General features: G+C 40.1%; 4 protein-coding genes across 11 annotated transcripts in view; 3 read left to right on the plus strand and 1 right to left on the minus strand.

Moving 5' to 3' along the window:
- LOC105059487 (dihydrolipoyllysine-residue acetyltransferase component 2 of pyruvate dehydrogenase complex, mitochondrial) overlaps positions 1-1,281 on the plus strand; it is a 13,062-nt gene extending 11,781 nt beyond the window's left edge. For both annotated transcript variants that reach the window (XM_010942789.4, XM_010942788.4), the window contains exons 17-20: positions 34-129; positions 210-312; positions 698-793; positions 943-1,281. In XM_010942789.4, coding sequence (XP_010941091.1) covers positions 34-129; positions 210-312; positions 698-793; positions 943-1,013 — 366 coding nt within the window. In that variant the 3' untranslated portion in view covers positions 1,014-1,281. The remainder of the gene's footprint in view (positions 1-33; positions 130-209; positions 313-697; positions 794-942) is intronic.
- A 1,894-nt stretch (positions 1,282-3,175) lies between these two features.
- On the plus strand, positions 3,176-26,570 carry LOC105059488 (sphingoid long-chain bases kinase 1). 7 transcript variants are annotated; one of them, XM_019855527.3, is made up of 9 exons: positions 3,176-3,309; positions 4,202-4,753; positions 5,364-5,735; positions 18,328-18,421; positions 18,501-18,538; positions 19,886-20,032; positions 20,801-20,900; positions 23,258-24,222; positions 26,079-26,570. In XM_019855527.3, the coding sequence occupies exons 2-9, from the start codon at positions 4,334-4,336 to the stop codon at positions 26,226-26,228; spliced, it is 2,286 nt and encodes a 761-aa protein (XP_019711086.1). In that variant the 5' UTR covers positions 3,176-3,309; positions 4,202-4,333; the 3' UTR covers positions 26,229-26,570. The 7 variants fall into 7 exon arrangements, with proteins under 7 accessions (XP_019711086.1, XP_010941093.1, XP_010941092.1 ...); XM_010942790.4 differs by lacking the exon at positions 3,176-3,309 and adding an exon at positions 3,357-3,617; XM_019855526.3 differs by lacking the exon at positions 3,176-3,309 and adding an exon at positions 3,630-3,733.
- Positions 26,571-33,688: 7,118 nt separating this feature from the next.
- On the plus strand, positions 33,689-44,906 carry LOC105059489 (proteasome subunit beta type-4). The gene is made up of 7 exons (XM_010942792.4): positions 33,689-33,812; positions 33,939-33,997; positions 40,744-40,820; positions 41,326-41,455; positions 41,661-41,820; positions 41,909-42,094; positions 44,592-44,906. The coding sequence occupies exons 1-7, from the start codon at positions 33,804-33,806 to the stop codon at positions 44,703-44,705; spliced, it is 735 nt and encodes a 244-aa protein (XP_010941094.1). The 5' UTR covers positions 33,689-33,803; the 3' UTR covers positions 44,706-44,906.
- A 2,058-nt stretch (positions 44,907-46,964) lies between these two features.
- On the minus strand, positions 46,965-59,782 carry LOC105059490 (uncharacterized). The gene is made up of 10 exons (XM_010942795.4): positions 59,352-59,782; positions 59,123-59,201; positions 58,910-59,004; positions 56,125-56,229; positions 55,948-56,027; positions 55,052-55,142; positions 54,874-54,981; positions 48,069-48,155; positions 47,469-47,537; positions 46,965-47,343 (listed from the first exon to the last, which is right to left on the minus strand). The coding sequence occupies exons 1-10, from the start codon at positions 59,574-59,576 to the stop codon at positions 47,176-47,178; spliced, it is 1,107 nt and encodes a 368-aa protein (XP_010941097.1). The 5' UTR covers positions 59,577-59,782; the 3' UTR covers positions 46,965-47,175.
- Positions 59,783-68,699: the final 8,917 nt, after the last annotated feature.

Raw genomic sequence — 68,699 nt, forward strand, 5'->3', positions numbered from 1 at the left:
GTGCAATTGTAACACAAGCTGGTGATTTTGCAGGATGCAGACAAAAAGGGATTATCTACAATTGCAGAAGAGGTGAAGCATTTAGCTCAAAAGGCCAAAGATAACAGTCTGAAACCAGAAGATTATGAGGTAAGCACCAAACAGATGTCATTCATGTGCATGAAATAATAATTAGTTCTACCATGTGAATTGATGAGCTTGTTTTATAGGGAGGCACGTTCACTGTATCAAACTTGGGAGGTCCTTTTGGAATCAAGCAATTCTGCGCCATTATAAATCCCCCCCAGTCAGGAATTTTGGCTGTTGGCTCTGGTAATTATTTTTGATAAAAATATCACATTCCTTTTGATAACTAGCCTCTGTATACCAAGTCTCGAGACCCTTGATACCATGCTGTTTGGGAATCACATTCCTCTCCAGAAACACACTACCCTGTAAGATTAATTTTCTTTTAAACATTTAAACTTCAAGCTAGGCACGAGCTCATTGATTGCCCCAATAAATAAAGAATTAGCTCATTGCCTTAGAAAGATGGAGAAACTTTTGTTATGCTAAATAATATGTCATCTACGTGTAACCAAACATACTGGGGCTCTGGTGGTATTTGGCATTCCTAAATTTTGCATTTTTAGTTCAGTATTTACCAAATGTAGTAATATATACTAATGCTGGAATATTGTTTTGGGTGTTTGAGCAGCTGAGAGGAGGGTAATTCCTGGTGCTGGTCCTGATCAATTTGAGTTTGGTTCCTTCATGTCGGTGACATTGAGCTGTGACCACCGTGTGATTGATGGTATATGCAACCTTTTTTCCTCTACCTTTATTTGTTTATTTATTCATTTTGAGGATTTTTTTTAATGGAATTATACTTTGTGTAGCTTCTATTGTCATAACTTGTAAATCCAGCATTGCCAAATCTGACTCTTATTTCGCATATGTTAGGTGCAATTGGCGCGGAGTGGTTGAAAGCATTCAAGGGCTACATTGAGAACCCATACTCCATGTTACTGTGAAGCAAAAGCAGCACGAATCATTTTTTGTAGAATTTATCAAATAAAGCTCTTCATTTTCGCCGAATCTTTTGTTTTTACAGTCTTTTTGGTTGGTGTATAATTCGCTGCTTCCTTGAGGAATATCCAGGCAGGAGGCCAATTTGGCCAGCAAATGAATGACCTTTGTGAGTTGGTTTTATTATTTTTTGCTGAGATCGAAAAGGATGGTTTTGTTTTCAAGTCCTGGTACCAATTGCTGTACCTATTGAATCTGATTGAATTATTCCAATGAATAGTAGTATCTCCTTATCAAATAAAATGCATCTGAAACGAGTCCTGGCAATGGTAAATACACCTCATAAAGGGGGATTTGAAAAAATATTGCCTGTTGTGGGCGCCAACTGCTTGAGGTGGTTCAGTCAATTGGTGTTGACAAACTGAATTGGATTTTAAGCTGACTGTGATTTCGGCTGAGCTTTCTCTCTTAGTTAAAAAAGTGAAATTAAAATACATTCTTATAAATCAGATAGCAAGGGAATTAGAGCAGGATGCAGTAGTGGTGGTAGGACCTTGATGCTGAGGAGGTAGGACATGGAGATCTTAAAAGGGGTTGATGGTGTGAAGCAAACGGGTTGAGCTAGCCTGCTCAGTCACCGGTTTCACTAGGCGATGTGTGGATCCAACTACCAAGGTAAATCCAGTTGTTGGGTGCTTTGTTTTTCTTCCATTCTCCTTTGCGACTTTCCCCTAAGATTGATACGTTATGTTTTGGTAGGAAAATGCTCAATTGCCTATATGCACAGAAAACTGAGCTGGCAATTTCATAACCAACCAAAATGTGTGTATGCTCATAGCATCAATCTCTTCATGATGGAATTATTTATGTGTGCATAATGGAAGCCCTCATATTGTTACTTGTTTTGGGGTAGTGTAAGAATTTAGAAACTCCAATTCTTATTTACTTGTTATAAGAAAATGATTTAGGTCGCAAACTATTGTGCTTACAATAGGTTGCCGTCTGGTAGAGGGCGCTATTAAGATCCAACACTTCGTAATTGTAATATTTGTGTTTTGTATGCTTTTGTTTTCTAAGGGAGGTTGCATTGGATCAATATCGAACTCCCACATTTACTAACCTGGCTTCCTATAGCTATCACAGTACAGTGCAATCCAAGCACCACAAGATCTTGACTAAAATGTCCTGAGTTGCCCAGCCCGCACGGTGGGAAAGCTATGGTGGAATTTTCAATCCATTAGACTCCGGAGGACCTTGGCCTTGAGACCTAGTTAGGATGTAGCCAAATCTAGGCTAATCAAGAAAAGCAAGTTCCAATTATATTTGAGATTAGGGAGAAAACTGAAAGAGAGATCCTATTGGCTGTCTGTCATTCAACAGTGCCCACCTTACCCATTCTTTCTCTCTCCCCCCTTGCCGGGGCGTCACCGGTCTCTCGTAACATTATCCTTTTCAACAAATGAATTCAAATCTTGCACCATACACAACTGCTCTCAAAACCTAATCTCCATACAGGCTGCACAGTTCCGCAACCAAAACCTAATCTCCAATTAAAGTAACTTACGAAAGCCGTCACACCATACATACGACCCTCAAAGCCCTATCGGACATCATGCTCTAAAATTTAATCTCCTCGCCTATCATGCATCACATTCAAGTATTAAACCTCCAAATATTTTGAAGTATCCGAAGTTTACAAACATTATTTTGAGCTGACTCATTGACGGTGGTTCGATGGCCATCAAATCCTTCAAGTACCGAGACTAATTCCCATCCATTGATTTTGGATTGCCGGAGAATGACTATTTTCTTCCTTTTTATGAGATGAAATGACTATTTTCTTCCTTTTTATGGATAGTGATATATGCGTTTAATCATAAAGAAATAATTTTTCTTTACCAAAAAAAATAAAGAAATAATTTTTTTTTTTTTTTGGACGAGGACTGCACTGGACATTTCTTTTGATTTTTGAGTATATTTTACTCTCCGTCCCATACCTAACCCCAGCTCAAAGCAAGGACTAAAACAATAATAGAAATCAGTCTCACGTCCAGTGTGACTAATCGCGTAACCAACGAATCATATGCTGGTTGGCATCTTTGCCTGCGTCTGGTTCGTACCAACAACCAGCTCCCCACCGCCTCTCCGCCCCGCGCCCCCCCCCCCCACCCACCTTCCCCTTTACTTCCCAGAAAGATAGAAAACGACTCAATAATGGCGACTCCACCAAACGTCTTCATCTCCGAGCGTGGAAAAGAGAAAAGAAAAGCTAAACAAAAGAGAGAAGCAAAAGAGATAAAGGTAGGGAAAGAAAGCGACGGAGAAGAAAAAAAATATATACATAAAACCGAAATCGTCAATTCCCACCTCTTTAAACGCTTGCTTCGTGTCTGACACGTTTCACACACCAACGTTTAATATCTCGTCTCCTTTCTTCCATTCTCTCCGGATTGGTTTCTTTTAAGCTTCCACGAAAGTCTAAGCGGTCTCCGTCTTTGAATGTACGCCGTCCGAGTTGGTGAATTCCCCTGGATTCTGCCCCCCTTTTTCTTCGTCGACTTGACTCGCAGAATTTTCTTCTTCTTATTTTTCTTCGTCTCCTTCTTTTGGTAAGAGATGTGTTTGTTTTGGTGTTGATTTTTTGCTTTTGATGGCTTATGATTCTGCTTGCTTGTAACATGTTCTTCTGAATGTGTTAGTGAAGTGTTATGTTGTGGTTTTATTGGTATGGGGATCGGTAACTCTTATCTCGGATTCTCTTGGTTTTTGTGATTTATAATTAATAGGTACTAAATGAACAAGTTAGTTATCACTAGTTCTTGTTGTGGTTGTTATAATATTACTTGTCATATAATATGGTGTTTGGTGAAGGTAGGTTACAATTATCATTTTAGATACCTTGCTGTTAGACTTGTCCTCTGATAAGTCCTTTTCGTTTAATAATTAATATCTTGGTCAGAAGGCATGGGGACCTTTTAATTGAGATTAAAGATTGCAACTTAATGAAGCATGAGTCAGGATATAGCAGAAGTGAATTTCTCTAATCAGCCATTGTAATCCATGGATGCTACTCTTTACTAGTACACTTGTTGAAGTTTAATTTATGGAATGTGTATGACATGAATTTTTCTTCGTGCATTTTTTCTGTCATAATGGCCATTAATCTTTTCATTTTATGATTCTTATGATGCAGGTTTCATGATTGTGCTAGAATTCTGTCATGGGTTCTGTTAAGTGATGTGTTCTGCAGTTCATAACATATTGGTGCTACTGTATATTACTTTCTGTTTCAACTCATGTACTGAAGATCTGGTTGGAAGCAGATATGCAGAAATCTCTCTGCCATTTTAAGAGTAACAGCTCTTTCAGAGTATTGCCCCAACAATGTCTGCGCCGTTTGAGCAAAAGGCATTGTCAAATAGCATCTGGACAACCCTCCTCCCCAACTGTATTTCCAGAAAAACAACGCAAGAGAACATCTTTGAGGGAACATAAGGTCAATGGAATCCATGAATCTCCAGGCAAAGAAAAAGCACAAGAGCACATAATTGATATAGGGGATGAGCACTGTGATTTGATAGGGGATGAAGTTTTTTCTGGGAAGCTAGCTCTTGACAATAAATCTAAAAATGCAGGTGCTGAAACTGGGTCTGGAACCTCGAGTCCTAACATTATCGATGCAAAACTTACAAGCAAAGCAATGGTTTGGGGATCTCATAAACTGAGCCTTGAGGATGTCATATCTGTAAGCTTTCTACAGAGATCAGTGCATTGTTATGAATCATGTGATCTATGAGACTATGACATGAAGTCAAGTGTTCGATTAAATTCATAGAGTAATCACAATGTGTTTTAAATCTTATTAGACATATATTACTAAAGTTAAATTCACATACATGTAAGCCTTCTGTTTTTATTTCAACTGGTTGATTATAAGGATGACAAGATGGAGGTGTAAGTTTACTGCTATTGTTTGTCATTGATATCCATATATATATATATATATATATATATATATATATATATATATATATATGCTGTTACCAAACAAGGAAAAAGAAGTTTATTAGTGAAAAGACATGCAGATTAATGTTACAAACCCACTAGAGTTTGATATATGTGGAAAGCAATTTATTGGTATGGTTGAACCTTGTTCTTTACAGTTTCAATTAATCTGATGCTTTATGATATGATTTGATGATTTCAGCTGATTCAATCTCCCAAACTTAAATTATTAATAATTTTCAAAATATTTGATCAGTACCAATCTTTGGTCAAAGCTATGCTAAAGAAGAACTTGGTACCCTTATTAAGGTGATTGGCCCCTGATAGCTATGCTGTCATGACTCTGGCAGGTGTCATACAATGCTGGTCTCCGACATTTTACAGTGCATTCATACCCTCTTAGAAAAAGGTCATGTGGGCTTTCCTGTTTTTCAAAGCCATGTAGAAATCAAATGGATTATCGGTTTTTGGCTTCTAACTCAGAGGAAGCCATTCAGTGGGTCAGCAGCTTTGCAAACCAGCAGTGCTTTGTGAATTGTTTACCTCATCCAATGCTGTCTTCCCAGAAGCAGTCTTCTAACATAGTTGCAAGAAATCCTCTATATGATCTACCACATTTCAAAAGTAGAACTCCTCCAAAAGTTCTTGTGATATTGAATCCTCGTTCTGGGCATGGTCGGTCAAGTAGAGTTTTCCATGGAGAAGTGGAGCCAATATTCAAGGTGTGTTAAATTTTGGTAATTTTGTTGGAATTTCTTTGGCTTTTTTTCTCAAGTAACTTCATATATTATTATTCTACTTCAGATGGAAATGGTTTGTTGCTCCTTAAGCATAGTGTTCCATTGTTATTTATGATTATAACTAATTATATAGATACTTATGGCTATAATAATCTCATTTTACATTTTAAAGATGTTGTAGCAAGAGTAAATCATACTTCGGAGATTTTAGTATATAAAATTTTTATTGTAGAGGATGATGATGTCTTGACAACACTATATGATCAGGAAATGTATGTTTGATGATATATAATGCCACTATCATTCAAAAAGACAGGAAAAAGAGTGTGGCATGGATGGTAGACTAGACTCATGCACAAACAAAGCTAGGCTTTTGTACTGCTAAGGGCAGGGGACCATGTAAATTGTTGGTGCAAAAATCCGCTTGCGCCGGAGAAGCTGGAGTCGGGGAAGTCGCGGTCGCCGCCGGGACCTGCAAAGGAAGTCTAAACCGGAGGTGGGGTTGCTCCGGCAAGACCCTCCGACGCTCAAGTCAGTTCTCTGCCTCAACAAGAATGGAGTGCTCGAACGGAGAATTTAGCAGAGTTTTTAGATGAAAGATTAGAGCTTATAGCATAACGTATCTGGAGCCCCCCCTTTTATAGGCGGAGGGGGCAGTAGCCTGATAGCGACGTCTGTAACCGTCTGGCAGTGGACTGCCCTGGGTCAGGTGGAGTTTGCTGCGAAGAGTAGTGGAGTGGACCCGTGGCTATCACCGGAGTGTGCCACGTGGAGTTTGCCGCGGGGAGTGGGGCGGCGTATGTTGTCGCGATTCGCCAGCAGATGGGAGAATCGCGCGGTATCCGTCGCAGGAAGTGGAGCAGGATCGTGGCCGTTATTGTGGCCTGCCAGGGAGTAGTGGAGCTGCGCGGGACCCGTCGTAGGGAGTGGAGTAGTGCTGTGACCGTTACTGCGGCCTGTCAGGGAGTGATGGAGCTGCGTAGAGTCCGCCGCAGGGAGTGGAGTAGTGTTGTCCGTGACTGTGGCCTGCCAGGGGGTCCAGACTTGTCGGTCAAAGTTCGGTTGGAGTCGGTAGCGAGGTCCGGTATCCGTAGGAGTTTGGGCGAGGTCTTCAGTCGGAATAGAAGACGGAGTCTGGTTTCCGTAGGAGTCCGGACGAAGTCTACTCGCAGCAAAAGTTAAAGACGAAGTCCGGCTCCCGTAGGAGTCCGGGCGGAGTCTTCCTGCAATTAAAGTTAAAGGCGAAGTCCGGCTCCCGTAGGAGTCCGGACAAGACTTACCGGCAGCTGATGTTGAGGACGGAGCCCGGCTCCCGTAGGAGTCCGGGCGGAGTCTACTCGAGCAGATTCTGCTGAGGACTTCGGCACGAAGTCTGTCTGCAGCCGTTGGAGTCGAGGACGAAGTCCGGCTCCCGTAGGAGTCCGGGCGGAGTCTTCCTGCAATTAAAGTTAAAGGCGAAGTCCGGCTCCTGTAGGAGTCCGGACAAGGCTTACCGGCAGCTGATGTTGAGGACGGAGTCCGGCTCCCGTAGGAGTCCGGGCGGAGTCTACTTGAGTAGATTCTGCTGAGGACTTCGGCACGAAGTCTGTCTGCAGCCGTTGGAGTCGAGGACGAAGTCCGGCTCCCGTAGGAGTCCGGACAAGGCTTACCGGCAGCTGATGTTGAGGACGGAGCCCGGCTCCCGTAGGAGTCCGGGCGGAGTCTACTCGAGCAGATTCTGCTGAGGACTTCGGCACGAAGTCTGTCTGCAGCCGTTGGAGTCGAGGACGAAGTCCGGCTCCCGTAGGAGTCCGGGCGGAGTCTTCCTGCAATTAAAGTTAAAGGCGAAGTCCGGCTCCCGTAGGAGTCCGGACAAGGCTTACCGGCAGCTGATGTTGAGGACGGAGCCCGGCTCCCGTAGGAGTCCGGGCGGAGTCTACTCGAGCAGATTCTGCTGAGGACTTCGGCACGAAGTCTGTCTGCAGCCGTTGGAGTCGAGGACGAAGTCCGGCTTCCGTAGGAGTCCGGGCGGAGTCTTCCTACAATTAAAGTTAAAGGCGAAGTCCGGCTCCCGTAGGAGTCCGGACAAGGCTTACCAGCAGCTGATGTTGAGGACGGAGCCCGGCTCCCGTAGGAGTCCGGGCGGAGTCTACTCGAGCAGATTCTGCTGAGGACTTCGGCACGAAGTCTGTCTGCAGCCGTTGGAGTCGAGGACGAAGTCCGGCTCCCGTAAGAGTCCGGACAAGGCTTACCGGCAGCTGATGTTGAGGATGGAGCCCGGCTCCCGTAGGAGTCCGGGCAGAGTCTACTTGAGCAGATTCTGCTGAGGACTTCGGCACGAAGTCTGTCTGCAGCCGTTGGAGTCGAGGACGAAGTCCGGCTCCCGTAGGAGTCCGGACGGAGTCTTCCTGCAATTAATTTAAAGGCGAAGTCCGGCTCCCGTAGGAGTCCGGACAAGGCTTACCGGCAGCTGATGTTGAGGACGGAGCCCGGCTCCCGTAGGAGTCCGGGCGGAGTCTACTTGAGCAGATTCTGCTGAGGACTTCGACTGTGGGTATTTTATACCCAACACCAGTCCCCCTACTTTCGAGTTTGAATTTCGAACGAAGGAAGTACAGAGAGAGATGGGCACAGCCGAAACCGTCCCCTCGAATGCTGCGCACTGCCGCCCCCAGATATTTTGGCATTAAATGTGCGCGTGCTGGAGTCTTTTCGGATTGGGGCGATACGAAGCGACCCTTCGAAATTCTCGTCGGTACACTGGCCCAGGTACGGCGCCATAATGGCCCTGCTGATTCATCAGCCGCTTTTAACCGCCTGCCGGGGGGAGTGGGACACGTGCCTGTCGTGGATTGGCTTGGGGGGATTCGTGATCATTATGGCGCCGGATCCCAGGGTCTATTTAAACCCGTCCTCCCACCTTTAGGCGTCCTATTCCACCCCAGAGTTTCTATCAGTGTCTGTCTTCTCTTCGAGAGCCCTGTTTCAGTGGGCATCTTCTCGGCCCGTAGGTGTCTTCCAAATTGTCTCTGTCTTCGTCCCCCGGGTCCCTCAGAGCGACATAGGTTAGTTCCAGCACCTTCAACCTTCTTTCTACCGCCTAGGGACTTCTTCTCTGTAGTTGTTTTTTTGCATCCCTCTGAGTTAGCTTCCTGTGGCCTCTCGTCCCCCATTCTGTCCGTCTTCTTAGGGACCTTTAGAGCCCTCCTTTGAAACTACTCGAAATATCGTCCGGCTCTTCCGCTCCCTGCAGTTCTGGGAGTTCTTCCGCCTCAAACCCCCAGGTCCCCTGCTCTGTAGATGAACCCGCGTCTGGGGTCGGGCTCCGCCCGGTTTTTGCACCGGGCGCCATTCCATGTTCCCTGACCTCGGAGGAACTCCTTCTGATAAGGGTTCAGTATGGAGTTCCTCCGGAGTACGATCTGGAGCTGCCTGGCCCTTCTGACCGGGCCAGCACCCCCCGCCTGGTCGTTTTTGTCTGTACCAGGAAGCGTTCCGTGCCGGACTCCGGCTTCCGCTTCCTTCCTTTGTTGTTGCCCTCTTCCGCTTCTTAGACATCTCCTTGGCTTCCGTGGCCCCGAATTCTTTTAGGTTTTTGATAGGATTTCTCTCCCTTTGCCACGTAGTCGAGGTCCAACCGTCCCTCTCCCTGTTTAGGCACTTCTATACTTTCAAACGCCATCCTTCGGCGAAGGACTGGTGGTATTTCTCCCCCCAGTTCGGCAAGAAGGGGTTGCTGAAAGGCGTCCCTTCTTCAATCCACAATTGGAAGGGGAAATATCTCTTTGTTCACTGCCCGACCTTGAGACTGGGCCTGCCCCCTTGGGGCTCTCTGAGGGATTCTGTCCGCCGGGCCCCTAGCCTGGGGGAGGATGACCTCCAGGCTGCCCGGAAGCTTCTAGCTTACTCCGCTCCTTTCCTTCCCAATCTTCTGAGGGAGCAATTTCTTTTCAACCTCGGCCTGAGTCCCCAGGATCCAGCGAGTATTCGTCTTTTACCTTATCTTCTCTTTTCACGCCTTTCTTCTTTCTCTTTCTTCCTCCTTCTCTCTCTCTTTCCTCCCTTCTTTTCTCTCTTCTTTCTTTTTTTTTTTTTTTTTGCTCTTGACTGATTGGTTTACTTCTTTTTCTTCCTTCCTTTTCTCTCTCTCTTTTTTTTCTATTTTTTTTTTTTTTTTTTTTAGGAATAGACGCCGAAGCAGCGCGGATGCTAGTCAGGGGCCTTCGGGCCACAAGAGAAAGGGCGCTGCGACCTCCGGATCGGCGAAGAGGGCCAGGGCGGAGGAGTCGAGCTTAGCTGCACCCGTCCAGGTGGCCCCGGCCATCGACATTCCCTCGGATGCCGAGCCAACGGCTCCCCGGGCCTCCTCGAGGAGTCCGCCGACTGGGGCCCCCATTTCAGGGGTCCGCTCCACGGAGGCGCCCGCCGTGGGGCGAAGAAGGAAATCGGTGGCCCGCAGGGCGAGTAGCCGCCGAACTGCTGCGGACGAGTCCCTCTGCTCCGAAGAGGGGTCGGAGAATCCCTTCAACGATAGGGACTTGATCAGGCGGCTGATCGACGGCTGCATTCTGCCCGACGTCGTTGAGAGGATCGACCGTGCCGATCCTGAGCAGTGGGCCTGGGACTCTTTGGGGTCCTTCCTTGAGGTAAGCGGATCTTCATTTACACGGCTATTCGGCCTTTGTTCTAATTCCCTAGCCGCCTTTGCAGATTGGGCACCAGCTCCTCGCCTATATCGAGGCGATGAGCCGCACGAGGAGGGACATCCTCCAGGTGGAGGAACGCTGTCAGGCCGAGGTCGCTCGCCTCCAAGCAAAGATGGCTGAAGTAGCCGCCCTCCAGGAGGCCCTGGAAAGAGAGAAGCGAGCCCGGGAGGAGGAGAGGCAGATCTTGGAGGAATCGGCGAGGAAGGCGGAGGCCGAGGTCGCTAACTTGGTTGAGCAAACTTCGGCCCTGGTCTCGGAGGCCAGAGCCCTTGCGATAGAGGAATTCAAGGCCTCCGCGGAGATGAGGGATCTGAAGGTCCAATTCGGCCAGGAAGCGTTCATAAAGGGGTTCGAGCTCTGCCAAGAGAAGGTGGCCAGAAAATTTCCAGAGCTTGACCTCAGCTTCCTAGGCGAGGAGTCTGAAGACGAGATCGGTCCTTCGCCAGCCGCCACTGCCGTCGCAGCCCCCTTGTCGGGAACGTCGAATTCTCCAACCCCCGCCCCCGAGGTCTGAGATCTCCGATCTTGTACCTTTATTTCGTCGCAATTTTTCTTTTCTGTTTATCTTCAAAAATCATCCAATCAATAAAGTTGAATTTCTTGTTGCGGACGGCTTCTCCTCCCCCCCTCCTTCTCTCTGTTCTCCTCCCTGCTATGAGTCGTGTTTTGACGCTTTTGCTTTCCGATGGCAGTATCCTGCAGAAGCACTCCCCCTGCCCCTGGGGGTCCCGCTGAAATCGACGATCCAGCGGCTGAAGAAGGAAGTCCTTCACCTGACGAAGAAGTTAAAGAAGATGGAAGGTGAGCTCCGCCGATTGAGAGAAGGTCATTCTGAAGCCACCGCTGAGGCCACCCACTTTCGGAATCTCCACGTGAAGGGGATCATGGAGTATAGCCGTAGGAAGGCGGACTTCGCGAAGGAACTCGAGGAATGCAAGAAGAGCGCCAGCGATCGAATTTGGGCTCAGGCCGCCAGGATCAGCGCCCTCAAGGTGGAACTGTCAGCTGCGAAGGGGAAGATCGGCCAGCTGGAAGGAAATTCGTCCCGACTCTTGGCCCGGGTCGACGGTGACCAGAAGTGGTCGAAGAAGGTCTCCGACCTTCAGCAGCAGCTTCAGGACGCCGAGGTGAGCCACGACGTGCATCGGGCTAGCTGGCGCAGGCAGGTGGAAGAGTATAAAGGGAGATTCAGGGCGGCGGCCGACGAAGTCGTCCGTCTCCAGAGGCAGCTGGCTAGCAGGGCGCAGCTTACTTCCGCCCGAGATTCTGATGAGCTCCAAGCCCTAAGAGGCACCGTTGAGGGGATTTCTGTCTCCCTCGGGGAAAAGACAGCTGAATTGCAACAATTGAAGATCCAACTGGCGTACGAGCAGCGGGCCGTCGCGGACGCGGAGGCGGAATCCGAGGTCTTGAGGAAGAGGCGTCGAGAGGCGGAGGCCGAGAGCTAGCAACTTCGTCGGGCGCTCCATGACGCGCTGCAGAAAAGGGGAGAGCTAGAAGAAGAAATTGAGAATCTAAGGCAGTCCTGGTTAAGGGATGGAGTAGATAATTCTAGGTCGGAGGGAGCCGGGCCCTCTTAGAGCTCTTTTTGTCTTTTCATGTATTTACTTCCCTTTTTGTCGTTTTGCTTTTCTTTCCTTGGCCTTCCGGGCTTTGTAGCGTGTATATCGGAAATGGAATGAAAAGGGTGTTTTGTGTTACCTCGTCCGCGCGTTGCGCTAAATTGTCGTTCGCCGAACTTTTCTTGTTGTTTGACCTGTCTGATGTAGACGTCGTTGGGGGGGGTGCTCGGTCGTCGATGCGTTAGCTCACCTTTCTCGTCGTACACGGCCGCAAGCCCAAGCTTGACCGTCCGGGCTCCGCACTACTTCGGGGATGTCGTTGCCTTCCTAAGCGGTGTCGAAAGTCTTTTCAGAGATCGGGGGTGTTCGGTGGGAACCCTCCGTTTCAGTTGAGACGAAGTCCTTCTTTTTTAATTTTCCTCCTCTTCTCAGAGTGAGGGCCCTCCCCCGCTTTTCGCGGGGTTGCATAAAAGCGAGGAGGTACCGTTGAGGGGCTTTTTCCTTTCGTCCCATCTTGTTGGGCGGCTGGGTTTCGTCACCATCAGCCCTTGCTGCAGAAGTCGCGGGTGGAGCCCGGCTCCCGTAGGAGTCCGGGTAGAGTCTGGAGTCCGGGTGGAGTCTTCCTTGGCGTTGTGGACGGAGTCCGGCTCCCGTAGGAGTCCGGGTGAAGTCTTTCTTGGCATTGTGGACGGAGCCCGGCTCCCGTAGGAGTCCGGGTGAAGTCTTCCTTGGCATTATGGACGGAGCCCGGCTCTCGTAGGAGCCCGGGTGAAGTCTTCCTTGGCGTTGTGGACGGAGCCCGGCTCCCGTAGGAGTCCGGGTGAAGTCTTCCTTGGCGTTGTGGACGGAGCCCGGCTCCCGTAGGAGTTAGGGCCTTCCACTTTGCTCGAGTCAGGGCGAGGTTCCCCTCCCGTTCCCGACTTGGCTGTGGGGGCGCGTTTGGGCGCTGTAATGCCTCTCCCCCCATCCGGTCTAAAAGAACCGGGCCTTCGACTTTGCTCATGTCAGGACGAGGTTCTCCTCCTGTTCCTGACATGGCTGTGGGGGCACATTAAGGCGTTGTAAGGCCTCTCCCCCCATCCGGTCTAAAAGAATCGGGCCTTCGACTTTGCTCATGTCAGGACGAGGTTCTCCTCCTGTTCCTGACATGGCTGTGGGGGCACATTAGGGCGTTGTAAGGCCTCTCCCCCCATCCGGTCTAAAAGAACCGGGCCTTTGACTTTGCTCATGTCAGGACGAGGTTCTCCTCCTGTTCCTGACATGGCTGTGGGGGCACATTAGGGCGTTGCAAGGCCTCTCCCCCCATCCGGTCTAAAAGAACCGGGCCTTTGACTTTGCTCATGTCAGGACGAGGTTCTCCTCCTGTTCCTGACATGGCTGTGGGGGCACATTAGGGCGTTGTAAGGCCTCTCCCCCAATCCGATTTTGAGATAGTCGGACTTTCATTTTAGGTATATTAGGATGGGGTTCTCCCCCGTTCCTAACATAACTTTGCTCCAAGCGTTTGGAGGGGTCATATCCAGTCGTAATAAATCCCCGCCAGATGGGAAGAGTACGTCAAGTAGAAAGAAATTTAGATTCAAGGTGAAATCGCAAGTGATACATTTACAGATTTTTTGAGTTCCACTGTCGTGGGTGGTCCGCTCCTCCTTGAGGTCCTCCGGTGATGGAATCGATGGTCCCGATGGGAGGCCGGTCCCCGGGCTGCTCCTCCCTTCTTGGTGGCTCAGGCTGCGGAAGGGCCTTTGGCCGATCTCCTCTACCCTCAGGCCTGCGTCGAATGAACCTGTCGAGTCGACCTCGTCGAATGAGCTCCTCGATCTCGTCCCGGAGCTGGATGCATTCCTCTGTGTCGTGGCCGTGGTCGCGGTGGTAGAGGCAGAACTTGTTGGGGTTGCGCTTCCCGGGGTGTGTGCGCATCCTCTCCGGCCTAGGGAGCTGCTCCCTGACCTCCATCAATACCTGGGCCTTCGAGGCGTTGAGGGGGGCGTAGTTACGGAATCTCCCTAGCGGGGAACCCCGCCGAACCCCGCGATCCGGGCTTCTCTGCCTGCGCGCCCGGGGTGGAGTATGGGCGCGCTTATGGCCAGGAGGGGATCGAGAACGCAGCCGGGCTTCCTTTGGTCTTTTTTCAATTGCGGGCTTACTCGAGTCTCCCGCTTGCCGCTCCCTCGCCGTCTCTTCATCCTTCATTTTGAAGGCTTCTTCTGCTCGGGCGTACCCTTCGGCCCGGGCCAGCAAATCAGCAAAATCCCTGGGATACTTCTTCTCCAGGGAGAACAAAAGGTCATTCTTCTGAAGGCCACCCTTCAGGGCGGCCATTGCGACTGATTGGTCCAAGTTCCGGACCTCTAGCGCCGCGATGTTGAAGCGGTTGATGTAGGCCCGAATGGACTCCCCTTCCCTTTGCTTGATGTTGATGAGGGATTCCGAACCCTTCCGAGGGCGCCGGCTGCTGACAAAATGGGCCACAAATTGGTGGCTCATTTGATCGAAGGAAAAGATGGTACCCAGTTTCAAAGCTGAATACCAGTTCCTCGCTGCTCCCTTCAAGGTGGACGGGAAGGCCCGGCATAAGATGGCGTCAGGAGCACCGTGAAGCAGCATCATCGTCCGGAAGGCCTCCAGATGATCAACCGGGTCCGAAGTCCCGTTGTAGCTTTCGAACTGGGGAAGCTTGAAGTTTGGCGGGATTGGTTCCTGCATGATCATTTGGGAAAAGGGAGGGTCAGTACAAATATCCTCACCATAAGCGGGGGGCGCATGGCGGAGTTCTTCGATCCGCCGGTTCATCTCCTGAAGCCTCCGATCCAGGAAATCCTCTCGACTTCGAGTCTCGAGGGTCCTCTGGCAGAACGGGGGCAGGGATCTTCCAGGGGTGGAGTCGTGGTCCAATTGAGGGCTCTCTACCCTCGGGTTCGTTTTCCCAGGAAGGACGGGGCGGCTGGCCCAGGTGGCCCGCCCCGCCGCCGGATTCTGGTGTTCCGGGGACGTCCTTTCCGGGCGTACCGATGCCTGCGGCTGCTGCTGCTGCATAGCTTGCACAGCCTCGGTGAGGCCTCTGACCTGCTGCGCCAGCAGGTCAAACTGCTCCGCGCCGACCGCCGCCGCCGAAGGAGGAGGAGGAGGTTGAGAAACATGAGGGAAGGCCGGAGCCTGGGATCTGGTCGCGGAGGCCGTGGACCGTCGCGTGGACGCCTTGCGAGGAGGCATCAAGTACGGATTTCGTGGGGGGAAACAAGGAGTGGGTGTCGGAGGAGACGATCGGAGGTGGATCCGCTGAGCGCTCCTTTAAGAACAAGGGTACTGCGAAGACACACCCCTTCCTCTAGCGCCAATCCTGTTGGTGCAAAAATCCGCTTGCGCCGGAGAAGCTGGAGTCGGGAAAGTCGCGGTCGCCGCCGGGACCTGCAAAGGAAGTCTAAACCGGAGGTGGGGTTGCTCCGGCAAGACCCTCCGACGCTCAAGTCAGTTCTCTGCCTCAACAAGAATGGAGTGCTCGAATGGAGAATTTAGCAGAGTTTTTAGATGAAAGATTAGAGCTTATAGCATAACGTATCTGGAGCCCCCTCTTTTATAGGCGGAGGGGGCAGTAGCCTGATAGCGACGTCTGTAACCGTCTGGCAGTGGGCTGCCTTGGGTCAGGCGGAGTTTGCTGCGAAGAGTAGTGGAGTGGACCCGTGGCTATCACCGGGGTGTGCCACGTGGAGTTTGCCGCGGGGAGTGGGGCGGCGTATGTTGTCGCGATTCGCCAGCAGATGGGAGAATCGCGCGGTATCCGTCGCAGGAAGTGGAGCAGGATCGTGGCCGTTATTGTGGCCTGTCAGGGAGTAGTGGAGCTGCGCGGGACCCGTCATAGGGAGTGGAGTAGTGCTGTGACCGTTACTGCGGCCTGTCAGGGAGTGATGGAGCTGCGTAGAGTCCGCCGCAGGGAGTGGAGCAGTGTTGTCCGTGACTGTGGCCTGCCAGGGGGTCCAGACTTGTCGGTCGAAGTTCGGTTGGAGTCGGTAGCGAGGTCCGGTATCCGTAGGAGTTTGGGCGAGGTCTTCAGTCGGAATAGAAGACGGAGTCTGGTTTCCGTAGGAGTCCGGACGAAGTCTACTCGCAGCAAAAGTTAAAGACGAAGTCCGGCTCCCGTAGGAGTCCGGGCGGAGTCTTCCTGCGATTAAAGTTAAAGGCGAAGTCCGGCTCCCGTAGGAGTCCGGACAAGGCTTACCGGCAGCTGATGTTGAGGACGGAGCCCGGCTCCCGTAGGAGTCCGGGCGGAGTCTACTCGAGCAGATTCTGCTGAGGACTTCGGCACGAAGTCTGTCTGCAGCCGTTGGAGTCGAGGACGAAGTCCGGCTCCCGTAGGAGTCCGGGCGGAGTCTTCCTGCAATTAAAGTTAAAGGCGAAGTCCGGCTCCCGTAGGAGTCCGGACAAGGCTTACCGGCAGCTGATGTTGAGGACGGAGCCCGGCTCCCGTAGGAGTCCGGGCGGAGTCTACTTGAGCAGATTCTGCTGAGGACTTCGGCACGAAGTCTGTCTGCAGCCGTTGGAGTCGAGGACGAAGTCCGGCTCCCGTAAGAGTCCGGACAAGGCTTACCGGCAGTTGATGTTGAGGACGGAGTCTGGCTCCCGTAGGAGTCCGGGCGGAGTCTACTCGAGCAGATTCTGCTGAGGACTTCGGCACGAAGTCTGTCTGCAGCCGTTGGAGTCGAGGACGAAGTCTGACTCCCGTAGGAGTCCGGGCGGAGTCTTCCTGCAATTAAAGTTAAAGGCGAAGTCCGGCTCCCGTAGGAGTCCGGACAAGGCTTACCGGCAGCTGATGTTGAGGACGGAGCCCGACTCCCGTAGGAGTCCGGGCGGAGTCTACTCGAGCAGATTCTACTGAGGACTTCGGCACAAAGTCTGTCTGCAGCCGTTGGAGTCGAGGACGAAGTCCGGCTCCCGTAGGAGTCCGGACGGAGTCTTCCTGCAATTAAAGTTAAAGGCGAAGTCCGGCTCCCGTAGGAGTCCGGACAAGGCTTACCGGCAGCTGATGTTGAGAACGGAGCCCGGCTCCCGTAGGAGTCCGGGCGGAGTCTACTTGAGCAGATTATGCTGAGGACTTCGGCACGAAGTCTGTCTGCAGCTGTTGGAGTCGAGGACGAAGTCCGGCTCCCGTAGGAGTCCGGACATGGCTTACCGGCAGCTGATGTTGAGGATGGAGCCCGGCTCCCGTAGGAGTCCGGGCGGAGTCTACTCGAGCAGATTCTGCTGAGGACTTCGGCACGAAGTCTGTCTGCAGCCGTTGGAGTCGAGGACGAAGTCCGGCTCCCGTAGGAGTCCGGGCGGAGTCTTCCTGCAATTAAAGTTAAAGGCGAAGTTCGGCTCCCGTAGGAGTCCGGACAAGGCTTACCGGCAGCTGATGTTGAGGACGGAGCCCGGCTCCCGTAGGAGTCCGGGCGGAGTCTACTCGAGCAGATTCTGCTGAGGACTTCGGCACGAAGTCTGTCTGCAGCCGTTGGAGTCGAGGACGAAGTCCGGCTCCCGTAGGAGTTCGGGCGGAGTCTTCCTGCAATTAAAGTTAAAGGCGAAGTCCGGCTCCCGTAGGAGTCCGGACAAGGCTTACCGGCAGCTGATGTTGAGGACGGAGCCCGGCTCCCGTAGGAGTCCGGGCGGAGTCTACTCGAGCAGATTCTGCTGAGGACTTCGGCACGAAGTCTGTCTGCAGCCGTTGGAGTCGAGGACGAAGTCCGGCTCCCGTAGGAGTCCGGACAAGGCTTACCGGCAGCTGATGTTGAGGACGGAGCCCGGCTCCCGTAGGAGTCCGGGCGGAGTCTACTTGAGCAGATTCTGCTGAGGACTTCGGCACGAAGTCTGTCTGCAGCCGTTGGAGTCGAGGACGAAGTCCGGCTCCCGTAGGAGTCCGGGCGGAGTCTTCCTGCAATTAAAGTTAAAGGCGAAGTCCGGCTCCCGTAGGAGTCCGGACAAGGCTTACCGGCAGCTGATGTTGAGGACGGAGCCCGGCTCCCGTAGGAGTCCGGGCGGAGTCTACTTGAGCAGATTCTGCTGAGGACTTCGGCTGTGGGTATTTTATACCCAACATAAATAATGGTTGATAAGGACTATGGCTGAGTTAGTAGCAATGTGCCAACCTGTGCATAACAAGCAAATTACATGCTAAACAATTTTTTGTATTTCAACATGACACCATTGATTGAGAGAAAGGAAATGTCATGTTGAGATCTCTGATGAAGCAAATTCTATGTACAGTGGGATGTAGATAACTTCTATCTAGAGTTTCTTTAAACTCAATTTTGTCCATCATTGTTAGCTACCAGTTTACATTATGGATTGGTACAGCTTGCAGGTTTCAAGATGGAAGTGGTCAAAACAACATCGGCAGGTCATGCAAGAACTCTTGCTTCCACTGTTGATTTTGAAACATGCCCTGATGGTAAATATCATCAGTTATGTTTATCACTGTTCATTTCTTATGTCAGTTCAGCAGTCATCCTATTTTAATGTATTGACAGGAATTATATGTATCGGAGGAGATGGAATTGTAAATGAGGTCAGTTATTTTCTTGACCCAGCTTTCTCTCCTATTCCATCATTTATTATTTTTTTTTCCATTACTTTTTCTGTGGTATTCATCTTTCTCCCTCTTGAAAGAGAATGTTTCTTTAGTAATTAATCATCTTTCATGTTCTTGGTGTGACCTTTAGTGATTAACAAATCCATCATTTAATTTTTTTTCCATTATGTTTTTCTGTGGTATTCATCTTTCTCCCTCTTGAAAGAGAATGTTTCTTTAGTAATAAATCATCTTTCATGTTCTTGGTGTGATCTTTAGTGATTAACAAATCCATCATTTAAATTTTTTTCCATTACATTTTTCTGTGGTATTCATCTTTCTCCCTCTTGAAAGAGAATGTTTCTTTAGTAATTAATCATCTTTCATGTTCTTGGTGTGATCTTTAGTGATTAACAAATGATGGATTTGTTTATAAGAATAATTTAGTCATTTTGTTCAGATTGTGTAGTGATTTATTTTGGTTCATTAGTTAGAACTGAAAATATTTAGTTAACTTGTTTTGGAGTTGATTTGCTTCTATCTTGATAATTTTTTTAATGTTAATCACCATGTTTTCTTAAACGTTCTCATTGTTGGACAAATGAGCAAGAAGTGCACTGGTCATCACCCCTCCCCCACCCTGGGAACCAAAAGAAAAAAATCGTGCTAGCTTTGCTTCTGGTTTCACAAACATTTTCCACTTTCCCTCTAGTGATAATTTTAAAATGCAGTGGTACTCATGCCTTCCTAAGAAGGAGAGGGAGAAGGGGGGCTTTTTTTTTTTGGGGGGTGGGGGGCGCATGCACTCACTGACACACGCACGTGCACACACACATGCAGGCACAGAGAGAGAGAGAGAGAATCAAGGAGTTTATGTTATATACAATAGATTTTAGTCTCCATCACATAATACTTAGACTCCTTTGAGACTTTGTACTATGGATCACAAAAATGTCCTTTAGACTATCTCTTTTGGCACCTAAATCTATGCAGTTGAGTTTGCTACTTTGCTATGATCATGAATGTTACTAGATATTATCCATTTTTAATTTAAATATTTCTGTTTTGTTTGGTATATAGTGTGCAAATTCAAGTATGACATAGTCCGTCTTTTAGTGTTGTTAATTTGTTATTATCCACTATTATCTGATTCCTAGTCCCATGCCTTTAATTTCTCCAATGTCCGTTCTCTGATGGCTCATCAGATCCCAAAATTATTTTTTGGTTTTCTCTTCAATCACAATTGCAGCATTTGCACTAGCAACCTCTTACCTTCAGGATAAAAAAAATCTAGCCATAATTTTTTAAAATTGTTTTGTTACAGTAAATTTTATGATGATGCAGGTTCTTAATGGTTTGCTCAGCAGAGATGATCAGCAAGTAGCAATTTCAATCCCAATTGGCATCATTCCTGCTGGTTCTGACAATTCACTTGTTTGGACTGTTCTGGGAGTTAGAGATCCAGTTTCTGCTGCAATGGCTATAGTGAAGGTACTCCTTTTCTTTTAAGCAGAATGAAGTAACAACCATACTGGTAATGGTCAACCTTAGTACTGTTCTATTACAAAGTGCTGTTTCATCTTTTGTTTTCCAAATGCCAATGCAATAGTTATTCATCAAGATTATCAATCAGTTTTTTTTAATGGTAACAAATGTTGAGGCTCAGTACCATATAAAAGATGATGCTTCAAAAGAATTTCCAAAAGAAATATTTGATTAGACAAAAATGAATCCAGAAACCACTTAGCCAGTGTGGTTTTTAACGTTGAAAGGATAGCAGCACAACCACTTTGTTAATTTGATATTCAAACAAATTACATGACCTGCCATATCTTCTAGTTACAGGAAACTATGTCCTCCTTACAATCAGGGTTGTGCATAACAAGTTACTGTGTATTGTCACTTTGCAGCATTTCCGGATGAATTACTGTTGTGTTTATCTGAAGATGCTTGATGTGTAGTTTGTTGGGGTTGCTTCTGTATTTTTCAAGTTCTAGGATATCTTACTAGCTGTTATCTTGATTCATCTTTATGTTCATGTCTTGCCCTGTCCCCCTTTTTATGCCTTTTTCGGTAAGCTGCAGCATGCTAAAGCTTTTTGATATCTCGTTATGCTTATGGTTCAATATTATTACAATGAAATTCCTTTTAGCATGCAATATGATCCTCAGAAAGTACCCTTTAGTTATTGCTGCATGATCATATCCTGCTGTTTAAAACTAATACTTGCATGATTATTTGGTTTTTCTTTGGGTACAGGGTGGTTTCACAGCTATAGATGTTCTTGCCGTTGAATGGATCCGGACTAGGGCTGTTCACTTTGGAATGACTGTTTCGTATTTTGGATTTCTTGGTGATGGTAACTTGTTATTATAGCTCTATGTTTTTATAGCCTGATTTGAAATTACCAGATATTATTAAGTTGTATCATGCATAATTACTTGATTTTGTATGGTTTATTTATCTGCTTCAAGCAAGATTTTAAATTCTTTGGGAGGGGCTATCTCGGCTTTCCTATGGAATGGGATGCACTGCTGTCCTGCCCTATCCCGACACTTGGGATAGAAGATGTGGGATGGTACCCCACGCAATGTCCTACAGGATGTTCTGTCAAGACTTGAATCGTGAGCTTCAATTGCCATTGGCTATATTTTTAACTAGTTAGTTGTCAAATAAGGGAGATGTGAACAATTTTTCTAAAGATAGGGAAAAGAATTCTTTGCTGAATCCCAAAAAAAACATTACTTCTAGGGAGATGTAAACTTGTCAAATTATTTCATTGGCATTAACATTTATGAGCCAAGTGCATTTCAGCTCTTTTGCTTATAACAAAGGAGTTTGAACACTCCATTTGTACAATGGCAACATAGTGGGGAACTGGGGATAGTTCCATCCAATGTGCTAGTTGAAGGATGTGCACCGAGGGGTGTATTGCTAATTGAGGAATTCAGGACTGGTCATTGGAAGTGATTCTTGTTTAGGATATGGCCTCTAACAAGGTTGCACTCGAAACTGCACAAGGTTTGGAAATGATGCAGCTTTTTATTATGCACGTTATTAACCCTTAACGGCATAATTAGATCACCAAAAAAAAAGAAAAAAGAAAAAAAAAGAAGGGCATCACTAGACACCTGCATGTGGATCTGACTATGATTGGATATGTGGCCAAGTGAAGATGACTTGCAAGGGAGAAAAAGGGCAAAAAAAAAAAAATCTAAAGCTAAGCTTTTGAAGCAGTTGTCACCTAACTGATCATTAAATAGGAGCCATAGGGGACAAAGCCACTCTCAGCATCAGCCTGATTTTAGTGGACCAGGAACTGCAAGCGCCATCAGGAAACGCCACAAAACCATTTTTATCTAAACTCTTCTAGGCTGGTTGGACAAGATGGATGTTCTGACCCAAATCAAGCAACTAGTGATTAGGAAGAGGTGGGGATGAAGAATGATCTGGTGGTCTTTTCTAGATTATTCACAGTCCACACAAGTGTTTTCAGAATCATCCTATTTGGCAGTTGTCTTCCTTAAGGCAACTTGGTGAACTCATGTCTTTTTCAAATGTCAAGCTATTTGATTTGTGGTTTTGGAGTTGCATTTAAGCTCTGCAACTTTGTGGCAATATGAGAGCATAAAAGTTCGCCTGTAGTCCTGTTAGAAGGTAGAAATCTATCCTATATAATTTGAAGTTCTTTAGTTCTAGGACCAACTATAAGTTATGTGTGTAATAAATAATAGTGGCACCTAAATGAAAATTTGTAAATAACTGAGCAAGGATTTCAGTTGTCCCTTTTTGGGGAGTGCTGCAAGTGTGGCCTCTATGAATACCACTTAAGTGATGACTGATGAATTAGTGATTCAGTTTATTTTTAGAGGCTTTATCCTTCTTGTGTTGAATTTCACACTTTTTTTCTTTCTTTTTCCTTTATGCTTATACCTGTTAAATTCTTCTAGCTATCATGCCAAATGCATAATCCTGGATTTATTTGGAACAGTGTATGCTATTGACAAATAGAATTTCTGATGGGATATGAATTACTTTCGGATGTTGAAGGAGTGGATAACATTATGAACCATTTTTCGTAATATTTCAAGGAGATGCGGTAGCTTTTGCTAGACTATTTGATATTAATTTCTCTAAGATGATTGATTGATAATAGTTCAAGCCTTCAAGGCTTACAGCTTATACTTTGGTTCTACATGCTAATTGCAAGTAGTGTGGTATCCAGCAGTGGGGTTCTCTAGTTTTGTAGACTCTGTCCTGTCTTCCAGTGATACTAATAGGGTTTCTCACCTGTAAGACAGAGGTTCCTCACAAGACCAGTTCATTTTCTGTCGTGATTCATATAATGTAATGCGCGCTATGTAAAGCAACTAAGTGTGGTTATAGATGCTTATAAGTTATATCTGCATAAACAAGGATGAATAGAAATTTCATAGAATATGGGACCTTTTTTTTTTTTTGCTAAATAGAGTGTCCATTGTGATTGGGTTTTTTTCCCCAATTTTGCTGTCCCGAGTACATCTGTGCAATTATATTTAAACTTTTGAAGCATAAGTTCTGACATTTATTTTGATTTAGCTAACTGGATAAAATTAAAGTTTGTGCCTGGTTTGTTTTTTATAATTTTCTTTCACATGTAATCAGTATTGCCTATTTCAACTTATGAGATATGATGTGTGAAAAAGTTTTCTTTTCCTTTCAATTTTCTTATTGTAGTCCTGGAACTTTCTGAGAAGTATCAGAAGCATTTTGGCCCGCTTCGCTACTTTGTGGCTGGGTTTCTTAAATTTCTATTCTTGCCCAAGTACAGCTTTGAGTTGGAGTATCTTCCTAGTCCAAAAGAGGAACCAGACAAGGGAAAGGCTTTAAATGAGAAAGCTAAGCTTGATATGCAAGACCTCTACAGAGACATTGTTCGGAGGTCAAATAGAGAAGGCATTCCCAGGGCTTCCAGTTTATCCAGTATTGATTCAATTATGACTCCAAGCAGAATGTCTCCCGGAGAGTTGGATACAACTGGAAGCATGCTAGCCAGCACTGAGCCATTTGAGGATGGTCGTGGCCTTGATCCTAATTCAAAACATTTATCCTCGGGGAGAAGCAATTTGACAACAAAACCAGAAGAAGTTCTTCACCCCCAATCTCAGTTATCACCCAAACTTAATTGGCCAAGGATGAGCTCAAAATCACGGACAGATAAAGGTTGGACTGGCTTGAATGAAACAAATGTTTCTAGGTGTTCTTGGGCAGACACAGCAATTAATGACAGAGATGACATCTCATCAACATTGTCTGATCCAGGCCCCAATTGGGATTCCGAGCCAAAGTGGGATACTGAGCCAAATTGGGATCCTGAGCCTAACTGGGAAGTTGAGAACCCCGTTCATCTGCCGGAGCCACCTACTGACATGGAAGTAGGGGTCACCAAGGAACTCATTCCCAGGTTAGAAGAGAAGTGGGTAGTTAAGAAGGGCCACTTTCTTGGTGTCTTGGTCTGTAATCATTCCTGTAAAACTGTCCAGAGTTTAAGTTCTCAGGTTGTTGCACCAACAGCTGAGCATGATGACAACAGTTTGGACCTGCTTTTGGTCCATGGAAGAGGGAGATTGAGATTATTAAGATTTTTCATCTGCTTGCAGTTTGGTTGTCATCTTTCACTGCCCTATGTGGAATATATTAAGGTATGGTTGGTGATGTTTTAGTTTGTTTTTCCACCTTGTCCTGATGCATGTCTTAGTAGAAGATCTCAGTAAGGACCAAATAGGATAAAGATTAATGACCCACTTTATTAGAACATCTTAGAATTGAGCATGCTGTACAATTTATTTAGAAATAGATGACATTATTTTATGAAGATTTTTGTGTTTTAAGGTTTTCTATAAGAATACAAGTTACCAATTTGTTGAAGAGCAATGCTAAGGGAAAATCACTCTAAAAAAGTCACTCAGATAACCTCCACCAATCACTTTGCTTCATTAAATGGCACATTTCACGATTCCAATTGAAAGGGAGCAATGAGACTACAACACACCAATTGAGTAATTTTTTCCGTGATATTTTTTAGTTACCAAATTGATTTTTTGTTGTAGTGCAATGCTATTGTAACTTAGAAAAATCACTCAAAAAAGTCACTCAGGTATTGTTTACCAATCACTTTGCTTCATGAAATGGCAAACTTTATGATCCCAATTCAAAGGGAGCAATGAGAATACAACACACCAGTTGAGTAACTTTTTGAGTAACATTTTTGAGTTACTAAAGTATTTTTTAATTGTGTTCCTCTCACACTTTGACAAGATTCCGTAGTTATACAATTTCCCTATGACACCATTTTGTAATTCACTGGGAAAGATTTCTGTCCCCTGCTTCTAAGACTATTGAATGCTAATTTTCGAACTGAGTTCCTTCTTCCTCAAGATTGCATCAATTGAATAACCATTATTCCCTTTAAAAACCATGTTACTGTTTATTAACAAACCTAGAACTCTGGAATATGACGTGTTTGTGCCTCATAACTCATTAATAGTTAGATAGGGTAAGGGCTGGTCAAATCCAAACAGCGGCAACGCTAATGGCACATAAACAAGGCCCATAATAACAACAAAAACCTATTAAGATAAACAAGAGGTGAAACTCTTACAGTGTAAAATCATGAAACTGTTTGGAAGCAGTTTCTTAGTGGTTCCCCGAGCCTTTCCCACTTAAGTTCTTGCACTGATTCAATCCCTTTTACATTATGGGAATTTTCAATATTCCTATTTGGCCTTTCTTTTTCATATGTAACTCCAGGCATTTCTTAATGCTAACTTTTTCTCAATATTCAGTAATGGTAACCATCTACCTTGTCTTCTATTTGAGGATGGCTTTATGAATCCTTATTTGCCATTCATATATGCTGAGGGCTACAGTCAGTATTAGCACAAGTTTTTATATAACCTTTCTCATGACTCCTGTCCTTGTCTGCTTAGGTGTTTCCCTCCTCTTTCTAGACCTAGAAATGTTAAAAACGCAGATTTGAACACTGGCGGTGCAAGTCTCGAGCTTGGGTGGCTCATGTGTGGGTTTTCTTTTCCTTTTTCTTCCTCCTTTCCCTTTTTCTTTTGGGGAACAGAGAGGGAGAGGGGATTGGGTTTGCAGAAATCTGTGAGGACATGCAAATTGGCAATCGGTGTCTTTTTTTTATATCTACATGTCTTAGAGACATATGGACCAAGGTTCAGCTAGTATGGGCACTTCTAAAGCATAGCTTGTGACAGTAATTATCTTTTTACATAAATATGCTTGTCATTGTTAGAAATTCTTGATGTCGAAAGTCAGAAAACTTGAAAACACAAATTATTTAGTGCAGCAACTTGCATTAGCCTTATACATTTGATTCTCAAATACCAAGCAATTTATTCCAGCTGTTTGACCTCTACTACCTAATATGAAAATATGAATATTAACAGTTTCATCTTTACTTGTTTTGTTCTTTAATAGCTTCATAATTCCAATGGTTAACCACATGTTCTAACCTAGTTATACATGGATGTTGCAGGTAAAGTCAGTCAGAATTAGGCCAACCAAAAATACACATAATGGATGTGGCATTGATGGGGAGCTTCTTCGTGTGAATGGCCAAGTCATGTGCTCCTTGCTTCCAAATCAATGCAGACTGATTGGCCACCCTGCCAGGGATTGCGAATGAACACCGCACACCAGGATTGAACGATAGGTGTGTCATGTGTGATTTTCAGTGACTGCACGGGATGTTAGTGGATACTCAGAGCATCCACACTATGAACCATATGATTCAACCTACATTTTCTGTCTTGTTTTATGAGGCCACTGTAAATTTTGCTGCCTGTTTGTGCAACTTGTTGCGGCTTTCTGGGATATCCTCTCTTTTTTCTGAATGTTAACACGTGTATATTGTATAGCATCATAGAACCTGATGTGTCTGTTTATTGTAACGAGCAACTGTTACCTTATTAGTTCTATCCACTCCAATATTAACTGGTTCCAGGAATTAATCTCGTGATAACGATAAGATTACTGTTTGATTGCTTTTATGGGTTTTTTTTTTTTTTGGTGGTACGTTTTGTTATCAGCGACTCTATTTCTTTCGTTGAGTTATTTTTCCTCGACTCATTGTCAAGACATCAATACCTGCCCTACCATATCATATTGTCTAACTACTTATGAATTAAAGTAGCTATAATATTCATAACTTCAGGGAAAAGCAGTTTCCTGCCCTCCTACTGTTTCTTCCGATATTGGTTTAGGTAACGAAAGAGATTTGACTTCTAATTAGTCATAATGGAATGCTTTAATTCCTCATCAGCTGAAATACACATGCTAAGCAAGCTAGAAATTCTTGAAAGATTATACCAACCATAGTGATAGCATTAAGTATCAGAATGTTATCCTATTTATGTGAAACAAATTGTATAGCATTATCCTTTTCCGGTTAAATAAGTGTGGAACATCATCAACAAGAGATGCTGAAGGCACAAGTAGTGTTGCTTGTTATAATATAAGCAAGTATTCAGCCTCATCACAGCTCATTTGTGAAAGAAGCATGGAGATTTACCTAACTTAACAAATAAACAAATTTAAGTCATATGGTTGCCCCCACCATGGCAATCCCCTTTCAAATCGCTGACAGCATTCGTGACCTCTGGCATGATTGGAGATCACTCATAACCAAGGACTTATCTACCTTAGCCTTAGATACCATTGTTGCTGTTGGGCTATGTGATGAGGGAGAAAACAAAAGGATAGATGAAACTCAAAAAGTATAGTATTTCACAAGTAAAAGGATAACAAGATGCAAATATTATCTTTTTCAAGATAGTTAATTCAAATATACCCATCTTATTCTAGTACTAGGATATTTATAGTCTAAAGAGCACACTCTCGATGACTCATACAACTAGAAATAGAAATTTAAATAAAGAGAAATTTTAGATGTTGATTTTTTAGTTCTCAAGATGTGTTTTGGTTTTTTGATATTCATTTCTCAGTCTTCAAAACATCTCTTGATTTTTTGATGTTGACTTCTTCTTCAAAGATTGACTTCTTGAAACTTGACTGACCATAAATGAGATTTTGAGATCCTTAGCTTGCCACTACATCATCCTCCCCAAATGAAAAGAACTCGTCCACGAGTTCAGAATCATTTTCACTATGGTAAACAGATAAATCACGAACATTGAAGGTTGGATGGGTATGTATGTGTGCTGGCAACTTAATCTTGTATGCATTGTCGTTGATCTTTTTTAAAATCTTACAAGAGCCAATCTTCTTCTCTTTGAGCTTATTGTATATACCAATAGGAAACCTCTCCTTCCTAAGATAAACCTATACAAGATCATCTTCTTTGAAAACTTGAATTTTTTTATGAACATCAGCCGCTTCTCTATAAGACTTGTTACTTTCCTCAAGCTTCTTCCTCACCTCTTCATGAATCCTTGTTATAGTCGTGGTAAAATCATCAGCCTTTTTATAAAAAGTAGGAGTACCGACAAGATCAAGATAATAGATAAAAATTCATCCATTAATAATTTCAAAAAGACTTTTCCCTGTAAACCGATTCACAGCTGAATTATAAGCAAACTCAGCTATGGAAAGAACCAAATCCCACTACTTTGGCCTCTTTGAAGCAAGATTTTGAAGTAAATTCTTGAAAGTTCTATTAACCACCTCTATTTGCCCATCGGTTTGAGGGTGATAAACACTACTATAGAACAATTAAGTGCCAATTTTCTTCCACAAGCTTCTCCAAAAATGACTAAAAAATTTTGTATCACGATCAGAAGTAATAGACTTAGGAAAATCATGAAGTCTAACTACTTTGAAATAAAGATCAACAATATAGGAAGTATCCATTGCCTTCTCGCAAGGAATGAAGTGAGCTATTTTGGAAAAGCGATCCATCACTATAAAAATAAAATCAATGTTTCTTTGAAACTTCGGCAAACCAACCACAAAATTCATACTAATATCCTTCCAAAGAGTATTAAGAATAGGCAATGGCATATAAGCACCTGAATTCTGACTTTGGCCTTTGCAAGTTTGACAAATACGGTACATCTTCACAAATTGTACAACATCATGGTAAAGATTTAGCCAAAAAAATTTTTTTTTAACCAACAAAAGAGTTTTATCTCTACCAAGATGGCCACCAAGTCCATCATAATGGAGTTCCTTAATAACATATTCTCTGAAAGAACACCTTGGAACGCACAAACACGTTCTCTTGAATAGAAAATCATCATGTAATAAATAATCTTCATATCTGCCTTCTTTGCACTTCTGATAATTTTTTTTGAAATCGAGATCTTCTACATACCATTCTCGTATGAACCCAACTCCTTCCAGCTTCACAGTTATCATGTTTAAGAGATAAATCTTCCTGCTTAAAGCATCAGTGACTTTATTCAGCCTTCCACTCTTATGCCTTAACATAAAAGTATATTCTTGCAAGAAAGAGATCTAGCTAGCATACTTTCTATTTATCTTTGTTTGAGAATTAACATATTTAAGAGCCTCATGATTAGAGTTAAGAATAAATTTTCTTTGAATGAGATATGGCCTTCAATGACAAAGAGCTTGAACAATGGCGTAAAGTTCAACATTATAAGTAGAATACTTCTTCCTTGTCTCATTTAGCTTTTCACTGTAGAAGACGATTGGAGGATCTTCTTGACTAAAGACTCCACCAATTTCAACATAAGAAGCATCACAATCAACTTCGAAAATCTTCTCAAAATTTGAAAGTACAAGTATTAGTGCTGTGGACAACTTCTCTTTAACAAGATTAAAGCTTTTCTCTACCTTTTCTATCCATTTAAATTCTCTTTTGAGACAATCAGTCAAAGATACTGCAATGATGCTGAAGTCCTTAATGAATCGATGATAGAATGAAGCCAATCCATGAAAGCTCCTCACTTGTTACATATTTTTTGGAATAGGCCATTCTTGAACAGCTTTAATCTTTTCTTCATTCACCATCACACCTACAGGAGTTAGAACAAAGCCTAGAAAAACTAGGCGAGTGCTCAAGAATGAACATTTTTTGAGATTTACATAAATTTTTTCTCTCCTCAAAGTCATAAGAACAGCTCTCAAATGCTTAATATGGTCAGATGAATTTTAACTATAAACAAGAATATCATCCAAATAAACACCAGTAAACTGTCCAATGAAAGAGCTAAGAGCTTGATTCATTATCCTCATAAAGGTACTGGGAGCATTAGATAGACCAAATGGCATAACAAGCCACTCAAACAGCCCTTCACGCGTCTTAAATGCCGTCTTCCATTCATCACGAGGCTTGATTCGAATTTGGTGATAGCCACTTTTAAAATCAATTTTTTAAAATACTTACGCACATGTAAACATATCAAACATATCATCAATTCTTAGAATTAAAAATCCGTACTTGATGGTGATTCGATTAGGTACTCGATTGTCATTACACATATACCAAAAACTATCTTTCTTTGGAGCTAAGAGGGCAGAAACAGTAACTGGACTCAAACTTTTCTTGATGTAGCCTCTATTCAAGAGGTCCTGCACCTAACGATTAAGTTCTTCATGCTCTTTTGGACTTATCCGGTAATGGACTTTATTGAGTAGAGCAGCCTCTGGAACTAGATCAATTTGATGTTGGATATTCCTCAATGGAGGAAGACCACTAGGTAGCTCATCTGGGGTGATATTGCCAAATTCTCCTAAGAGAATTTAAACTTTTTTTGGAACTTCCATGGGCTGTGTCTATTCCTTAGCCACCAAAACATAAATCTCCTTATTATGGGTGGTCTCTTTCTCAAACTGTGACAAGATAAGTAAAGCATTTTCCTCCCTTTTTATACAAGATTTGGGAAAACATATATCTCTACATGGTAGAAGAACAATTTTAGTTTTTTCAATAATGAATGTATATATGTTCTTCCTGCCATCATGCATCGCACCCTTGTCATATTGCCAAGGTCTATCCAAGAGTATATATCCAATATCCATAGGAGTAATATCACACCAAATTTCATCATGATAATTTTTACCCATGGAAAATAAAACAAGACATTTCTTATCAATTTTTACCTCATTGTCTTTCTTTATCCATGAGACAGAATATGGATAAGGATGTGGCATGATTTTGAGTTTGAGCTTGTCTACCATCTCTTGAGAAACAAAATTCTCAAAGCTGCCTCCATCAATAACTATGGAACATACTCTTTCGTAGGCCCTACACTTAGTTTTGAAGATGCTATGTCCAGCCAATCTTGTTCATTATTCTATTTTGGGACTGCAAGAATCTTCTGAATTACCAAGCATTCTCCATCTTCTGGTTCAATCTCCTCTCATTCTTATTCAGCATCATCATCATACTTTGGCTTGACATCTTCAGCTTGCTATTCTTCTTCTTCATTCATAAAATTCGCACAAGCATCATTTTTGCTTTTTGGATACTCGTTCATATAATGACCAGATTGACTATATTTGAAACAAGTAATGGACTTGCCCTTAACTTGGCTATTTGGAATTGAACCGCTACCTCCTTTCTTTGAATCATTCTTGTTGGAAGATTCAACTTTTGAGGGATAAAAGTTATGAACATCTGCATACTTTCTTGCTCAACGTCTAAAGAGTTTTGTTCTCACCTTCAGAGCTAATTGATAAACATCATTTAAACTCTATATTTACTACAACTCCACTTCATCTCTAATAGATAACTTCAGCCCACTGACATATCTGGCTACAAGTTGATCTTCTGTTTTCTATATATTGCACCTGGCTATCAACTTATAAAATTCTTCTATATAATCAGTAACACTCCTGTTGCCTTGCTGCAAAGTGTTGAATTGCATAAAAATAGTCTGAGCAAAATTTGAAGAAAGAAAATTCTCACGTAACCTACCTTCATCTTCTCTCAAGAAGCAATCTTAGGCTTTCCTTTTCGCAATCTCATCTCTTGCAACTTATCCCACCATGGCATGCATAGCCTTGAAGCCTTGTCGCAACAAGCTTTACCTTTTGATTATCGGGGATGTCTTTGTACTCAAAGAATTTCTCTATGGCACTCAACCAATCCAGAATTTTTTTTGGTTGTAAACGATTACAGAATTCTGACAAATCAATCTTAATGGAGTCATCTCATGTGAACTTCTCAAATAAATTTTGTTTAAGTTCGCCTATTGGCAAAAGGATTTGCTTGGTCTGAATCATCACGGGAATAGCCACGACTGGAACCTCGTTCACTTCTAGCTTCTTGACATTCAAGACGTAAGGTCAACTCTTTAACTTATCTTCAAAGCTCTCAAATCTCAGCATCACATTCATCACCCACATTCTCCCTCATAGAGTCATCTCTGCCACGTCCATCTCTTTTTCCCCTTGCTGCCATAGGAAAAGAAATGAAAAGGCTAAGAATACCAAATGATGAGAGAAGAAACAAAAGGATAGATGAAACTCGAAGAGTGCTGTATTCCACTTCACAAGTAAAAGAATAACAAGATACAAACTATATCAAATATTGCCTTTTTCAAGATAGTTAATTTAAGTCTACCCATCTTATTCTAGTACTAGGACATTTATAGTCTAAACAGCATACTCTTAATGACTCATAAAACTAGAAATAGAAATTTAAATAAAGAAAAACTTTCGATGTTGATTTCTCAGTTCTCAGGATGTCTCTTAGTTTTTTGATGTTGATTTTTCAGTCCTCAAGATGTCTTTTGATTTTTTGATGTTGACTTCTTCTTCAAAGATTGATTTCTTGGAACTTGGTTGGTCATAAATAAGATTTTGAGATCCTTGACTTGCCACTACATCACTATAATATCTATAAAAAGAGCACAACAATCCCATCTTTAGATTTGAAAGATTAATTTATACAGAGCTTGTAAAACGGGCCATCACTCTAATTAAAAATTAAACATCAACTTCTTCTATTGAAGTGAGGATCATATTTCAAGAGATCAATTGAAAAAAGCCCAATGACGATAGTACATTGCGCCTCTTCCACCATTCTAATCGGTAAGTATCTCTCATCTTTAGTCTCCTGCTAACTACTCTTTGTAAATGCAATACTTTAATATGTATTTAATAAAAATTGATGGAATAATCTTTCTTCCTCCATTTGTTACTCAAAAAAAAAAAAAATCCATTACTTCTATATTTGTGCAAATTGCTTTTAATTTTATATTTCCTCGACCTTCAACATCCACTTATGTTGAAATGCTGCTTTATATCTATTCATTAGGTGCTCTGCGGGCATATACGTGTTGGTTAACTATAAAAATACTCGAATTAAAGATTGTAAGTTGTCTATAAAAATTATTTTTATAAGTCACTTCAATATTTTTTTGAAAAAATCCAAACATAAATTGGACTGTTGGGTGACCACTTTTTTTCAAACATATGAAAAATGGCTTGTGTAATCTTGCTCTCTTATGAACACTTAGGGTCTTTTTGATTTGGGTATATTAGATTACGGGATAATTTGATAATTTTTGAAAATAATTTAGTTAAAAAAATAATTATGGAGGAAATAATTTTTATTATATTAATGATATTGAAAAAAAAATTATTATATGTGCTTGGAGATAATCTTATATAGGAATATAGTCAAATTTATAAATATACCCATCAACATAAAATATTTTTTTAATATCATGATAGTATTGTCGTATTTAATTAGTTTTTATATAACGACTATAATCATAAAATCATTTGCATAATGCCACCAGCATCTTACTTTTTTTATAAAATTTTTTATTAAATAAATTTGAGAAGATATTAAAATAATTTAATAATTATATATATTCTATTTTTTGAACTTTATCCTTCTTGATATTTTTATTGCCATTAATATTTTATTATTGAGGATATTTTTATCATGGATTACCACTACTCAAAAATTTATCAAATATCAATACTACGTTATTTAGTTTATTTTCTCTCTCTAAAAAATAAATATATAATTTATCATTTTTTTATCATCTCTTTTTTTATTTTTTATTTTAAATGTGATGATGAGATTTATTTTTTAAGGAAGAGGAGCAAGAGACGTAAGCAGCCAGTAAAAAGGGTGCACTTATCAAACAAATCATAGCCATCAATACTTCCTCTCATAAACACAGTCATCGGTCCTTTTCCCTCACGTGATTTGCACGTCCGTATTATGGTTTCTTGGAGAGAGGGGCAGGGCCGGAGGGACCGTCTCTTCCCTTTTTAAATCCCTGTCCTTCTTTCTCTCTTTCTACGAACGAAGTCGATGATGGAGGTGAGTGTTTTTTGCTGCCCTTTCTTTTCTTGATCTGTCTTTCGATTCACTCCAATTTCTTCTTGTGTCGATCCTCTTTGGTTTCTCTGACCTTGGTTCGGTATTTTTATCTCATGATCGAAGCAGTCGGCCATTGTTTCTTGTCATGATTCCACGATCCAAGAAATCGGCATCGAAAGGACCCTGTAAGCTCTCTTCTCCCAAACCCTTTTTTCTTTCCAAAGTGTAGTTCGACTGTTCGAGGCATGATTACAGGCCCGTTTGTTATTGTGTTTTTTCCTTCTTGTTTTCGTTTTCGAAAATCCAAGAAGGTTGAACCAGAATTAACAAATAGGTATAAAGAAACTTGTTGGTTTTTAAAAATGGTTGTAAAATCTTTAGAGCTTTCGGCAGCAAAGATTTATTGCTTTCAAAAAAAAAGGAAAATAAAAGCAAGGAATGGAAGATGTTCCGTGCAAATGCGACCTTCACGATCAATATCCATGCCGTATTTTACTTGTATGCGGGGAAACGAAAACACAGAAAAGACAACGATACCAAGCAGACCCTTTAGTGTTGATTTTATGCTATGTTGGAGGGATAGATCAAAGAACCGGATGGTAGTGTCGTACCATTGCTTTTTCAATTTGTACTGGTATTATGGATTTTGAAGACAAAATTATTTTACTTTTGGCTCAATTATGGATCTACACTAAATATGTATGCTTTGGCAAATTTGACTGTCAGTTAACTGGATATTGTGATATTATAGAGTTTGAAGCTCTTTGGGAATTAAAGAAGAAAGATTTTTGGATGGAAATGCGAGATTTAATTGTTCTAGAAAAGAAAGTTATGATTTTGTTCTGCCCTAGAAATATCTGGGGTGATTGAATTGGAAGTTTAGGTGAAACTATTTTGGTGGAATGAAACTCTTGTCATACAATTGTTCCTTACTGTTTGTGTTGGCATTAGACCCTAGGTGAAATGAAAGAAGACACCACTTTACTTGCAAAATATTATTACAATTAAAGAGGTTGGTTGGAGTTGTATGATTAAGAAGAAAGGAAGTTTATGGTTCTAGTTGTTTGGAGTTTTGTTCTTGAATCTTTTTTCTTGGTGTTGTTTTCTTCATTCACCAATCTATGGAGAAAACTATGGAAACCACAAGAGCTACCTGACTTTATTTAAACCTTTTTTGTCTCATATCATTAGGGCTGTTCATAATTCGGTTTCAGACCGAAAACTCATCCAAACCGAATCGAAAAACCGAACCAAAACCGAACTGAATATAGTTCGGTTCGGTTTTCAGTTTTCATTTTCAAGAATTTCGGTTTTCGGTTCGGTTCAGTTAAAAACCCAAAACCGAAGTCATAATTTAAATTTATGTTGTTTAATATTTTAAGAACTTGTTGGTTACATGGATGGATGAGTGGATATTAGATTTGGTCTATTGTTATCATTTGCTGTGATGCTTGATTGCTTGTTTGTATTATAGATAATGTGATTTTTGATATGTTACATGTTGTTTATTATCGATTTATAATTTATCAATTACCAATATACCATTATTTATCAACTATTGATTTTAATGTAAGAAATTACCAAACAACAAATTCAACAGGTCCTGAATTTAATTAAATGTAATGTAACAAACTAACAATAAATCGATGATAATTTTTTGAATATGTTGTATCAAAAATGGATAATTGAAAATAAAAAAATTATAAAAAAATTGAATAACCGAACTGAACCGAAATTCTTGGTTCTATTATTTGGGTCGGTTTTCGGTTGTCATTTTTTTGTTATTCGATTTTCGGGTCGGGTCAGTTCGGATCGGATCGGTTAAAACCGAATGAATAGCCCTACATATCATTAATGAAATGAGACTAAATGGAAACAATGGTAGGACAAAATAACTTTTTTACTTTTCAAGAAATTAAAGATCGAAATATAGGATTTATGTGGTTATCCTGCTATATATTTTTGCTCTCCTGCTGTCCTTTTTCTTTTCTTTTATTTTTTTTGTTTTTCTTGGTGGGGAATATGGATGCTTATTTTAAGTCATTTTGATGAGGCTAGATTCTTGATGACTCCTTCCTATTTCCCCCTTTGCTGCCCAACTCCTAATGATGGGCAACCTCTAGCTATCCATCTTTTAGGTCCCACCACTCCAAGTTAGTAGATTGCTCCTTATCTGAGAGGAAGAAAGGAAAAAAATAAAGCCCAACCTTGCACATGTTTCTCAGTTCATTGTTGGAAACAACAGCCTACCATCTAGGTCTCCAAGCGTCTGCCAAGGGTCTCACTAAAGTGGCACCTTTGGGCCAAGATCTTCTAGGTGGCGTTTGATGACCCAAATGGGATCACCATGGTGATTTAAACTTACCGATGATCCGAATCCTGTGATGATCTGATCTTTAGTGATTTAAGATCACTATGTTTGGTAGGCCATGATCCAGTAATTAAAGATCTTCAGATATCCATGAGTAATTCGTTTGATATTCCATGAGAGTCCAAGATCACTGATCATATAATACTAAAACTATCCATAATATATTTTATACAAAATATATTCATTAATCATATAAAATATCTTATAAATAAAATATTAATATATTAATAATTAATAAATTTTATAAATTATTAATCCTATAAAAATATATTAATTGTTATTATATAATTAATATTTTTATTTATACTTATAATATGTTATTTATTAATATGAATATACATTTTGATTAGAAAAATAAAGCAAATTGAAGTAATATACTAAATACTTTTATTATATAAATATAAAGTACAATAAGATATTTCTACTCTAATTTAAAGTTATCATTGAATCATAATATGACAATAATATGATTAATAATATATTATAATATAATATATATCATAAATATAATATATAATATCAAATATAATATTATATCAAATATATAATATTGATATAATATATTAATGGTATTTTGATATACCAATTTTTTTGCTAAACTAAGAAGTATTTTTGTCCTTAAATTTTAGTCTAAGATCACTGTCGGGGGTGAACTTGGATTCCCGACCTCAAGGATGGGAGTCCCATCATTGGATTGGAGACTGATTTAAAGAGGGATTGATTTGAGATCACTGCCATGTAGGATCATCATCATATAACCAAATGTGGTGATTTCATCACCTCTACCCACATCATCTTTGATCTTGGGTGGATCATCCCATACCAAATGCCTTCCTAAGGGCTTTTACTTGGTTCTATTGGGTGGCTAGAGGGTGCTAGAGACAACTTGGACTCCAAAAAATTGAAAGTAGTAGTGACCTGCATTCGGGTAGTACTTGGTAATGGCCGTGGGAAGAGATTTGACGATTTCAGTATTATATTGAACAGATCATTGCAGGTCATGACCTTCTTTCGGGGGGATGTGAGCCTTGGTGAGAATGACATCGAAGTCATCTAGGGCTTTCATGATTTGCTCCTTATTGATGTAGGTAGCCTAAATCAAAAAAAAAGAGATCCAAAAAAAGGACCTAAGTTAGTGATTAGAAACTTAAAGGGGAAAATGAGGGATAAGCAATCATAGAAGAAAGGGGATGGGACCTAGGTATGAGTGTTGATGTGGTTGAGGGTGGTAGCAAAGCCGGGGGTGCTAGCAATAATATAGGGGATGAGGAAGGAGACAAGGAGTTGAGCTTTATGAGGACCAATAGCACCAAGCATGGTGACTATCTTCTCTTGAAGATAGTTTCAGTTGATTGGAGAAAGAAATCTGCTTCCCTGATTTTGCTTGATGGTGTTTGAGGGGCCTTCAACACCCTCCAATGATCTAGCAAGACAAGACGAGGGGCTTTAGAAGATCTTGTGCTGAAAGCACCGCTCTAGTTAGGCCCTTGGATAAGGCTTGAAGATATAGGCAGCAAATCGCTATATGTTAGTGATTGGTAGAGGGGTCTCATGCAAGGTTCGCCGTCTCGGAATCGGATCCTATAGCGGTACCATTCTTTTACAATGTCGGTATATGATACAGATCGGTACGATAGTGTCAGTATGGTATGATACGCACGTATCGATATGGTATGGTACGCCCCATATCGGACGGTACGGGTCGGTACAGCAAACATTGGTCTCATGTGTGGATGGGCTTAGAAATCCTTCTTTGCTCTCATGGAGGGAAGTCTCTATTTACCCACATAGAGTGGTGGTGCCCAAAAGATGGATAGTTGGTGGCTGCCATAGAGGGGTAACATAGGAGTGATGGAGAATCTGGACTCCTTTATGATGGTGTAACTTCAATTAGAGGTTGGGTTAGATCATTTTCTTAAATGAAGTGATTTACTTACTAGATTTTTTTCAAAGTTCTCTAAAGAGTATAACTTAAATTAGCAGCCTTATTATAGGCGAATAATATCTTAAATCTTAATTAATAATACATAGTTAGGTTGTATTATTCTTAGGGTTCTTTCCTAACCCAAATTTTAACAAGACATTCATTTTCTTTTGACATGAGTTCGATACTTGGTAGCGGGAATTCTTTTGCTTAGGGTGTTGCACCCACTTCAGAATCTCCCTAGAAACTTATCCTTGTACCTACTTTCTTATTTAAAAAAAAAAATTAAGAGACTTCCCTTTCTTGCATCCACACTAAAATTTGCTTCCACACATACGCCTGCTTCTGGTAAGTAAGCTTTGATCATAGATTTGAAAAATTAAATTTGGACTGATACCCGAATAAACAGACTTCCTTTTAATTAGTCTTTCTTTTCTTCTTTCTACATTTATTCGATTTTCTTCCTTTTTTTTGTTAATTATTATATCTTTGTGATGGATCAGATGTAAAACCTTGTTGTCAACCTCATTATGGTCACCATAATATTCCTCCTCGAAAATCTACTTATAGTTGTTTTTCCTATGTTCTTTGAAACCTAATTCATTATCCATCAACATAAATTGAGAATATTCTGTTCTATCAATGATATATAGATTTGGAATAACAAACCAATAGAATTCCTTTTCCATCATAACATGACCTTCCAATCCCTAGTAATCCCTGTAACCACTTTAGTTAAATTAATTGTGATCCAAAACTTAGGTTACATGAATTTGTGTCAGAGCTAAACTGCTAAAGTTTTTTTGCTGAGGTTTTCTTTTTGCAATATTATATGATGACTCTTGCCATAGCAAAAAATCAAATCAGAGCATGGTGAGTGCACTTAAGAGCTTATGGGAAATTATGAGAATAAAAGATAAAAGATGGATGATTTTCAAAAGAGGTGGACAAAATATTTAATGTTTTAATAGCCTAGCTCTATAAAATTACAAAACGGGGTTGTACTTTATCCCCATCAGTTTTCCCTTGTAAATATTTAGCATCTTGAGTTAATGGAATTTCAATAGAATCCTCAATATCATTCTCTTGAAGTTTTCTTATTCTTTTATTGGATATAGGGAAATAACATGCAACAAGGAGATTGCATGATGGAAGATCAAAGCATTGTGAAATACTGTTTAATGTGGATTTTTTTTTTATTGTTCTTAGGACTAGGTCATGTCATGGGTAAGTCATCTCAAAGTCATGGATAGTGGACTTTCTCTATCAACTAGAAGGCATATCAACTAGTGATATGGATTGGTTGAACAGGGGAAGTAACATCATTGGAGAAGAGGGAGCTGGGTTGTTGTAAGGTGCACAAAACACTTTGGCAAGGCTGATGTGCTTATATTTCTTACAAACTCTTGTGAATAGTGCTTATATATGTAGTTATGCTTGTGCGGTAGAGTAGTATTCAATCTTAACCAGCCCCTTATTGTGTCAGCTTGTATGATCCAAGATTTGAGAACTAATTGCGACTACCCCTATACGTTATGTTACACTTCTATAACTTGCTATGAAATTCCTAACAAGACAATTTTGGACAAGAGAGGAGGTTGCCATGGATCTTGGAAGATCATATAGGAGAAGTGGAAATCTTCCATATAAGGTCTGCAATTTAATTTGATGCAGTCAATGAGCTTGCCTCCAAGTTTTTCCATGTCTTAGAAACTATATAGGTGAGGAGGCAGGTAAACTAGTGAAAACGTTTGATCCTTTACATGCTCCAATTATCAGATGTCTTGCTACATGTCTATCGACACCCTAAAGGACCTAATCTAGGTTACACTCCATGACCTTTTTATTTGTGCACCAAAAGACAAAAATCAGAAAAATCTGAACGTGATGAAATATCAATTCTGTCATTTCCTTTGCAATGTTTATCTTCCATGCAGTTATTTTACTGTTCATTTTGCTAAGGAAAATTTGTGTTTGTGATACAACACAAATGAGTATGTTTTTGTGCATGCCAAATTATATATTATTGAGATTGCGATTCCAAAGATGAGTTATACAACACAAATGAGTGGTGCAAAATGAAAATCTGAAGCGGTGGATATAATCTACAAGGTTAAAAATGCTTGTAGACAAAATGATGATGATTATGAAATTCCTCGGTTCATCAAATCATGCCAAAATCAAAAGATCGTTGGGCCATTAGAGCATTTAGTTTGAGATGATTTGACTCATAGGCAAGAGATTTCCAAAAGATATGAATTTTTATATGTAGGCATATTAGTCCTTCTAGATCATATCCATTATTTAGATTTCCATTTTGTTGGATTCAGCAGCAGGTGTAAACTCCCATTTTCCCAAGCTGTGTGTGGTATAACCCTATCCTCTATATCTTTTCCACAGCTTACTAAGATTCTTAACAGAAAACCCATCTGTCCTACATTTCTATCCACCATTGTGTTTTTATTTGTATCTCATTCCAGTATTTCTTATATTTTGAAAAATGAGCTTGATATATAGCTCTTTCAAGACTGGTTTATTCTTATCTTCACCTTTGCATTGCTCGTGTCCATTTTTATTGTTCTATCCCTCTTTGCTCTTTGTATTGCATCTCTGAAATAATTGGAACTTGTCTGCAGCTACCCATATGTAACTGGTACGTCAGTGTTAGGCATGAAATATAAAGATGGAGTTCTCTTGGCTGCTGATTTGGGAGGTTAGTTTTGTTCTTCAGTCTATAATTGGCTGCATATTGGACTGTTATAGATCCTTAATTTTAATTGTATGTAAGCATTTTCTTTTTCAAAATTCTTATCAAGTTATTCCCTGTAATGTATCTTTCTTCTGTCATGAAACTTCCAAAGTTGAGGGTTTAGGTTCAAGTTACATGGTAATGTTTAAACTTTAAACTATATATTTTCACTGATGACTCAATTTTTATTTCGCAACTTCCAGCAGATAAATTCTTGCTAGCAACTTTGTTCAAGTCCCTGTCATGTCACTACTTTGGCACATTAAAGCAATAGATGCGCTAGTTAAACTATTGTGCCACCATCTTTGCGGTTTCTAAAAATTCTTTATTTTCGTAGTAGTACCTTATCTGAAGATCAACATGTTCAAAAACTGTTATTACATTCATGAAATGATTGATACTTCATTCTTTACAGAGAACTGAGATTTTCTTTGTTTTTCTATTAAATTGCATATTTTATGCATGGCAGGTTCTTATGGATCTACACTTCGTTACAAAAGTGTGGAGCGGATAAAACCTATTGGCAAACATTCTCTTCTTGGTGCTAGTGGGGAAATCAGTGATTTCCAGGAGATTTTACGTTACCTTGATGAGCTTATGTAAGAGCAGTTGGAATAACTTGCAATTCATTTGATACATGCTTACATTATAATCTCGTGATGTGCTATAATTTATTTTTGTGTTTCCTTGGACATTAAAAGAGTTTTTAGTGTATAATCTGCTTTTCACAGCCATGTTTACCTATTTTGTGGATTGCACATGTTGCTAAGTTATTGAAATATTTGAAAACTTTGTCTTCCACAGTTTATATGACAACATGTGGGACGATGGAAACTCTTTAGGACCCAAAGAAGTCCATAACTATCTGAATCGCCTGATGTACAACAGGCGCAACAAATTTAATCCTTTGTGGAATTCACTTGTTCTTGGTGGAGTGAAAAATGGACAGAAGTATCTTGGCATGGTATTTCCACATAGAAAAACATCATCTTACTAGGTCCTCCTATCTGCATACACGTGTAATATTCTTTCGTTGTTGGTGGTTTTTCCAGGTTGGCATGATTGGTACACATTTTGAGGATAATCATGTCGCTACTGGATTTGGAAATCATCTTGCTCGGCCAATTCTTCGAGATGAATGGCGTGAAGATATGAGCTTTGAAGAGGCTGTGAAGCTACTGGAGAAATGTCTACGTGTGCTTTTGTATCGTGATAGGTCATCTATTAACAAGTTTCAGGTATGACCCGTTCGTGGTCATGTCTTTTTTATTGCATTGAGTATACATATGTTGCTAAATGGTGCCTATATCATGCATGTTAAATGATTGTATCTGGATCTACTTTATAGGAAAAGAGACTGTGCTGTGCAATAGTCAAAACTCTGACAAAATTGTACTTCACCTTTTATTTATCCATCGCTCTTCTTATTTGCAATGTGGTCATTCCACTTTGGTTCTGCTTCATCATATAAGACAAGTTTTCAAGTCAGAATCATTTTACATATCTTGTTGTCTGATGGTTTTCATCGAATTTTAGCATGCTGTTTTATGGTATTACTGTTATACTTTCTATCCTTTATACAAAAAATATCAGATGCGCTGGTCAAACTCATGAACAAACCTCATGTTCAAATTTGCAGTTTTACTGGACTTACTTTCAAGTGATATACTTCTACACGTTCAAATATATGTTTCAATATATTTTTTACATATATGGTAGATATCAGTCTCTACTAAATTCTATGATATAAATCTGCAGAACTGTTTGTTTGTTTGTTTGGCTTTTTTTTTTTTTGGGATCTCATGAAATCATGTCTTTGAAGGTTTACATCACAAATTGTACACCATGATTCAACGATCCTAGCTTAGAATGCAAAAGAAAAATCTTTATAATATAAGTTATGATTGCTGAATCATGATGTTTACTTGTTGTGTTTAAAAAAATCAGTGCATGTATCTGCATATTCAGATGTGGTCTCTTGATCGCACTACATTCTCTATATGCTTAGCATTATACAGCTGCATAAGCAGCCAGTCTAGCAGCATGTGTCCTAATGTGCAGCCTACTATTATGTGGGCCTTTTCAAGTGGGGCAGATTCAGGTGAATCGTCAGGCTGGATGTGGATTCTAGGCAGGCCAGCTGCGAGTCCTGTTAATAAATATGTTCATTTCTTAGTTATGTAATAATATTGCTATTAGGCATTAAGTAAAATATTGTAAGAAATACTTCTTGTTATTAAGGTTGATGTTGTTTATTGTTTGTTGCTGTGCTGTATTTAATGTATTTATTTATATCTAACTGCTCATGTGCCTGCATACTGTATATACATTATTTCGCTATGTTTACTGCCTGCGTATCATGGTGGCCATCAGCACTGGTTTAATCCCCTTTTGAACTCATGCATCCACATTTGTTACTCCCGTTTCTTCGCCCTACTGAATAGCAATCAACTTATTATCTATCTTTTCCTATTACTACTCTTGTTTTCTTTCCCACTCTGACTCCTATCCCTGTTTATTATTTTTTAATTTGAACTTGCTTAACAAAAATGTTTTTGTTTGTAGAGGTGTTATATGTACAGGTTTTGCACTATTTCATAAAAGAAGTTATCCATCAACCATCATATATTATCCATATAAATTTTCTTCTTGCAAGGGCACAATTAATATTCTCACTTCCACAAAGCTTATCTTTTATACCATCATCTCCTTGGCATACTGAAGTGATAATAATATAGCAAGCTATCCATGTATCTTCACTCCGTCAAGCTTGTGCAGACTCTTTCAAGATCCCCTTGCTAATCTCCTAATCAAGGGATCACTTGTAGGACATTGTCATGAATAATCTTTCCTAAAATCAGCATTGTTAAAACCATACCAAATTGGAATGGCAGTGGAACCTATCAAAGTGGTTCAACTGATTGATTCATGATTGAGTCAAGGACGTCTTGATTCATTTACTTTTCAGTTTTATATGTGAAGTATGGCCTGTCATACTATAAATAAATTAGGTTCCTGCTGCCTCATTCAGTTTTACCATGTGGCAGACTTTAGTCAGCCTAGGCTTTATTTCCAATCATCTCTTCCTATATTTGAGAACAAATATGTAGAAAACTAGGAGCTACAAAAGCAAAAATGTTTGTCAGCCTCATATTCTAGCCACCAATATTATTGTAGAAATTATATATTATTAAATGTTGGATTGAATTCAACCTAAACTTGGTCTTAGAGGTATTGTAGAACATGTAGCAGAAGCACTCCGATTGGCCTATTATTTTCTTGGCAGGATGCTTTTCAAAAAAAGTGGTATGAATCTGGAAATAACTGGTCACTTGGCATTATTACCTCAGAATATGGGTATGGCCAAGGTTAAATATGTAAGATCCAAGATGCTACATGAGTCTTGAACCTAGTCTAGTCCATACAAAATAGTCTAGATGAAGATTTTGGGAAAACAAGGATGCGCAGTCCCCTTGCCAAAAGTGTACAAGCTGCATTGGTTTTCATTGAGAAGAAGGTAGATACGATGAAACGGAATCATTAATAGATAATAACATCTAGATCTTAATTGACTTGACACTTGGTTATGGAGCCTTCAGATTCTCTTTTCCTCTTCATTGTTTCTCTTATGGATGTTGCTGTGGTATCATAAGCAACATTGCAATTTCTTTGCAAGCATGTTTATTTTTCGCTTTATCATCATGGAATTGACTTTTGCTTATATCTGAACTACAGATAGCTAAAATCACAGAAGAGGGGGTGACTATTTTTCCACCTTACTCCTTGAAGACCTTCTGGGCTTTTTCTGCCTTTAAAAATCCAACAAAGGGTGCTGAAGGCTCATGGTAGCTGCATTCATCCTGTGTGGGAGCTGCTTTTCTTGTGTTGTGATTCAGATATTTAATTGTGTTGAAGGATGAAGTAGCATATAAGAGGCAATATTTGTTTATTGGCTGAAATTTGAAACTGGTTTTGGCACCATTGAAACTGATATTCCTCAACGCATTTTATGATGATACATCATCTGTGTGTAAGAATCGACTTTGAACCTCCCACAAATTGTTTGCAGGAATGCATTTTCGTTACCGCAGGAAAGTTTCCTTTTGAATCCAAGTACAAGGGTTTTTCGGGCAAATGCCACCAATCCACGTGAATGCGAATTCCTGAAGTCATCCACATGATTGCACCATGTTTTGCACGCCAACCAGCAGAAAGATCATGGCCTTGCCAAAGCTGTCAAATTTCACCATGGCCTAAGCACTGAATAATTATGTTTAAGCACTGGACTGATGGTTGGCTGGCAAAGTTTGTGCTGCATACAAACCCAGGCAATTGAAGGAGTATCATTTCCCCTCACCCATTCAAACAGCTCATTCTCTGATGCCCGTCAGTCATGTGCAGCGTCCTTTTTGATGTGGTATGCTACAGCCCCGCAAGCTGAAATGCATTGTAGATGTAAAGTTGCCTGTTTTTCCCTTGGGAAATAAAATGACAGCTTCCACCACTCTGCATAAAACCTCGTGCTTCGTTATAACTTCATCACAGGCTTGGTCCTGTGTAATATTTACTCTTGCCAAAACCTTGACAAATGTTTGCTTTCGTGCCATTAGCTTCAGTTGTCTGTTTCTTCCATTTAATCCACTTCTGACATGCTTTTCTTTGTGGATCAAGCAGTAAAGTATTGTCTCTTCAAACCTGAGGCTACTTTTTTTCTTCCATCTGGCGATCTGTAACAGTTTTTTTTTCTTCAAACCTGAGACTGGTAGCCATGGTCGAGGTATCTTCCCCTGAGTATGCTTGGAAACTGAAGCGCTTTAATTCTGCTCCAAGGTATCAGGTATTCTACTAATCTTGAAATTCAATAAAAATATGGAATCAGATATGATAACCTTCCCTACCTATTAATTTGAACAACTGCAAGTGCATTAGGTATGGGATGCCTCTCGAATACTGCCGTTTTGATGCACTTAAAAGGTTTTGCTTTAGGCCTATTCTGAAGGCCATTCACCTTCCTGTCTGAAGGTTTTACAAAGCTCTATGAGAGCTCTTTGCTTCATAAAACTAGGAGGTATGGAGCAAGCAAGTGATACTAGAGAAACTATTGGAGTTGCATCAAATAAGAATAAATTTAGAAGTCACGGAAAAATGGTGAGGACGTCATGCAAGAAAAATCTGAGCTAGCTATAGTATGGAGTGCTTTACTCTTTGTTCAAGGATTGAGGAGGAATGGAAGACCTAAGATGATATGCATTAAAATTAACAAAAGGAAAACTTAAAAAATCCTCAAAAAGGGTATTGGGGTAGGCCGGAATGGGAATGCTTTTCAAGCCAGGCCCAAAATAACCGGGATTGGGACAAGTCGGAAGGTTACGGTATGTGCGGGCATCTTTCATATAACCAGTCGGGCTAAGGCTGGTTGGCTCTATATAATTATTCTCAAAGAACATATGGATGTCATTCTCTCCCTACTTGTTTTGAGAGACACCATTTCTTGATTATCACTTCAGCCACCTAGTAATCGGCCAACATTACTGGTTCACCATTGTTCCGACCGATGGGGATGGATCACCAAATGGTAGCGACCATGAGGCTTGTAATTTCCATGGGTTATTTCACTCCTAAATAGCGCGTGTTTATGCATGATGGTGACCACGAAATGGCTGCTGAATCTATTATAACAATGTCGGACTTATCAGAAAAAAATTACAAATTAATAATTCAAATAGTTCCCCATGCAGATGAAAGCGTGTCCAAGCCTTCCAAGCACGATTTAAACACATTCTGAAATCCCAAAAATTGCAGATTTTGATTAACCGATCCATCTGAATCTTGAGTTATCAAACTTTGAGCCCGTATGCCTGTGAGGTCCCTTCACTTCTTTTTCTCGTAGACAATCCTTCTTTTCAAAACATAAAACTGGCAGATGAATGTGATTAGAAGAGCTAAATTGGAGAGTAACTGTTTCATTATTTAACTTTTTTTTTAGTCGAACATTTTTTAACTATTTGAATTCCAAAAATGCTCTAAAATTATACAATTTAGGTTGAAGCACTAGCAGAACTGAGCTACATGGTTTGAGGACTAAGCAGTGATAGACACACAAAAGGGTGCAACTAACAAGGGGGAAAAATAATTTATTACGAACTGAAGCTCACCATGGAAACCACCCCTTACCTCATCATACACGGTTAGATCAAGTGAAAATATTGATGACATTTGGATAGAAGCTATAGCAAACAAAATAATGCTTTACAAAGACATTGGCATTAGACAACATATTCTTCAAAACAGAGCTTGACTAAGATACGTTCTATGACCTTTAAGAAGTTGGCGATGAGTCGGGAGGTGATGCATTTGCATCAAAATCATGCTTGCTCTTAGTTCTCCTCATCTTTGCTTTGAATCGGGATTTTGCCATGAGGGTTTGTACTGTGTTTGCAAAGTTACCCACTGCCATCAAAACCAGCAAAGACCCACAAACTATGACCTGCAAGAGTAGAAGAGACCAGATCTTAGACATCTGCATGAAATTAAGACTGCCATTATCTATCTCAGGGAAGAGCAGAAAGCAATACAGCAGAATCAGAAAAGGAAAACCAAAATATATCTTGCCTGCCACTCACGGATAACACCAACCAAAGCTGTGCGAAGCAGTAAGATCCCAACATATGCTTCAAAAACCTGAAAATGAGGCAGTTTTGACAGCAAAGGAAACTGCCCGTAAGAATCTCAAGTTGCAAAGATTAGAATCATGTTCGGTGTTGCATTTGCTTCAAGTTAAGGTTACTCTAGATATCTTGAATTTTGAATCATAGCATAAATCTCTCACCCTCATAGAGGAAAATTCATCTGTAAGCTTTCTAGCAATACTGTACTGCTATCATAAGTTGGAACAAAATATTATCCTTCTCTAAGCTGCTTCCACTTATGCCTCTATATATATTAATTGCTGAGACAGTTGAACAAATGAAAATGAACTCTTACATCTGGGAAATCTAGGCATAATTATCTTCCAACCATAAACAAGCAACTCCGAAATCTCATCATCTCTCAACTATATAGAAGAAACTCCAATGTTCTCACTTTTAATCCTTTTCCTTTCTCTTCAACAAGAGCCTAAGGAGTAGCTTAATTTACTACAATTTTTTGCTGGAAGTTGTCAAGAGCATGCAAACTGTGGTAACATAAGTTCAAGTTGTCAGCCTTGGATACCTGCAAGATGAAGAGAATGGGGCATAACAGCCATAGTTGACCTTCAACACCAGCAGTTTCTCCCCACACAACATCCATCCTTTTAGCCTGTCAAAAATATAAAATGAAATTACCAAAGATACATGATACTGATGAAGTATTTGAAGTTATGAAAATAAAGTTCGCAAAACAGTTAGCCCTCCAGCTAGAGATAATATAAAATGACAAAAGTCATTAACATTTATATAATCTTGCCAGATGAGAAACAAGATCATCTTGGACTCAGATGCCTGGCATGGCCTTGAAAATTCTGGAGGCATGCACATATTTCTTTTCTTTTCTCTTTTTTTTTTTTTTTTTTTGATAGGTAGATTATGTCGACTGTAGTTTTGTATATCATAGCCTTTTGTCCCCATTAGATGATTCACAGCATAGATCATCATTCCAGCACTTAAAATTTACTGTATCAACATAAGATATGCTAGCATCCCAACATTTTCATGATTACCTTGGAGACATTGTAGAAGAGATTATCATAGTTGCATGGTTTTGTTTCATCAAAAGTAAATACTGATTCTAATTGAAAGCATGTAATTTAAATATTGATAGTATGATGTTTTGGAATTACATCTCACAAAATTCTAATTTTAATAGTTGATGCTCTCAATACTGAATGTTTGACTTTCATAAAATTTAAAACTAATTTAAGTAGAATTTGTTTCGTTCTTTCACAAAATCCATATTTACTTTCATTGCAAAACAGGTATGATGTCCTTGGTTCTGTATATCGATAACTCGGGATTCTATGATATAATGCATTAATATTTGAATATAACTTGTCTAGTTTTCATTCTATTATGTGTTTTAGCAATGATTTCAATTGTATCTTAACATCCGGTGCTCTCTTTTTTTTCTTTTTTTTTGCTGCTAATACATTATGACAGTGTAATTTGTCATATCATCCTAAATAATAAACTGCACAAAACCAACACCTGGTACATGTCTTGTTTTTTTTTTATTGTATGACACTATTCATTGATTTCAATCCTTATTAATTTGTGCAATCCTTATTAATTTGTACCAACACCTGGTACTGATATGGGATCTGCTACCAAGATTGTGAACCTTGGTATCTTGTTCTCATGAGAGTGCATTTACTTCAAGTGATCCCAAAATAACATTAGACAACACTGAAAAGCTTTAGAAGTTTAGAATACTTATAACACACAAGCCCAAAATATGTTTATCTCAATCTGATGTCTGCCAGTGAAATTAACTTCCTGCACCCAGCATGCCATGCATTCTAATAACCAGCATAACACAGCACATGACGTACCATGTAAAATGTTGGTGCCAAGCAACAATGTATTGGCACGTCAAACTTGAAGTTTTGATAATTAGTTGATGGTCATCATCTAAACTGGTGGCGCTATTCTTGTTGTTTTGTTATAGAGTCTATCAAGGTTTGCTATACTAGTGCATACTACCCCATATGAGCATACCATATCACACCATGCATGGGGATGATGTACTAAGTCTCAGTATGACAAATCAACCCCTATACTAGACGTATTGACATTGTATCAAGATAGTACCGCTACGGGATCCAGTACCAAACAGCAAACCTTGGAGTCTATAAAATTGAAAATACAAGTGCACAAGCAATAAAAACAAATCAACATCATGAATTATCAGTGTTGATGGAGGACTCAATTTATGGGTAAAATGAATAAAGATGCCATTTCCGAAGGCATAATTCAAACATGAGTTGGATAATTCATGTAATATTTGTTTTAAAGGTGATTATGGTACTTACATCAGATTATATATTCAATTTATTTTGGTCGTTATGACACTCAATAATGGGTTTGAACCTGCCCAGACATTATTGTAGATCCTTGAGACCTATCAGGACAGGTTTAAAACAGTCTATATTGGAATATCATGCCTTGGAACTTGGATGACAAGAAAAGTAGTGGGTTTAGGATTTGCTTTGATAGCCTTATATGCTATCACATTCACACTCAAAAATGTATATATTGTTTTTTAAAATATATAAAAGACAATAGACCTCCTTTATCTTTTTCCACCGCTTGGGCATAAGTGTGAATTAGAGAAAAGGACTCACCTCTACCTAGGAGACAGATTAGTCAAGGATGTATCTAAGATGTATCAGATAACAATAAATGTTTGGCACAGGCCCTATAATACATGTCTACTACAGAAATGGTATTCTCAGTTGTTTGTAATTAAAATGAGACCCAGATACTCCTATGATATGTCCAAACACTATCAATAGAACTTTCAAAGTACTTTAAAGCTGCTGGCAGTTTGTCGGACTCTGGGCAAAAAGCTTATATACCCAAATTTTGTTGGCCTCCCTCATCTCATGCCCTAATTGAGAGAAGAGGAAAGAGAGGAAGAGAAGAAAGAGAGGGCAATGACGGCTTCTGTGGAACACCAGCAGCACAACATCAGCATTACCGCAACAACTCAGATGTACAAATTGTTAGAGCTTTTCATTTTCAAGATAACACCCCCTCTTCCACTCCATTGGAGGCAGTTATTTTTGTTTTTTTGTTTTTTTTTTTTTTTTTGAAACTTTGACCATTTGTTTCCCTTAGTGGAGAGACATTTCATTTACTTTTCTTATCTGCTGAGAGAAGTTTGAAACTTTGACCGCTACAGTTTTTTTTTAAGAAAAAAATTTGTATGAAAAGGTACTTCTTTTCACTTCTATAAATATGATATACTCTGATAGATTTGGATTACTCTTCCTTCCCTTCTTTCTTACAACCATATTATCTCTTATAAATTAGCAAGTGTGCGGGTATTGATATTCTATGCTCCTAGGATGCAGCCTAAAGTGAAAAAAATGTATGGGCTTTGTATCTTGAGAATAATAACTTCCATAAAACTACCTATATAATGGGTAAAACTTGTCTTTAAGTACCTCAAGTGGCATGCCTAGCCCAATTTATTTCTATTATTGCACATTTTTCCTGAATTTGGCTCGCGAAGTCTCTAATAGTTAAACTTTTGAAATTTGAAATTTCAAAGCAAATTCCATTTCTGTGAAGTAATGTACTTTCTCTTTTGTATGAATTGAAGGGAAAGACTTTTTAAGTCTTTAACAAGCTTATAGACATATATGTTGGCGTGAATGAAAGCACTCTTCATAAGCATGTCTATATAAGTGTGGAAGTAAGAGTTGCTTCCTATGGACTTAACTGGGTCTTAGAGCACTCATGAATACAGGATAAAGCACATGACCTTTAAAAGCACGGTCCTTTAAATACCAATACCCAAGTATGATGTGAACATAATCTTTCAGACAACTTTATTAACAAGATCAAAGTTTAATCCTTTTGTTGTTAGAGCCTGATTAGATACATACAAACCATAGGTTAAGGGTTCTCTACCTATAGTGTTGCAAAGGGGTGTGCAAGGAAACCAATCGGACTGCAAAACTAATCGGAACCGCTAATTTCAGTTCGGTTTGGATCGATTTTTTTCCAATTTGGTTTGGTTTCAGTTTAAAAATTTTAGAAACCAAAAAAATCAGTTCGATTTCGGTTTTAGTTTTTTTTTTTTTTTTAAATGATTCAAACCGAATCAACCTATATATATATATATATATAATATTATATTATACATGAACTGTTGATTCACTTATATTTTGTCCTAGCCCCACTGGTTCATTGCTTCTATATCTAGCCATTTAGCCCATTCCATAAACTGCCCATTTAGCCCATCCCATAAGTTTGCCTATTTTAACATAAGCCCAATTGCCCACAGCCCGATAAACCGAACCGAACTAAACCGATTTTTTCAGTTCGGTTTGAACCAGTTTTCCTATGTGGTTGGTTCGGTTTCGATTTCAGTTTTAGAAAACTGATTCAAATTGGTTCCATTTGAAAATTGACCCCAAACCAATCTGAACCAAACCATGCACACCCCCTATTGCATCATATTAGCACTTATAAATCTATTGATGTTAATATTTTGTTTATTTTGAAAATGATGAGGAACTGTTAGAGTTTATTATTTTCAAAATAACACCTCCTCTTCTTATCGATTGGAGGTAGTTATATTTTTCCTTTTTTTTTTTTTTGAAACTTTGACCGTTTCTTTCCCTTAATGAAGAGACAATCCGTTTACTAGTTTTCTAATATAATGACATTTTTTTGAAATATGTTTAGACTTACTTGTGAATCTCTTGTTCTTTGCAAAGTCAATTGCTACCTTGTTATCACAATACATGGTGTTTGATGCACATATGTCACCTTTTGCATGGTAAGGAAGAAATGGATTTTGATAAGCCATCTCTTGAAATTATACCCATCAAATTGATCCAGAACTTCAACTTCATGTGCAGCAACATTAATTATCATAGGAGTGGCCATTGTTGAGAAGAATAATTATCTTTAAACTGTTAGGGAACTTCATATACTAAATTCAAAGCAAATCTACAAAAATAAAAATAAATTGGGCTAGGCACACCACTTGAGGAACTTTCTTAAAGATAATTATTTTTCTACCAAGCAGGTAAATTTTCTGAAAATTATTGTCCCCAAGATTCAAAGCCCACACACTTTAACTTGCACCCAAAGTACAGCACATGAATACCCGTACTTGTTAATTTGCAAAAAAGGGTATGGTTGCAAGAAAGAAGAGAACAATGAGTTCTCCAAATCTTCCAATGCACCTATAGAAGTGAAAAGATGTGCCTCTTCGTAAAAAAAAAACATAGCGGTCAAAGTTTCAAACTTCTCACAACAGATCAGAAAAGTAAACAAAGTGTCTTTTCGTTATGGGAAACAAATGGTCAAAGTTTCAAAAAATATATATATAACCACCTCCAATGGATAAGAAGAGGAGGTGTTATTTTTGGAAAAAAAAAAAGAAAAAAGAAAAAAAAACTCTTAACACAAACAACAGTGTGCTTCCCCTTTTTTTCCAATTTTTAATATTCCTCCATGACCTTTGTATTCCCTTCACTCTAATCTTAATGTTTGTTATACCTCTTTTCCATTATTATGTTGATGCATTTTTTCAGGATAATAAAATTTTGTTGCGGTTGTTTTTATTAGTTTACATGTGTTGATTGTGTTATTTTACTAGGTGCATATTTTTATTATGTCGTTGAGTTACTTTTTGGGATAATAGAATGCTTGCTGCCCATATTGTTGTAGTTTATACATTTTTCCTGCATTTATTGTCTTAAATGGCGATATACCAAATACGATTGGGTGTTTACTAAGATAGGTAACATGTTGTATCCCATGTCAGTGCTTCCTAGACCCCTAGGCTATCATGGATTTAACCCTCATCTGATTCTAGAGTGCAGAATTTAAGTATGTTTTAGATTTAAACCCCTTTTCCCTAAAATCAGATCAGAATATCAAATTTTCACTCTTGCAACAATAATTGAAAATTATTTACACCTTAAAGATTTCTTCCACTAATGGCATATGATATCAGACATTTTGCAATATTATAATTTTGTTCATGCTCTTACCCACTTGATGGTATCCAGGCTTCATTTTGCATATGATTTGTTTGGTGATGAAATTTTCAATGCTTCTGCACTCTTTAACGCCTCTATCAATAGTTTTATGGGAATATAGCTTATTTTCTTCCTTTTCCTCCACATTCTTGTTAGAGCTATGCGCCTATGACACAAATTAGGCCAGTACTCTGGTTATAATTTACTGTAATATTACTCATCTTTAAGATGTCTGTATTTTTTTTTTTTTTTTTTTTGCTTGAAAGAGCAAGGAGCATGTTTTTGTATCTTGACCAACTGCCTGGGTAGAGTTTTCATTGTTGATGCAGATGCTGTTTGCATTTGGGCCTAACTATAGCATGTCTTTGAGCTCTGCAGAATGCATGCATGCACACTAATCAGTCCCCACATGTATGCAACCACCCACACAATTCCTCATATCACGTTCAATAAGTAGCTTACAAACTTTCTTCACAAACTCATATGACTACATGTTATCGGTATCCATTACAAACTTCTTAGCAAACACTCGGTCTCATACCATCACAAGTTTTCAGTACACACACACACACACACAAAAATAAAAAAAATAAAAAAATAAAAAAAACCTCGTATCAAGTTCAGTAATTAGCTTAAAAACTTTTTAACCCACACTCATATTACCATGTGTTTTCAGTATCCAGTAAAAACTTCTTAACAAACACTCATACTATCAATTTCATTAATTAGCTTAAATACTTCTTTAACACACACTCATACCACCATGTGTTTTCAGTATCCAGTAAAAACTTCTTAACAAACACTTGTACCATCATGTGCTCTCAATATCCATCGCATGGGCAAGTATGCTATGGTCTGTCAAGTTTATAAAGTTAGCACATGCATACATGCAGGGTGGACACAGAAAATCAGGGTGTAGTATGTAAGTCGTGGTCTATTAGTCCTCCTCCCCACCACCCACCTCTCCCCTCCCCCCCCAACCCCAACCCCCCTCGCGCCTCCTCCTTGCACCCAGGTCCAAAATAATAATCAGACAACCTTACACTCCCATCCATGAATAAACCAAGTGATTCATTGCTTATTGCATTACCCCACTTGCTCCTCTAATTACAGGTGCATACAGTACGAAACATCACCAGATAAATATAGTGACCATAGCTACTTTACTAAGCATCCCACAATATTAGGCTCAAGAAATACTCTGGCATTTCCTTATGCTGACTCCATGCTCTACATGAAATAAGAAGGGTGCACATAAAACAAATTTCACGATCTTTATGCATAAATATAAAGATAACAGAATGTGTGAAATGTAACCTTTCCCAAAGCAATGCGAGTATACAATCTTTGACGTTGATATCTGTTTTGTAGAAGCATTGCAACACCTTGCATCATAGCCCATACCAGAAATAGTTGTACCCCTTTCTGCAAAAGAGCCTCACTGGTTGAGGTCAAGAATTCTTATGCGATGATTGGGAAATGATTAAGCAACTACCTGCTTGTTGGCACAACCAGGTTGCCCCTTTATCTCCCACGTGAGACTTACAAGAGCCATCAACATAGCACAGTAGTGATGAAATATCCACCTGCACGGGAATAAATAATGCTAGTTTCAATATAACTATTATAATACCCAGGGGTACCCAAATCACCAATTACATTAGTTAAGCATCTCTTTATTGATATCTGTAAATGGAGCAACCTTATGATGGATTTGATCTTAATTAAATTTTGATTCTGACTGTCAGATATCTTCCCATGATGAGTTCTTGAATCTTTCTGACACATCTATTTCAGAGGACAAGTGTTTCAAGAGAGGATCAATGCAAAATACCAACTATATTGGTACCCTAGTCCTCTAGGCATTCCCTTAATGCACAAGATTTTCAGTAAAACAATGTCATAAATGTAATACTATTCATGAGCCTTTTCTTTATTTTTCATTAATAAGTTGTGATTCTTCAGTGTTGTAAATTATTCTAAATAAATTAGATGCTTTTTCAAAGAGAATATTACTCATCTCCAACCACAACATCAAGGACAAAGAACTGGTGCACATGGAATCAAATGTTGACCAGATAGACGTACACATCCAGCAAACATAATCAAATAATTAAAATAATTAAAGAGATGTAACTGGGGAGACGCAGAACCTTGATTCCAAATTATTTAAACTCATATGTAGGTTTCATGTGTCTCTTAGACAGAAATAGCTTCTTTGTTGAATAAGTAAATAGATTTGGTAACGCACTCAATAGATGAATTATAAGAATTTCAATGTTGGCAAGGCATAAGATAATCATTTCCCTAACTAGAACAGCAGAGAGCACGGCATGCATCCATAATTGCAAAGTCAATAAAAGCAATGGCATGAAAAAGGGCCTTACATACCAAGGACGAATATCACTTCCATTTACTCTCAAAATATTTTCTCGTAATGCTAGACTTGTGTAGAGAAATAACAGCCAAGCCTGAAAACAATTAATCCAATGAACTCTGATCCAAAATTACTTATATTGCAAAACAAGATTCCCGCAAATGATGTCACTTTCAGAGAAAATTTTATACCTGATACAACTGAACAGGCAATGCTGGAAAGCATCCATCCCAGATATAAGACCTTAAAAGAAGTAGAGTGCATGGAAAAAGAAGAAATAAAAAGGCCGTCCTATCCTGTCGACAAGCAAATCATACCATTAATAAAGCATAATTTGGTTATCCATGTATGACACATGATAACAATCCAAAGTATTCATTATTGACAACATAAAATACTCTTCATTTTCTTGCCATTAAATTATTGGCAATCAATTCTAAGTACGTGTCTCTTTTGTTATAGCAAGGCAGTTGTGTAGCATGACATGCAGCATAAGATTATCCTAGAGCATTTCACCTGATCTGGCTGTTACAATAGTAGCTCGGTTTCAGTTCTAAATAGACTCATTCTGCCTTCGAAAGGCATTGATTACTAGAACTTCGAGCATTATGAACAATGTACAAGCTCGACGCAAGAAATGAGTCTCATCTTCCAGCACCACAAACCAACTAACAATAACTTTGACATAAGAAATGATGTTCCTACTAGATTCGAGACAATATATTTTGGCATGAAATAGACATGGGTACAGAATTGATTTTAGTTAGGACAATGTTATCGACTTAAGTGCAACAGAACGAGGTCAATAAATAATGGCTAATTAAACAGAACTAAGGAACTCTTATGGGTCAGTTTGCAGTAAAAAACAAAAATAAAATCATGGACAAAAAATTAGGCTTGAGAACAACAGAAGTAGGAGTACCAAGCAGGGAGAAGTCATCCTCCACAATATTGTTTACACAAGCACCTCGTAGATATAAAATTTGTTCACTCTACATAGGCATCTTTACAGGGTTACTTAGCACATATGATAAACATGAAGAGATGAAGAGAAAGATGAACCATGATAAGCACTGACCTGAATATGCTTATAACCAGGAATTCTTAAAAAAGGCCAAGTTTTATTTTAAAAACCTCATGATTTTATAGTACTTTGTGTGAAGGGTATCTGGTTTGTTTTAAGAATTCAATGTTGCAACCAATGGTGCCATCCAACTAATTAGAGGCCCTAATCCATTTTAGAATAATTGATTAACTTGATTCCACAGACTACCTTCAGTCTATTAAATTCTTAGAACCCATTTGTAAATCAAACAAACCCCAAAATAAAGAACTCTCACAGAAATTCCAGCATGGATTAACCTTCTAAGTTACCAAATTTACTAGACTCAGCCTAGGGCTTCAAGAAACAGAAGAAAATAGCAAAATTTATACAAGAAACTGAAAAGGTTGGCCTTAACTTTAATTTAATGTACCCACCAAGAACTGTCCTTTAAAGTAGATTGTCTGACATTTTGTATGCAAACAACTCCTGGTCCACTAACTGGTGGTTTAAGTTGCCACTCTATATTGAGCTTAAACCAAGAATCCCTCACAATTATGGAGGCAATGGTAGCCATGCTTCAATATTGGCCTTGAATACCCCTAAATCCAAGGATCATCTTTGAGAGAAGTTGCTAAAGCGTTGGCATATCAATTGTTTTTCCCCTTTCCTCATCCACGCAATAGAAATATCTGATACTTTCTATCTATACAATATATGTCTTCTTACAATGAAAGACAAGCACTTTTTCAATTGATAAAAGAATTTATAACAAACATGTTTCTGGAAATTGAAATCATTACAACAGTGACTACCCTCCAATAAATGACCATTTTTAAGAGACCTTCACAAATGTTTTGATGAGCCTTATGCAAGAACCGGAAGTGCCCAAGCAATGGAGGAGCTCTGATGTGTATATAAGCTATAAAATAACCCATTAAAAGATTCAAATCAAAGTTCACCATCTCGATATCGGACCCCATACCAGCACCATCCTATTATAGTGTCGGTACACAATACAGTATTACGATTTGTCATACCAAGTGTCAATATGGTACGGTATACTGATTCTATACCTGTACAGTATGGTACCAATCAGTACAGCAAATCTTGATTCAAATAATCTCATTAATGAAATGAGATTGTCATTGGAAACTACACATCATACAGGTGGGTTCATAATGAATACAAGATGTTAAGTCCATAACTACAAAAATCCTCAAAATTGCATCCGATCCCATTCAATGATCTTCCTCCATTTATACTGAAATGATTCCAAGCTTTCCACATATTAATAGCTATTGGTACCAAGACATCATGTAAATAACATCTGGTACTCCACTGAAACATCAAAGAGTGATTTACCAAGGGCAGGGATAACAGAGTCCAAAGAAGCAACAAGACTCAAGGGGTTCTGGTTTATGTATCTCCTCACTAGGAGTGTTTCTTTGATTCTTCAAACAAACAACATTTAGTGTTTGCTCTGATGCAAAGGCAATTATAGATAAGACAACCAAAAAAAATTGAATAATAGTTATGGCCCGTTAATTCCCTAATTGATGCTTACATTTAGCCTCTCTTTCTTCATCCCATAGCCAAAAAAAAACACTAAAATATATTAACTCTCAAGGACAACCATTCTTTTTCAATCATAATTATCAAATGTAGCAATTATTCTAAAAATGCTCATAAACAGTCAAGATCGACTATGCTTGTGCAACAAAACCTAAAGTAAAGCAACAATTCCAGTCTGATTCACCCAACAAAACGATCCATTTGGAGTTCATAAGATCCACCCTCAACACTCTCCCCATAACCCAAAATCAACCTGGCCCAAGACAGCAGAAACCCAGTCCCCACCACCATATATGTAAGAGAATGTCAATAACTTAGATCCCCTATTGTAGCATGAAAGCATAAGAAGATCGCCATACTCTATAGCTGTTGTACTCCTCTTTCACTTTTAGCTGAACCTCTTTCCTCATTGCCCTCACATTCACCGGGCCAAGAAACATCTTCAAGAACCGACCTGATCACAAAACAATAAGAATCAACAAATTCACTGATAAATCCCACAAAAATAGCATTAAAAAGAACTTTTTTTCTATATAAAAAAGGGAAAGGGCATTTCACTAGCTAGAAATAACCATGAGCTTCGCTCGGAAGAAGCGATGCCACATCGCCATCACTGATGAGGCATCTCGCCCTGTATAATTCTTCTTCGATCTAAGTACCAAAGAACCATTAAAAGAAAAAAAAAATGATCAAAAGAACCAATTCTTAGAAATCAGAAGACCAGGAAATGAATCCACGCTCAAATTAAAAAGGAAAAGCGACTCCGCATTGGGATCGAGCAAAAAGAGGGGGTCCACAGACCTTGCCAGCGATCTTGGGATCGAGAACGGCGGGGTTCTTCGTGGCGACGGAATCAACGGAGGAGCGCAGGCGCTTGAGGTCGGACACGAGGGCGAGGGCCCGCTGCCGAAGCGCCTGCTCCTCGTTCCAGGTCTTGGAGAGCAGCGCCGCGGCGGCGTCCTGCAGCTCCCTCGCCTGCTCCGCCAACCGCGCCGCCTCCTCCACCAGCTCGTTCGCCTTCTCCATCCCCCTCTCTCTCTCTCTCTCTACCGCCTTCTCTATACTCTTCACGCTTGCTTGGTTTCTCTCCCAAAAAGAGAGAGAGGGTGGGCGAGTTGGTGGTGGTGGTGGTGTCGTCTCTCTATTAGGGCATGGTTTTTTAATCACTCCCTCCGCTGTTGGATTTGTTTTAGTTTATTTATTGAGATGGGAAATGTGGGCGTTTGGTCCCTCCCTCTCTCTTTCTCCACCTGGAAACTTGCATTGGTTTTATTAATCTTAATGGTGTATATGATTTGTTGTTTTTTTTGGAAACAAACGTGCCCTTCTCTTTCTTGCTTTATATGGTCATGGTTTTGCTATCCGATGGGGTGCCGTTGCCCGTGGTTGGGTTTTTTCTGTGGGACCTCGTGCTTTCGGCCTGGCGCGTGGGGCATGTGGATGGAATTGGTTCTTTCGGCCACCGCCATCCGTAACCGCATAAGACCCCACCCCTTGAATAAGGTACGTTCTATCCAAAACTCGTACTGCAATGTCCATCTACTTGCCAATGCATCTGCTTAATCCAAAAATTCTCAAAACCCATATCGAGCATATTGAAGATTAGATTTGGCACACGTCTTAAAAATATTTTATATTCTAATTTTTTAAAATATATTTATATTAAAATAATATGATCATCTATTTATATCAAAATAAATAAATAAATTATATAGACATGCCTTAAATTGATTCTGATTGTATCATCCTGATTGAATTTTTATTTTTTTTAACGATATCTGTCATTGGACCACGTTTCACATAAATCTCAAAGCACTCCAAATTTTATCATTCTTCTTACATAGATTTCAAAATAACTATTATATAATCCAACATTAAATTTGTATGAAAGAAGAAGAATCTTTCTCTTGCGCGAAAGATATAACCCATATCTCTAAAACAAAATCAAACTAAGTAAAATTTGTTGGACCAAAAAAGCACATAGACAACGCATGGACGATGGTGTTGGCCCGTATATAGGGAAGGCAATTCATACTTTTCTTTGTTTTTCTTTTTCCTGAGTGCGAAGGGTAGTTAGCGTTATAACATGGAACGGGTTACCATTTTTCCTATCTCTTGCAATTCCTATCTGTCATACAGCTTAATTTAATAAATAAAAAAAATATTTTTTCAAAAAATAGAAGTAAATTAGCTATGTCTCTTGGATTGCTTTATTTTTAAGAAAGAAGTGCCATAAGTTACAATCATCACCCTCAAAAGCTATCGGATATCGAGCAATTGATGTAATCATCTTTTCGCATTCTTCCTCTCAAGAGTAAGATCAAATAACCTAATGGATCTTTTCAAGAAGTATTTGAAAAATTTATGCTCTCTTTTTGAATGAAGACAATTTGTGAACTGTTAGCATGACATTGTTTTGAAAAATATGATAATAATGTCAATAGCTGAGCTAAGACTGGCTGGCCCGGAAAGAGATGTTTTAGTGGCTAAAAAGAAAGGACCATGGAATTGGACAAAATAGCTTTCTCTCGATGCATCATGACAGTTTTAGATGCGGCCGAGCAGTACTTTTAAAAGAAGTTTAGCTTTCAATGGTAAAGAAAACTAATAAGAATAACCAAATTGTTGAAGCACTGCTCCTGTTGGTGACCTGTTCTCCATCTCTATATTATTATCTAAGTTGAAATATAAGATGGCGAGACTAATAAAACAATATCTCCACTTCATCTTGGATACCTTCTTATATAAAAGTAATTTAGTTAGATACTCAGATCAGGTTCTAATTAGTTGGGGTCCACAATGGCCCTTAAAACATCATTGTTCCTTACCTTGGTGCCACATATTCCATGTATAAAAGCAGAAATTCCAAAGAATATGATCCCATGGTGTGATCCAAACTTGTGAGAGATGGAGTCCCTGTAGTTGTTGGTTGATCGTAGAGGTGGCTAATAAATAGTTAGATGCGGCAGGGGACACACCTAACTCATGAGGTACGTAGAAAAAGGATCTTACGATTCATAATGGCATGATAGAGACTATTCAAAAAAAATAATTGCATGATAGAAATTAGAGGCAAATTAATGCTAGCCGAAATTGGTATATCTGTCAAATCTAGGTGACTTGGTGAGGGATTTGAAAAGTAAAAACCTTTTTTCAACTACCATTTAAAATTAAAAAAAAATCTTTACAAGATGAAAGGGAGCACCATCTAAAACCCTAAGAAATGTTAAAGCTTGGTGTTGGAACATGACTAAAAAATTCTTGATGTCATTTAAAAAATTAAATAAAATTTTATTATAAAAAAAATTATAAATAACTTATAAAATAATAAAAAATAAAAATGATCAAATCCGAAAATATATTAGATACTGTCTTAATGCGTATTTTCATCCCTTATGCAGGAAAATTTAAAAAAATCATCTCAAGATATAATTGAAATTTTCCATCTGCAAGCACAATCGTGAAGGAGGTTAATGAAGATTTTTTTAGCACTTAAAAATAATCATAAATAAAAAAAATTTTAAAAAAAATTAAAAGTTAGAGAAGGAGAGACTTAAATGGGACGTATAAAATCAGATCTCAAGATGGCTCTTTTATAATCATCTAATATGACTGTTTATAATCTGTTGAAATTTTTATTGACCTATTAAGATCTTAATAAGGAGCTAAATAGTTAAAAAATAAAAACAAGATTAAATGCACATGACCGTTTAGACTTCTATTGATCCATTAAGGATTGTAATTAGAAATCCAACAGTTAGAAATTAAAGTATGATAATGAAAACATTAATGACATCACAAATATTTAAATGGTACAATTAAAAGACAATGTTAAAATGGTTGAGAGGAAATTTTAAAAAATTTTGAGTTTTTTTTTGGATTTTCTCCAACAATTCCCTACAGAACTCAATTTTTTTAAAAAAATATAAAATAAAAAATAAAAATTCTAAGGTACTAATACTATGCAATGGTTAAAATATCTTTGCAAGATTTAATCTCACTTAGTATGAATAATTTTTATCTGAAAAAATCAAAGTGAACTAGATCTTGAACTGCGTTCCTTTGATCCAGATTTCAATTACCACACACATAGTATAGAATTTTCCATTACGACTCTGTGCATTAGTGGTCCTACACATGTATCTCAATTTTTTTATGAGAGTTATTAGAGATAGTCCATGTCTCATATCTGCGGTCATGTATAGATACTCTCATATAGATGAGCCCCTTCAAGAATGTGTGTAATATCATATCTCGAGGAATAACTCTCAAATTTTATTCAAAGATAAATTCTTCCTAATTACTATATAGGAGTACTAATCACTATAAGGCTGGGTTAGAGTCTATGATTTCTATATCAAATAAACCACATGTACTCCTTGACCAACCAATTAACTTGTTATTATCACATTGAACCTTTTTCAAAGAATTTCCTATCATAGAGGTTGGATTCCCACTATTGGAAGGTCCTTTATAAGTTAAGCCCCATATTTTTTAATGACTCTAGGATCTTAGTCCTATATTTAAACCTTCTATAAGACAAACTAATAAAAAAAAAGCCTCCCCCTCCCCCCCCCCCCCCCCCCCCCCCCCCCCCAACTAATTTATTCAATTATTACAAGCAAATAGTAAACTCATAAGATAATGTATGCAAGGTGGCATTACTAAGAACTTTGATAGATGAAAACTATAATTAAATGGCTTAATGATTTATTTTGTTTAAGTTTTTCACAACCATCAGATAAAACAATAATTGATTGATGAGCAAATAATTCAACTAGACAGTGTCATGGCAATCATATGGCAAGATGATGGCTTGCCAATTGTGCTCAATAACACGAACTTATTATTTTTCAATAATCAAAACACAAAGATCAAATCAGAAAACTAATTGGTAAGGTTCAGATTTTGTCACATTCAACATAATATCCAAGTCAGATTTATTTATTATATAATAGTGTATATAAACCAGTACCATGTTATATATCACTTTTATTTTATCTCAAGATCTTTTGAAACTTTAAATGGATCTAGTGCAACACAGGTATCTCAATTATTGTTCAAAGTTTTAACTTCAAGTTTGCAGGCTATCATTTCAAGCATATTGGCAAAATATCTAGCTGCATGCTAACATCACGGAATTACTAAATGCTTTTAACTCACACGAAAAGATAATGACATTTCAAATAATGTTTAAACTGTGCAAATATGTGAACTGTACATTCATACTTCCTGATTGATTATGTTATCTACGGGTAGAAATTATATTATGCTGTACCTACATATCTCACAAATCATGGGATGCAAAAAATAGGTTCATAGTAGCAGCCATATGGTAGCAATAAGTTTGAGAAAGGCACTCAAATGGCTGCTCACAGTACGGACCATAAAATAATGACGATTGTTCCAAATTCAGAGACTCCGCATGGACACGGATGCATATTGTTACAGTGCAACGGCTTGACTATCAAATTTAAATTATCAATTTGTTAGAATTTCATGCCTCGAGATTCAGCCCATATTGAGTCCACAATGCGGTTCGCGACAAAAAACGGAGTCCAACGAGACCAAGATCACCCCAAACAGAGCTCGGATGGAGGAGATACGAGTTTTTGAAGTCGGCACGGGATCCGAGGCAGCGGAGGACCGCCGGCGGAGCGACGGCAGCGCACGGCCTAGGCGGGACCAACGCACGGGATGCGCGACTCAGGTGCGCGGCCCAAGCAGGTGAGCGGCCCAGCGGGGCGCGGGCCTGCGCGCAGGAGCAGCCCAGGCCCACGCACGCGGGCCGGCCCAGGCCCAGGCGCCTTGCCTGGGCTTGTACCCCAGTCCACCGTGGACCGGGCGGTCCACGACTGGGCCTGTGGACCACGTGGGCATTTTCCACACGTTTCTCACGGTCCACGATACTATTTCGTAAATCGAAGCACGATCGAAGGGCATGGATTGATCTGATTCTCAATCCAACGGTCTAGATTCTTATATGAGTTGATTAAGGAGTCTTAAACCTAATCTAATTGGGTTTAAGCCCTTTAAAAGGGCCTGTGAGGCATAGAGGAAAATAGTGTGGTCTGATTTTGTCGAAGGACGCACCGTACGGAGCCGTACGGAATCCGAGAGAAGAAAAAGAGGTTGAAGTACTGAGAGAAAAGGAGAAGGAGGCTCCTGGACAGCGGATGCCAGGCACTTCAGGGGTTCAGAGGGGTCTTCCAAAAGAGAGAGCTTTTGTGAGGGAAACTTCTATTGAGAGAGAAATTGGGTGTACGAGAGTTGAGGGTAAGATCTCCTCTTGTAAAATTTCTTTTTCATAGTGAAGTTTGGATGCCTCGTGGAGGCGAGCCCTTTTGTGGCTGATCCACGTATTTTGATTATTTTGTTTTGTTTCTTCTTTCTTTCTGCTGCATCGCGTGGTACTGAAAAGGTCTTGGAAGATGGTGTCCAGACCAGACATCCACCCAACAAGTGGTATCAGAGCAAGACGGTACAAAAATGTAGATTGCAATGGTGGTGAGCAAGACTGAAGATGGAAAAGACAGGATCAATCAAGATGGAGATCAACAAGTTTGATGGTAAGAGCAATTTCTCCTTGTAGCAGACAAGGGTGAAAGACGTGCTCATCCAACAGGGGTTGATCGATGCTCTCTTATGCGATGAGAAACCGACCACCATGGAGGTGCAAAATTAGAAACGGTTACAGATGCAGGCGGTGAGTATCATCTGTATGTACCTAGCGGATGAGGTGGTGATCCATGTGCTGAGCGAGACTTCTCCAACGATATTGTGGTCAAAGCTCGAGGAGTTGTACATGGCCAAGTCTCTCACCAACACTCTTTTCCTCTGGAGGCAGTTCTACCAATTGCGGATGGCTGAGGGACAGAACGTGCAGGAGCATCTAAGCCACTTCCAGAAGATCCTCACCGACCTCCTCAGTGTTGGTGAGAATGTTGAGGAGAAGACTAGGATGCTAGTTTTGCTGGCATCACTTCCCCCTTCATACGAGTCCTTGGTGACTGCTCTTCTAGTGGGGAAGAGCACTATCAAGATGGACGAGGTCACCACAGCGATACTCCAGAACGAGATTCTCAGGAGGGAGAACCCGACTTCTAGCTCAGGTGACGGTAGCTCAGCTTTGGTGGCTTTTGGAGGAACAGGAGGTGGTAGACGGAGCGACAGGAGATCGCAACGAGGGCGGTCCAAGTCCAGGAGGGACTTGAGCAAAACTAGGTGTTACCGGTGTGAGGAGTTGGGACATCTAGCCAGAGATTGTCCTCAACTCAAAAATCGGACGGTGGCTGCTGTAGCGACGGCCGACAGTAATTCAGATGGAGATGTCGTGGAGATATCTGACGAGTTATCTACTTCTTCCTTGCAGTGGATATTAGATTCTGCATGCCCCTATCATGTATGTTGCAGAGAAAAACAGTTTGACTCCTTGGAGAACAGTGAGGGTACTGTATATCTGTCGGATGGATCGAGCTGTGCGATCAGATGCATTAGGACGGTCAGCTGGAGGACACATGATGGTGCAGTGAGGAGATTGGGGGAGGTCCGATACATACCCGATTTCAGGCAGAATCTTATCTCACTTAGCAGACTGGATTCGAGAGGCTACAGGACGATAGTTGGTGGAGGAATCCTGAGGGTGCTATGCGACGATAGGATTGTGCTGGAGGGAAAAAAGGGGAGCAGAGGACATTATTACTTGGTGGGGAGCCCAATGTGAGGTAGAGCTTCGGGAGCTAGGTAGAGCCCAGAGCGAGGTGGAGCTCCAGGAGGTGGATCGGGCACGAGACAGAAGACTCGGGAGGATGAAAGGCGATGTCGCAAGGTGAGATTCCTATTGCCGCAGGATGATGCCTCGAGCAGGTCTCAGGTCAGGAGGAGCACAGCATTGACGGAAATGGGATTAAGCAGCCTAGCTCGACTCCCATGTTTGTCCATCCATGATCAGCAGGCGATTGCCCCAGGGCATGGGGGCAAGGAGATCCAGAAGCTCTCGAAGTTTGGAGGAGGCCGAATATCGAGTCGAGGTGGAGATTGTTAGGATTTGACACATCGAGATTTAACCCACATTGAGCCCACAGTAAGGTTCGCGACAAAAAATAGAGTCCAACGAGATCAAGATCACCCCAAACGGAGCTCGGATGGAGGAGATACGAGCTTTTGAAGTCGGTACGAGACCCGAGACGGTGGAGGACCGCCGGCGGCAGGTGGAGCGGTGGCGGCACGCGGCCCAAGCAGGGCCAACGCGCGGGATGTGTGACCCTGGCGCGCGGCCCAGGCCCGCGCGCGCGGGTCGGCCCAGGCCCAGGCGCCTTGCTTGGGCCTGTACCCCAGTCGACCGTGGACCGGGCAGTCCACAACTGGGCTTGTGGACCGCATGGGTATTTCCCACACATTTCTCGCAGTCCACGATACTATTCCGTGGATCGGAGTACGATTGGAGGGCATGGGTTGATCTGATTCTCGATCCAACGGTCCAGGTCCTTATATGGGTTGATTAAGGAGTCTTAAACCTAATCTAATTGGATTTAAGCCCTTTAAAAAGACCTGTGAGGCACAGAGGAAAATAGTGTGGTCTGGTTTTACCGGAGGATGCACCGTACGGAGCCGTACAGAACCCGAGAGAAGAAAGAGAGGCTGAAGCGCTGAGAGAGAAGGAGCAGGAGGCTCCTGGACAGCGGACGCCACGCACTTCAGAGGTTCAGAGGGGTCTTCCAAGAGAGAGAGCTTTTGTGAGGGAAACTTCTAGTGAGAGAGAAATTAGGTGTACGAGGGTTGTGGATGAGATCTCCTCTTATAAATTTGTTTTTCATAGTGAAGTTTGCATGCCCCGTGAAGACGAGTCTTTTTGTGGCTGATCCACGTATTTTGATTGTTTTATTTTGTTTCTTCTTTCTTCTTTCTGCATCGCGTGGTACTGAAAAGGTCTTGGGAGATGGTGTCATGACCAGACATCCACCCAACACAATTGAAGCGAATATCTACTCTAAAGAAGATAAGAGATATTTCTGAATATACCTCAGGTCATTAGAATATGACTTAAAATTTTTTTGATGTGATTTAAAAAATTAAATAAAATTTTGTTGTAGAAAAATTATAAATAACTTATAGAATAATAAAAAATAAAAATGATCAAACCGGAAAATGTGTTAGATACTGTCCTAAGGTATATTCTGTCTCTCGTATAGAAAAATCTGAAAAAAATTATTCCAAGATATAATTGAGATCCTCCACCTCCGAGTATGACTATGGAGGAGATTGATGGAGATCCTTTCAGTATCAAAAAAATAATCATAAAGAAAAAAATTTGAAGAGCAAAAGTCAGAGGGAAAAAAAGAAGAAATTTAGATAGGATGTATAAAATCAGATCTCAAGATAGTCCTTTTATAACTATCCAATATGACTGTTTATAATCATTAAGTTTTTTATTGATCTATTAAGATCCCTAATAAGAAATTCAAGGGTCAGAAAAAAATAAAATTAAATGTACATAATCATTTAGGTTTTTACTGATCCATCAAAGTTTGTAATTAGGAGCCCAATGGTCATAAACTAAAAGTATGGTAATAAAAAAATTAATAACATCATAAATATTTACATGATAAAATTAAAACATAATATTAAAATGCTTGAAGAAAAATTTTTAATTTTAATTTTTTTTGAATTTCCTTCGACACTTGGTACATTCAGATGAAACCTATGCGTTGGTGTAAAATAAGATGTGGACCCTCAGCAAGTTGAACCAACAAAACCCAACAATGGTAGAAGTGAAGAGAAAAAGTATAGGAGTGCAGTTACCCAGTTACCCTTCTCACTCTACTGACTGCTTAGCTAACTAGTCCTGCATGACAGTCGCTTGGATGGGACCTAGACATAGTTTGGCTATTTTGCTTTCGTGAGTACTACATTAATGAAATAGTTAAGCGGGTAGCGGACTCGGAGGAAGATTAGCTCTTTTTTAAAAAAAATACTAATTTTTTTGAACGAAACCATGGAAACCATCTTACATTTCATTGATAAATGGAATTCAAGATGGCAAATACAAGAAGCAAAGGGAACATAAATAAAAAAAGATAAGAAATGACAGGAGGTAGAATCCAATTTAAACATCAGGGTCCATCCCAACAAACAATCAGTCTATCGATC

Source organism: Elaeis guineensis, chromosome 16 (genome assembly GCF_000442705.2).
Source record: "Elaeis guineensis isolate ETL-2024a chromosome 16, EG11, whole genome shotgun sequence".
Taxonomy (NCBI): domain Eukaryota; kingdom Viridiplantae; phylum Streptophyta; class Magnoliopsida; order Arecales; family Arecaceae; genus Elaeis; species Elaeis guineensis.

Coding starts and splice junctions, on each gene's coding strand:
- LOC105059490 (XM_010942795.4), bottom strand. CDS start 59,576: ATGGAGAAGGCGAACGAGCTGGTGGAGGAGGCGGCGCGGTTGGCGGAG. Junction 54,982..55,051: donor CTGGTTGTGCCAACAAGCAG/GTAGTTGCTTAA, acceptor GCTCTTTTGCAG/AAAGGGGTACAACTATTTCT. Junction 47,538..48,068: donor CCATTCTCTTCATCTTGCAG/GTATCCAAGGCT, acceptor CCTCATTTTCAG/GTTTTTGAAGCATATGTTGG.
- LOC105059489 (XM_010942792.4), top strand. Junction 41,821..41,908: donor GACAGAAGTATCTTGGCATG/GTATTTCCACAT, acceptor TGGTTTTTCCAG/GTTGGCATGATTGGTACACA. Junction 42,095..44,591: donor CATCTATTAACAAGTTTCAG/GTATGACCCGTT, acceptor TCTGAACTACAG/ATAGCTAAAATCACAGAAGA.
- LOC105059488 (XM_019855527.3), top strand. CDS start 4,334: ATGCAGAAATCTCTCTGCCATTTTAAGAGTAACAGCTCTTTCAGAGTA. Junction 4,754..5,363: donor GCCTTGAGGATGTCATATCT/GTAAGCTTTCTA, acceptor TGACTCTGGCAG/GTGTCATACAATGCTGGTCT. Junction 18,539..19,885: donor GAGATGGAATTGTAAATGAG/GTCAGTTATTTT, acceptor ATGATGATGCAG/GTTCTTAATGGTTTGCTCAG.